At 41.0% G+C, this 55,524-nt stretch overlaps 1 protein-coding gene, 1 non-coding gene and 1 pseudogene across 5 annotated transcripts; all 3 read right to left on the bottom strand.

Moving 5' to 3' along the window:
• Positions 1-25,439: 25,439 nt before the first annotated feature.
• On the bottom strand, positions 25,440-53,559 carry THSD1 (thrombospondin type 1 domain containing 1). 4 transcript variants are annotated; one of them, XM_039236128.1, is made up of 5 exons: positions 53,504-53,559; positions 50,294-50,434; positions 44,869-45,834; positions 34,493-34,651; positions 25,440-27,063 (listed from the first exon to the last, which is right to left on the bottom strand). In XM_039236128.1, exons 2-5 carry the CDS (start codon positions 50,349-50,351, stop codon positions 25,691-25,693), a joined length of 2,556 nt encoding a protein of 851 aa, XP_039092059.1. In that variant the 5' UTR covers positions 50,352-50,434; positions 53,504-53,559; the 3' UTR covers positions 25,440-25,690. The 4 variants fall into 4 exon arrangements, with proteins under 4 accessions (XP_039092059.1, XP_039092060.1, XP_039092058.1 ...); XM_039236129.1 differs by lacking the exon at positions 53,504-53,559 and adding an exon at positions 50,611-51,068; XM_039236127.1 differs by lacking the exon at positions 53,504-53,559 and having other exon boundaries at positions 50,294-51,068.
• On the bottom strand, positions 27,578-27,677 carry LOC120234328 (annotated as a pseudogene).
• On the bottom strand, positions 47,560-47,644 carry TRNAQ-UUG. Its single transcript has one exon. It is a non-coding gene; the product is annotated as a tRNA-Gln (tRNA).
• Positions 53,560-55,524: the final 1,965 nt, after the last annotated feature.

The raw sequence follows: 55,524 nt of genomic DNA, 5'->3' as shown, positions 1-55,524 counted from the left end.
TCTTTATCCATTCATCCATTGATGAGCACTTAGGGTGTGTCTATGGCTTTGCTATTATAAATAATGTTGCAATGCACATATGGAGTGCATATATTTTTTTCAAATCAGTGTGTTCCTATTCTTCAGATAAATACCCAGGAGTGGAATTGTTGGGTCATATTGTATTTCTATTTTTAATTTTTTGAGGATTCTCCATACTGCTTTCCATACTGGCTGTACCAATTTACAATCCCACCAACAATGTGAGACAATTCTCACTGCTTGACACCTCTCCACCACTTGTTATTTCTTGTCTTTTTGTTAATAGCTATTCTGACAGGTATGACATGATATATCATTGTGGTTTTGATTTGCATTTCCCTGGTAATTAGTGATGTTGAGCAGCTTTTCATGTGCCTGTTAGCTATTTATATATCTTCTTTGAAAAAAAATCTATGTACATCCTTTTCCAACTTTTTCATCAGACTGTTTGCTTTATGTTATTAATTTGTATAAGTTCTTCATATATTTTGGATATTAGCTCTTTTCAGAAATATCATTTGCAAATATTTTCTCCCATTCAGTAGGCTCTCTTTTTATTTATTTATTTATTTTTTAATGATGCCCCTGCTGTGGGCATCATTTTAGTTTGATGTAGTCACATTTATGTATTTTTGCTTTTGTTGCCACTGCCTTTGGAGTCAGATCCAAAAATTGTTGCCAAGACCAATGTCAAGGAGCTTAATGTCTTTGTTTTCTTCAAGGAGTTTTGTAGTTTATGCTCTTATATTTAAGTCTTTAAATTTTGAGTTAATTTTTGTGTGTAATATGAGATAGTCATTTAGTTTCATTCTTTTGCATGTAGCTGTCCAGTTTTCCCAACACCATTAATTGAAGAAATTTCCTTTTCTCCATTGTGTATTCTTACCTTCTTTGTCATAAATTAATTGGCCCTATATGCATGGGTTTATTTCTGAGCTCTGTTCCATTCTACTGATCTATGTGTCTGTTTTAAAGCCAATACTATATTGTTTTGAACACTGCAGCTTGGTAGTATGTGAAATCAGCGAGTATGATACGTCCAGCTTTGTTCTTATTTCCCAAGATTGTTTAGGCTATTGAGGTCCCATGCATATTTTAGAATTATTTTTTCTACATCTGTAAAAAAAAAATGACATTGGAATTTTTACAGGGATTGCATTGGGTAGTATGGACATTTTAACAATATTAATTCTTTCAATCTATGAGCATGGAATATCTTTTCATTTATTTGTGCCTTCTTCAGTTTCTTTCATCAAAGTCTCAGAGTTTTCCATGTACAGGTCTTTTACTTCTCTGTTTAAATTATATCTAAGTACTTATTCTTTCTGATGCTACTGGAAGCAAGATTATTTTCTTAATTTCCCTTTCTGATAGTGTTATTAGTGTATAGAAACAACCAATTTTTGGATATTTATTTTGTGTCCTACAACTTTTACTGAACTCACTTATTATTCTAATAAATTTTTGGTGAAGTCTTTAGGAATTGTCATCTGCAAATAGTGGCAGTTTGACTTCTTCTTTTCCTATTTGGATGCCTTTTATTTCTTCTTCTTGCAGTTTGCTGTGGGGTTGTCATATTATGTATGACCTCTATTATGTTGAGGTATGTTCCCTCTATATTCACCTTGTTGAGAGTTGTTATTATAACGTTAAATTTTGTCGAATGCTTTTTTTTGGCATCTATTGAGATGGTCATATGCCTTTTATCCTTCATTTTGTTAATGTAGCATATCATGTTGATTAATTTGCAAATGATGAACCCTTTTTGCATTCTTAGAATAAATCTCACTTGATGATGGTGTATGATTCTTTAATGTATTGGGGAATTTGGTATGCTAATTTCTTAAAGATGTTTACATCTATATTCATCAGGGATATTGACCTGTAATTTTATTTTGTTGTAGTGTCCTTGTTTGGGTATGAAGGTAATGCTGGTCTCATAAAAATGAGGATAGAAGCATTACATTCTCTTCAATTTTTTTGGAATATTTTGAAGATAGCTATTAAATCTCTTTGAATATCTGATAGTATTCATCAGTGAAGCTATTCTTGAGCTTTTCTTTGTTGGGAGGTTTTTGTTTACTGAGTCAATCTCCTTACTAGTAATTAGCTTATTTAGATTTTCTATTTCTTCATGTTGATTTATTTGAGCCTTCACTTTCTACCAAGGTTTTATTTAAATTCAAATTAGTTAATATGTAGTGTAGCATTGGTTTCAGGAATAGAACCTAGTGATTCATCACTTACATATAACACCCAGTGCTCGTCCCAACAAGTACCCTCCTTAATGCCCATTGCCCATCCCTCCACCCATCTCACTTCCAGCAACCCTCAGTTTGTCCTCTGTAGTTAAGAGTCTCTTATTGCTTGCCTCCCTCTCTGTTTTCATCTTATTTTATTTTTCCTTCCCTTCTCCTATGTTCACCTGTTTTGTTTCTTAAATTCCACATATGAGTGAAATCATATGGTATTTTTCTTTCTCTGAATGACTTATGGCTTTCCAGGGGAATTCTACCAAACATTTAAAGAAGAATTAATACCTATTCTTTTGAAACTATTACAAAAAATAGAAATGGAAGGAAAACTTCCAAGTTCATTCTATGAGGCCAGAATTACCTTGATTTCAAAACCAGACAAAGACCCCACTAAAAAGGAGAATTATAGACTAATATCCTTGATGAACAATGATGCAAAATTTTTCAACAAGATACTAGCAAATCGAATCCAACAATACACTAAAAGAATTACTCACCATGATCAAGTGAGATTTATTCCTGGGCTGTAAGGGGTGCTTCAGTAATCCACAAATCAATGTGATACACCGAATTAATAAAAGAAAAGATAAGAACCATATGCTTCTCTTAATAGATGCAGAAAAAGCATTTAACAAAATATGGCGCCCTTTCTTGATAAAAACTTTTAAGAAAGAGATGGAAGGAATATACTTCAACTTCATAAAGGCCATGTATGAAAGACTCACAGCTAGGGGCGCCTGGGTGGCTTAGTCGGTTAAGTGTCCGACTTTCGCTTAGGTCATGATCTCGCAGTTCGTGGGTTCGAGCCCCGCGTCGGGCTCTGTGCTGACTGCCAGCTCAGAGCCTGGAGCCTTTTTCAGAGTCTGTGTCTCCATCTCTCTCTGACCCTCCCCTGCTCACGCTGTCTCTCTCTCTCTCTGTCTCCTAGAAATAAATTAAAAAAAAAAAAAGACTCACAGCTAATATCATCCTCAATGGCAAAAAACTGAGAGCTTTTCCCTTAAGGACAGTAACAACAGAGATGTCCACTCTCACCACTGTTGTTCAACCCTACATGGAAAACCTGGAAGACTCCACCAAAAACTTGCTAGAACTGATTCATGAATTCAGCAAAGTTGCAGGATATAAAATCAACATACAGACATCTGTTGCACTTCTTTCTATATGCCAATAAAGAAGCAGCAGAAAGAGAATAAAGGAATCAATCTTATTTGCAGTTGCACCAAAAAGACACCTAGGAAAAAACCCAACCAAAGAGGTAAAAGATCTGTACACTAAAACCTATAGAACACTTATGAAAGAAATTGAAGAAAACACAATGAAATGGAAAAACATTCCATGCTCATGCATTGGAAGAACAAACATTGTTAAACTGTCTATACTACCCAAAGCAATCTACATGTTCAATGCAATCTCTATTAAAATACTCCCAGAATTTTTCCACAGAGCTAGAACAAACACTTCTTCTTCTTCTTTTTTTTTTTTTTTAAATAAGGACAGTATTGACTTGAGCTTTTATTTATTTATTTTTTAATGTTTTTATTTATTTCTAGGAGAGAGAGAGAGAGACAGCGTGAGCAGGGGAGGGTCAGAGAGAGAAGGAGTCACAGACTGAAACAGGCTCCAGGCTCTGAGCTGGCAGTCAGCACAGAGCCCGACGCGGGGCTCGAACCCACGAACTGCGAGATCATGACCCAAGCGAAAGTCGGACGCTTAACCGATTAAGCCACCCAGGCGCCCCTAGAACAAACACTTCTAAAATTTGTATGGAACCAGAAAAGGCCCGCAAACAGCCAAAGTAATGTTGAAAAAGAAAAGCAAAGTGGAAGGCATCACAATTGCAGACTTTGAACTGTATTACAAAGCTATAATAATCAAGACAGGACGGTACTGGCACAAAAACATCACAGAGATCAGTGGAATAGAATAGAGAACCCGGAATGGACCCACAATCGTATGGTCAACTGATCTTTGACAAATCAGGAAATAATATCCAATGGAAAAAAGACAGTCTCTTCAACAAATGGTGTTGGGGAAATTGGACAGCAACATGCAGAAGACATGAAACTAGACCCCTTTCTTACACCATACACAAAAATAAATTCAAAATGGATGAAAGACCTAAATGTGAGACAGGAAACCATCAAAATCCTAGCGAACAACACAGGCAGCAACCTCTTTGATCACAGCCACACTAACCTCTAACTAGACACATCTCCAGATCCCAGGGAAATAAAATAAAAAATGAAGTATTGGGATTTTATCAAGATAAAAATCTTCTGCACAGCAAAGGGAATAGTCAACAAACATAAAAGGGAGCCCACAGAATGGGAGAAGATATTTGCAAATGACATATCTGATAAAGGCCTAGTATCCAAAATCTATAAAGCACTCATCAAACTCAACACCCCAAAAATAAATAATCCAGTTAAGAAATAGGCAGAGGACATGAATAGACACTTTTCTAAAAAAGATATCCAGATGGCTAACAGACATATGAAAAGATGCTCAACATCATTCATCATCAGGAAAATACAAATCAAAACCTCAATGAGATGCCACCTCACACCTGTCAGAATGGATAGAATTAACAACTCTGGAAACAACAGATATTGGCAAGGATGAGGAGGAAAGGGAACCCTCTTACACAGTTGGTGGAAATGCAAACTGGTGCAGACACTCTGGAAAACAGCATGGAGGTTCCTCAGAAAGTTAAAGACAAAGGGGTCCTGGGTGGCTCGGTCAGTTAAGCATCAGACTCTTGGTTTTGGCTCAGGTCATGATCTCACAGTTTCTGAGTCTGAGCCCCCAATCAGGCTCTATGTTGACAGTGCAGAGCCTTCTTGGGATTCTCTTTCTCTTCTTCTCTCTGCTCCTCTCCTGCTCTTGCTGTCTCTATCTCTCTCAAAATAAAGAAATAAACATAAAAAAAGTTAAAGATAGATATACCCTATGACCCAGCATTTGTACTATAGTGGGTATTATCCAAAGGATAAAAAATACTGATTCAAACAGGCACATGCACCCCAAGTTTTATAGCAGCACTATCAACAATAGCCAAATTATGGAAAGAGCCCAAGTGTCCATCGACTGATGAATGGATAAAGAAGATGTGGCATATATCGACATACGTATATATCTAATATATGTATCAACATGTCTATATATGTATATATATCTATATATGTGTATATGTATATATATACATCTATATAGATATATAGACACACATATCCATACAATGGAATATTACTCAGCCATCAAAAAGAATGGACTCTTGCCATTTGCAACAACATGAGTGGAACTAAAGTGTATTATGCTAAGTTAAATAAGTCAGTCAGAGAAAGAAAAGTACCTTATTGAGCCTTCTATCTTTTTTTCTTGTTGAGTCTAGCTAAAGGTTTGTCCATTTTCATTTTCCTTTTCAAGAACCAGCTGTTAGTTTTATTGATGGTTTCTGTTATTTTTTTAGTCTCTATTTCATTTATTTCTTCTCTGATTTTTATTATTTCTTTACTTCTGCTAACTTTGGGCCTTTTTGTTCTTTTTTTCTAGTTCCTTTAGGTGTGAATTTAGGTTATTTTAGATTTTTCTTGTGTCTTGAGGTAGTAGGCCTGTATCAATATGAACTTCCCTCTTAGAACTGATTTTTCTGCATAGATTTTGGGTTGTTGTATTTCCGTTTTCATTGTCTTTTGCAGTTTTTGTATTTTTTCTCTCTCCTTTTATTATTTTATTGACTCACTGTTTGTTCATTCGCATGGTGTTTAATACCCACATCTTTGTGATTTTTCCAGTTTTCTTCTTGTATTAATATCTAGTTTCATACCATTGTGGTCAAAAAAGATGTTGATACGATTTCAATCTTCTTAAATTTATTGAAACTTGCTTTAGGTAAGTCTTATATATCCTGGAGAACGTAGAATGTACCGTGTGATGGTACATTTGAGATGATGTGCTTTTTGGTGAAATATTCTATCTCTATCTATTAAGTCAGTCTGGTCTAATGGGCCACTCAAGGCTGAAGTTTTTTTATTGATTTCCCATCTGGATGATGTATGCAATAATGTAAGTGAGATATTAAAGTCACTTACAATTACTGTATTACCGTGAATTTCTATTTTTAGGTCTGTCAATCCTTGCTTTATTTATTTAGGTGCTTCTATGTTGGGTGAATAAATAGGTACAAATATTATATCATCTTATTGGATCAAAATCTTTAGCTATGTAATGTCTTTCTTTGTCTTTTATTACAGCCTTTGTTTTAAGTTTATTTTGTCTGATATTAGTACAGCTATTTCAGCTTTCCTTTCATTTCCATTTGCGTGAAAAGTCTTTCCCCATCCTTTCATTTTTAGTCTGTGTGTGTTCAGAGATCTGAAATGGGTCTCTTCCAAGAAACATATCATTTTCTTATTTTTTTAATTATAGTTTATTGTCAAGTCGGTTTCCATATAACACCCAATGCTCATCCCAGCAAGTGCCCTCCTCCATGCCTATCACCCATTTTCTCCTCTCCCCCACCCCCATCAACCCTCAGTTTGTTCTCAGTATTTAAGAGTCTCTTACAATTTGCCTCCCTCCCTCTCCTTAACTATTTTTCCCCCTTTCCATCCCCTGTGGTCCTCTGTTAAATTTCTCCTGTTCCACATATGAGTGAAAACATATGGTTCTGTCTTTCTCTGCCTGACTTATTTCACCTAGCATAACACCCTCAAGTTCCATCCACATTGCTACACATGGCCAGATTTCATTCTTTCTCATTGCCATGAAGTATTCCATTGTATATATAAACCACATCTTCTTGATCCATTCATCAGTTCATGGACACTTAGGCTCTTTCCATAATTTGTTGAAAGTGCTGCTATGAACATTGGGGTACATGTGTCCCTGTGCATCAGCACTCCTGTGCTATTGCTGGGTCATAGGGGGGTTCTATTATTAATTTTTTGAGGAACCTCCACAGTTTTCCAGAGGGGCTGCACCAGTTTACATTCCCACCAACAGTGTAAAGAGGGTCCCCATTTGTCCACATCCTCGCCAGCATCTATAGTCTCCTTATTTGTTCATTTTAGCCACTCTGACTTGCGTGAGGTGGTAACTCAGTGTGGTTTTGATTTGTATTTCCCTGATGATGAGTGATGTTGAGCATCGAAGAAACATATAGTTGAGTCTTGTTTTGTTTATCCATCCAGCTACTCCATGTCTTTTGACTGGAGAATTTAGTCTATTTATATGTAAACTAATTTTTAATAGGTATGTTACTGCCATTGTTAATTGTTTTCTTGCTGTTTTTGTCACTCCTCTCTATTCCTTTCTTCTCTGCTCTTTTCCCTTGTAAGTCGATGAATTTCTTTAGTGTTATGTTTTGATTCCTTTTTCATTACCTTCTGAGTATATGCAGTAGGTTTTTGCTTTATGGTACCATGAGGGTCACATATAACAGTCTCTGTATATATCAGTCTCCTTCCAGTTGGGAGTAACTTAAATTTGAACACATTCTGAAAACTCTACATTTCTCCCTATTTTATGTTTTTGATGTTACATTTTACATCTTTTTATTTTATGTATCCCTTAACTAATTATTGTAGTTATAGTTAGTTTTATGCTTTTGTCTTTTTATTATTATACTAGCTTTATAAGTGGTTAATTCACTAACCTTGCTATATTTTTGCCTTTACCAGTGAGATTTTTACTTTCATATGTTTTCTTGTTACTAGATAGTGCATTTTATTTTTTGCTAAAGAAGACCCTTCAACATTTTTGCTTTCACTTGTCTGCAAAACTCTTTATCTCATCTTCAATTCTGAACAATAACTTTGCCAAGTATTCTTGTTTTTTTGTTTTGTTTTGTTTTTTGGGGTTTTGTTTGTTTGTTTGTTTGTTTGTTTTTGCTTTTAGCACTTTAAATATATTGGGCCACTCCATTCTGGCTGAAAAGCTCCTGATGAAATATCAGCTGGTTACCTTGTACATAATAAGTTGTTATTCTCTTGCCATTTAAAAAGTTATTTCTTTAACTTTTGGTATTTTAATTATAATGTGCCTTGGTGTGGATCTCTTTGGGCTCATCTTATTTGGAATTTTGTACATCCTGGACATGGATATCTGTCTCCTTCCACAAGATAGGGAACATTTGAACCATTATTTCTTCAAGTAAATTTTCTGCTCCTTTCTTCCTCCCTTCTCCCTCTGAGATCCTATACTGCAAATGCTATTCACTTGATGTTGTCTCACATTTCCCTTAAGTTATATTCACATTTTACATTTCTTTTTATTGTTCTTTATGGGTGAGTTCCACTGACCTATTTTCCAGTCACTGATTTGTTCTACTTCATTAGTCTGCTGTTGAACCCCTTTAGTGCATTTTCCAGTTCAGTTATTGTACTCTTTGGCTCTATGAATTGTCTAGTATCTTCCCTTTTTTAAAAAAAATCAAGTGTAATTAACTTACAGTGTTATATTACTTTCAGGTGTACATACAAAATGATGATTCAACAATTCTATACCCTGCTCAATCCAATGTTTTTCTCTGACTGACTCATTTCACTTAGCATTATACTCTCCAAGTCCATCCATATAGTTGCAAATGGCAAGATTTCATATTTTAAATGGCTGAATAATATTCCATTGTACATATAGCCACCTATTCTTCAGCCATTCATCTATTGATGGATACGTGGGTTGTTTCCATATCTTGGGCATTGTAAATAATGCTACTATAAACATAGAGATGCATATATCTTTTAAAAATAGCGTTTGTGTTTTCTTTGGGTAAATACCCAGTAGTGGAATTATCAGATCATATGGTAATACTATTTTTAATTATTTAAGAGACCTCCAGACTGTTTTCCACAGTGACTTTGCCAATTTGCATTATGACTAGCAGTGCACGAAGGTTTGTTTCCCCTCCACATCCTCACCAACACTTGTTATTTCTTGTCTTCTTGATTTTCGACATCAGACAGGTGATATCTGACAGTGATATCTCATTGTTTTCATTGCATTTCCCTCATGATTAGTGATGAAGAGTATCTTTTCATGCGTCTGTTGGCCATCTGTATGTCTTCTTTTGAAAAATGTCTGTTCAGGTCCTCTGCTCATTTTTAATTGGATTATTATGGGTAAAGGAGGGTTAGTGTTCATTTGTAGAAATCCTTTATATATTTTGGATATTAACCCCCTATCAGATATGTCATTTGCAAATATATTCTTTTATTTAGTAGGTTGCCTTTTTGTTTTGTCGATGATGTCCTTCACTGTGCAAAATGTTTGTTTTGGTGTACTCTCAATAGTTTAATTTTGCTTTTGTTTCCCTTGCCAGAGGAGATGTATCTAGTAAAATGTTTCTCCAACCAATGTCAAAAAAATTACTGCCTGTGTTTTCATCTAGGAATTTTATGGTTTCAAGTCTCACATTAGGTCTTCAGTCGATTGTGATTTTATTTGTGTTTAAGGTAAGAAAGTGGTCTAGTTCCATTCTGTTACATGTAGCTTGCCCAGTTTTCCCAATATTTGTTGAAAAGACTATCTTTTTCCCATTGGATATTCATGCCTCCTTTATTGTAGGTTAATTGACCATACAAGTATAGGTTTATCCCTGAACTCTTAATTTTGTTCCATTGATCTGTGTGTCCATTTTTGTGCCTATACTATAATGTTTGGATTAGTGCAGCTTTGAGGTATGTCTCAAATTCTGGGATTGCGATAACTCCAGCTTGATCCTTCGTTCTCAAGACTGCTTTGACTATTTGGAGTCTTTTGTAGTTCCATACAAATTTTAGGAATATCTGTTCTAGTTCTGTGAAAACTGATGTTCATATTTTGATAGGAATTGCATTTAATGTTGATTGTCTTGGATAGTATGGACTTTTTAACAAGATTGATTCTTCCAATTTATGAGCATGTTATATCTTTCCATTTGTGTGATCTTTAATTTCTCTGATCAGTGTTCTATAGTTTTCAGAGTAGAAGTCTTTCACCTTTTTGGATAAGTTGAGTCTTATGTAGTTTTTATTTTTGGTCGAATTGTAAATGGGACTATTTTCTTAATTTCTCTGGTACTTCATTATTATTGTGCAGAAGTAAAATAGATCTCTGTATATTAATTTTGTAGCCTGCAACATTGCTCAGTTTATTTATCAGTTCTAGTAATTTTTTTAAGTAGGCTCCATTCCCAACATGGGGAATGAACTCACAACCCTGAGATTAAGAGTTGAATACTCTATCAAATGAGCCAGCCAGGCCTCCCCAGTTCTAGTAATTTTTTGGACGGGTCCTAAGGGATTTATATATAGTATTATGGCCTCTGCAAATAGTGAAAGTTTTACTTCTGCCTTAAAAACTTGGATGCTAAGGGTGAGTCAAGATGGCAGAGAAGTAGGGGGATCAGAATTTCCCTCATCCTTCAAACACAGCAGTACTGAGGTCAGAACATTGGAATACCAGGAATCCAGGATACAGAATGACAGAAAAATATCCACAGGTGGAAGAGACAGCTTGGCGGGACAGAGACATGTGTTTGGGAATTGGGAGAGATAAAACAGGCAGCATAGACACTGGATGGGGGAACCCCGTCAGGAGAGAAACAAAAGGAAGAGAAAGAGGCTGTGGAAGGGTGGGATTGTATTTGGACAAAAGAAAAACCTCTCAGCACCATGGACTGGGGCACAACAAATATGGAGAGAGCCAGTTTCTACTTTGCAAATAGCCTTAGGAGTGAAGATTGGAGTTTTTAGGGTTGCATGACTCTCTCCAACAGAGCTGGCTGTGTGTACACCCCTGGGGGGAGGGGAGCCAGCCCCGGGGCTCAGTATCAATTTCCAGGGGTGCACTGGAAGACAGCAGTCCTCTCCTTTGAGTACTGTGAGAAGAAGGTATATTGCCCCTCCAAGGACAAAAGACTCTGCAGGCGCCAGCCAGAGGTCCTTTGTCGCCAGGGCAGAATGGCACTATTCCAGAACTGGGTCCATGGGGAATGAAATCCTTTAAAACATCGGGTTTTGAATCCCTGCTAAATGCCTAGGAGGCACGGGAGACTGTGTAGCAGAACAAGCCAGCCTGCCCGTGCTACTCGGTGAGAGCTGCCTGAACTGCATGGTTTGAGACACCAGGTGGGGGGAGGAGAGATTTTTCTCCCCATCACCAACACAGTGGGGCTTCAGGGAACAGGACAGAGGCCCCCAGTGAAGGCAGGACTGCTTACACCAAACCCAGCCTCTCTGTGCCTGGTAACTGTTTATCTACAGGAGTGAGATTGGCACTGACCTAACCAGACAGCCTCTCCAGACAAGCACAGCCACCAGTTTCAAGCACCAACAGACAACTGTCCTGCAGCTTTCCATGTTGGTCTGGGGTGTTTTTTTTTGTTTGTTTGTTTCTTCTTTTTTTTTCTCTGTTCTGGATGTTCCTTTGTTTAATCAGCGATTTTTACTCTATTCTTTTTACACGTTTTCTGTATCTCCTTCTTTCTCTCTCTCTCTCTCTCTGGATTAAGCCTTATAGTTTATTTGAGTCTCTGCTTGGTCTTATTTATTCCACCCCTGTCATTTCTCTCTTTGTATAGGATAAGGCTTCTCCTCCCCCCACCCCCATTGTTTTCCCTTTTGTCCAGGGTTACTTCAATAAACAAATTGAAACACACCTGGTCCAATCCACCACTATGACGAGTGAGATAAAGCAACCAAAGATGCAACAGAGTGCACCAACAAACTCCAAAAACACTTCTTGAATTGCCAGGCCCTGGACAGTGTATGTTCCCTTTTTGATACAGTAATACTCAGGTGCAGGACACATAACAAGGTATTAAAACACATAAAAGACAGAAAACTAGCCAAAATGTTCAAAAGGAAGAATTCTCCTCAAAAGAAATTCTAGGAAGAAATAACAGGTAGAGAATTGCTCAAAGTGGATATAAACGATATATCTGAACATGAATTTAGAATAATAGTCCTAAGACTAATAACTGGGCTTGAAAAAAAGCATAGAATACAGCAGAGAATCTATCACTACAGAGATCAAGGACCTAAGAAATAGTCATGACAAATTAAGAAATGCTGTGAGATGCAAAATAAGCTTGATACAGTGACATCAAGAATAGAAGAAGCAGAGGGGAAAATAGGTGAAATAGAAGATAAAATTATGGAAAATTATGAAGCTGAGGAAAAGAGGGATAGGAAATTACTAGATCATGAGGGGAGAATTAGAGACCTAGGTGATTCAATGAAATGAAATAATATCTGTATCATAAGAGTTCCAGAAGAAGAGAGAAAGAAAGGGGCAGAAGGCTTATTTGAACAAATTATAGCTGAGAACTTCCCTAATCTGAGGAAGGAAGCAGACATTCAAGTCAGGAGGCACAGAAAATCCTCTTCAAAATAAACAAAAATAGGTCAACACCGAGACATACCATAGTGAAATTGGCAAAATACAAAGATAATGAGAGAATTCTAAGCTAGTGACAAATGGGCTTAACCTACAAGGGTAGACACATAAGGGTATTAGCAGACCTGTCCACTGAAACTTGGCAGGCCAGAAGGAAATATACAATGTGCTGAATAGGAAAATATGCAGCTACGAATCCTATACCTAGGAAGGCTGTCATTCAGAATAGAAGGAGAAATAAAGTCTTTCCCAGACAAACAAAAAACTAAAGGAGTTCATGACCACTACACCAGCTCTGCAAGAGATCCTAAAGGGGACTTTGTGGTGGAAAGCAGCAAAGACTACAAAGGACCAGAGACATCACCACAAGCACAAAACCTACAGATAATACAATCACACTAATTCCATATCTTTCAAAAATAACTCTGGATGTAAATGGACTAAATACCCCAACTAAAAGACACAGGGTAACAGAATGGATTAACAAAACAAGATCCACATATATGCTGCCTACAAGAGACTAATTTTATTTTATTATTATTTTTTTTACAAACAGTTTATTGTCAAATTAGTTTCCACATAACACCCAGTGCTCATCCCCACAAGTGCCCTCCTCCATGCCCATCCCCCCTCCCCCCCACATCCATCAGTCCTTAGCTTTTGTCAGCATTCAAGAGTCTCTCATGGTTTGCCTCTCTCCCTTTCACCCACCGTTTCCCCGCTTCTTCTCCCCCTTGTTCCTCAGTCAAGTTCCTCCTAATCCTCCTATACGTGCAAACATATGATATTTGTCCTTCTCTGCCTGACTTATTTCGCTCAGCATAACACCCTCAAGGTCCATCCATGTTGCTACACATGGCCAGATTTCATTGTTAAGAGACTCATTTTAGACCTAAAGACACTTGCAGATTGTAAATGAGGGAATGGAGAACCATTTATCATGCTACTGGATGTCAAAAGAAAGCTGGAGTAGACATGCTTATATCAGACAAACTAGATTTTAAACCAAAACCGTAACAATAGATGAAGAAGGGCATTATATCATAATTAAGGGGTCTATTCATCAAGGAGAGGTAACAACTATAAATGTTTAGGTCCCCAATTTGAAGCACCCGAATTTATAAATCAATTAATCACAAACATAAACAAACTTATTGATAATTATATTGTATAATTCTACTATAAGTGTAAGTGACTTTAATACTCTACTTACGGCAATGGAAAGATCATCTAGGCAGAAAATCAATAAGAAAACAATGGTCTTGAATGATACACTGAACCAGATGGACTTAACAGATGTATTCAGAACTTTTCATCCAAAAACAGCAGAATACACATTCTTCTCAAGTATACATGGAAGTTTCTCAAAAATCAACCACAAGAAAAAATTTAGAAAGCCTCCAAACACATGGAGGCTAAAGAACATCCTACTAAAGAATGAATGGGTCAACCAGGCAATTAAATAAGAAATCAAAAAATAGGGGCGCCTGGGTGGCTTTGTCGGTTAAGCGTCCGACTTTCGCTTAGGGCATGATCTTGTGGTTCGTGGGTTCGAGCCCCGTGCCGGGCTCTGTGGTGACTGCCAGCTCAGAGCCTGGAGCCTATTTCAGAGTCTGTATCTCCCTCTCTCTCTGACCCGCCCCTGCTCACGCTGTCTCTCTCTCTCTCCTAGAAATAAATAAAAATATTTTTAAAAATTTAAAAAAAGAAATCAAAAAATATGGTAGCAAATGAAAACGAAAACATGGCAGTCCAAACCCTTTGGGATGGAGTAAAGGTGGTCCTAAGAGGAAAATACATTGCAGTCCAGGCCTATCTCATGAAGCAAGGAAGATCCGAACAACAGAACCTAACCTCACACCTAAAGGAACTAGAAACACAGCAGCAAAGGAAGCCCAAAGCCAGTAGAAGAAGAGAAATAATAAAGATTGGAACAGAAATAAACAATATAGTATCCCCCAAAACAGTGGAACAGATCAATGAATCTAAGAGCCGGTTTCCTGAAGGAATAAACAAAATTGATAACCCCCTAGCCAGATTTCTCAAAAAGAAAAGAGAGAGGACCCAAATTGTTAAAATCATGAATGAAAGAGGAGACAGCACAACCAACACCACAGAAATAAAAACAATTATCAGAGAATACTATGAAAAATTATATTCAAACAAACTGGACAATCTAGAAGAAATGGGCAAATTCTTGTATACTTACACACTACCAAAACCCAAACAGGAAGAAATAGAAAATTTGAACAGATCCATAACCAGCAGAGAAATTAAATCAGTTATCAAAAAACTCCCCCAAAAATAAAAGTCCTGGGACAGACGGCTTCCCAGGGGAATTCTATCAGACATTTAAGGCAGAGTTAATACGTATCTTCTTAAGCTATTCCAACAAACAGAAACAGAAGGAAAGCTTCCAGATTCATTCTATGAAGCCGGCATTACCTTGATTCCCAAACCACACAAAGACTCCACTAAAAAGAAGAATTATAGGCCAATGTGCCCAATGAACATGGCTGCAAAAATTCTCTACAAGATACTAGCAAATAAAATTCAACAATGTATTAAATGAATTATTCAACATGATCAAGTGGGATTATTCCTGGGCTTCAGAGCTGGTTCAATATTTCCACAAATCAATCAATGTGATACATCACATTGGTAGAAGAAAGGATAAGAATCATATGATCCTGTCAATAGATGCAGAAAAATCATCTGACAAAATACAGCATCCTTTCTTTTTTAATTTTTAAATTACATTTATTTATTTTTGAGAGAAAGAGAGAGACAGATTACAAGTGGGAGAGGGGCAGAGAGAGAAGGAGACACAGAATCTGAAGCAGGCTCTAGGCTCTGAGCTGTCAGCACAAAGCCTGACGTGGGGCTCGAATTCACAAACTGTTAGATCATGACCTGAGCTGAAGTTGGATGCTTAACCGACTGAGTCAGCTAGGTGCCCCTCAGCATCCTTTCTTAATAAAAACCCTCAAGAAAGTCAAGATAGAAGGAACATAACTTAATATCATAAAAGCCACATATGAAAGCAACAGTTAATATCCTCAATGGGGAAAAACTGAGAGTTTTCCCTCTGAGATCAAGAACACAACAGGGATTTCCACTCTCACCACTGTTGTTTAACATAGTGTTGAAAGTCCTAGCCTCAGCAATCAGACAACAAAATGAAATAAAAGGCATGCAAATTGGCAAAGAAGAAGTCAAACTTTCACTTTTCACAGATGACATGATACTCTATGTGGAATACCTGAAAGACTCCACCAAAAAACTGCCAGAGCTGATCCATGAAGTCAGCAAAGTCACAGGATATAAAACCAATGTACAGTAATGGGTTGCATTTCTATACACCAATAATGAAGCAACAGAAAGCGAAATCAAGGAATTGATCCCATTTACAATTGCACCAAGAACATAAAATACCTAGGAATAAATCTAACCCAAGAGGTAAAAGATCTATACACTGAAAACTATAGAAAGCTTATGAAAGAAATTGAAGAAGACACAAAGAAATGGTAAAACATTCCATGCCCATGGATTGGAAGAACAAATATTGTTAAAATTTGATTATTACACAAAATAATCTACATATTCAATGCAATCCCTATTAAAATAACACCAATATTCTTCACAGAGCTGAAACAAATAATCCTAAAATTTGTATGGAACCACAAAAGATCCCAAATAGCCAAAGTAATGTTGAAAAAGAAAACCAAAGCTGGAGGCATCACAATATCGGACTTCAAGCTGTATTACAAAGCTGCAATCATTAAGATAATATAGTATTGGCACAAAAATAGACACATAGACCAATGGAATAGAATAGAGAACCCAGAATTGGACCCACAAATATATGGTCAACTAATCTTCGACAAAGTAGGAAACGGTATCCAATGGAAAAAAGACAGTCTCTTTAATAAATGGTGCTGGGAGAACTGGACAGCAACATGCAGAAGAATAAAACTGAATCACTGTCTTACACCATACACGAAAATAAATTCAAAATGGATGAAAGACCTGAATGTGAGACAGGAAACCATCAAAACCCTAGAGGGGAAAACAGGCATCAACCTCTTCTACCTTACTCTCAGCAACTTTTTAAAAAAAACTTTTTAATGTTTATTTATTTTTGAGAGAGAGACAGAGAGAGCATGACCTAGGCAGGGAGAGGGAGAGGGAGAGGGAGAGGGAGAGGGAGAGAGAGAGAATCTGAAGGAAGCTCCAGGCTCTGAGCTGTCAGAACAGAGCCCAATGCAGGGCTCGAACTCACGAACCATGAGATCGTGACCTGAGCTGAAGTTGGATGCTTAACCAACTGAGCCACCCAGGACCCCTTACCATGGCAACTTCTTACTTGACATGTCTCTGAACGCAAGGGAAATAAAGGCAAAAATGAACTATTGGGACCTCATCAAGATAAAAATCTTCTGCACAGCAAAGGAAACAATCAACAAAACTAAAAGGCAATCAACGGTATGGGAGAAGATATTTGCAAATGACATATTGGATAAAAGGTTAGTAATCAAAATCTATAAAGAACTTACCAAACTCAACACCTGAAAAACAAATAATCCAGTGAAGAAATGGGCAGACGACATGAATAGACACTTTTCCAAAGAAGACATCCAGATTGCCAATAGACACTTGAAAAGATGCTCAAAATCACTCATCATCAGGGAAATACAAATCAAAACCACACTGAGATACCACCTCACACCAATCAGAGTGGCTAAAATGAAAAACTCAGGAAACAACAGATGTTGGCAATGATGTGGAGAAAGGGGAACCTTCTTGCACTGTTGGTGGGAATGCAAATTGGTGCCACCACTCTGGAAAACAGTGTGGAGATTCCTCAGAAATGGTCCTACAACCCAGCAATAGCACTAATAGGAATTTATCCAGAGGATACAGGAGTGCTTATTCATAGGGGCACATGTGCCACAATGTTTACAGCAGTGTTATCAACAATAGCCAAATTATGGAAAGAGCCTAAAGGTCTATCAATGGATAAATGGATAAAGAAGATATAGTTTATATAGACAATACAATACCACTCAGCAATGAAAAAGAATGAAATCTTGCCATTTGCAACAATGTGGATGGAACTGGAGGGTATTAGGCTAAGTGAAATAAATCAGTCAGAAAAAGTCAGATATCATATGTTTTCATTCATATGTGGACTTTGAGAAACTTAACAAAAGACCATGGGGAAGGGAAGAGAAGGAAAAATAAGTTATAAACAGAGAGAGGGAGGCAAACCATAAGAGACTCTTACATAAAGAGAACAAACTGAAGGTTGATGGATGTGGGGGGTTGGGAGGGCAGGGAAAATGGGTGATGGGTACTAAGTTGGGCACTTGTTGGGATGAGCACTAGGTGTTGTATGTAAGTGATGAATCATGGGAATCTACTCCCAAAGCCAAGACTACACTGTACACACTGGATGTTAGCTAAATTGACAATCATTAAAAAAAAAAAAAAGAAATACAAATGTCTTGTATTTGAAAGGCAAGATATTGATATTGATGTTATTATTAATATCAATATTATTTTGAATAAATGTGATCAGAGTGAACATCTTTGTTTTGTTTCTGGTCTGAGAAGGAAAACTCATTTTTTCAGAATTGAGTATGAAGTTAGTTGTGGATTTTTCATATATGACCTTTATTATGTTGAGGTACGTTCCCTCTAAGCCTACTTTGTTGAGAGTTTTTATTATGAATAGATGTTTTACTTTGCTAACATTTTTTCTGCATCTATTGATATGGTCATATGGTTTTTATCCTTTCTCTTATTAAGGTGATATATTGCATTGATGGATTTGTAAATATTGAACTACCCTTGCACACCTGGAATAAATCCCACTTGATCATGGTGAGTTAATTTTTTAATATATTATTGGATTTGACTTACTAACATGTTGTTAAGGCTTTTTGCATCTGAGTTTATCAGAGGTATTGGCTACAGTTCTCTTTTTTGCAGTGTCTATCTAGTTTTGGTATCAGGGTAATGGTGATCTTGTAGAATGAATTTAGATGCTTCCTTTCTCTGTTTTTTTGGAATAGATTGAGAAGAATGGGGATTAATTCTTCTTTAAATGTTTGGGAGAATTCCCCTGTGAATCCTTCTGGTGCTAGACTTCCGTGTTTCCTCTGGAATTTTTTTGATTAATGATCAAATATTACTGCTAGTAATCAATCTGTTCAACTTTTCTATTTTTTCCTAATTCAGTTTTGGGGGGTTATATGTTTCCAAGTGTTTATCCATTTTTCTAGGTTGTCCAACTTGTTGGCATATAATTTTTCATAGTCTTCTTAAAAAAAAAAACACCTTTCTATTTCTGTGGTGCCTGTTATTTCTCCTCCTTCATTTCTGATTTTATTTATTTCTCACTCTTCTTTTTTGAGGTGTCTGGCTAACAGTTTATGAATTCTGTTGATCTTTTCAAAGAAATAGCTGCTGTTCAACTGTTATTTTTTCTTTTTTGGGTTTTTTTGTTTTGTTTTGTTAGTCTCTATTTCATTTATTTTTGCTCTAAGCTTTATTATTTCCTTCCTTCTTCTGGCTTTGGCTTTTGTTCTTATTTTCTGTCTCCTTTAGGTATAAGGTTAGGTTGTTTGCAATTTTTCTTGCATCTTGAAGTAGGCCCTTGTTGCTATAATCTTTCCTTTGAGAACAGTTTTGCTGCATCCCAGAGATATGAGACCATTGTGTTTACATTTTCATTTGTCTCCATTTTTTAAATTTTCTCTTTGATTTCTTGGCTGATCCATACATTTTCCAGTAGCATGTTATTTAGCTTCCATGTATTTGTATTCTTTCCAGATCTTTTCTTGTGATTGATAACTAGTGTCATACCATTGTGGTCAGAAAAGACACATGATATGATTCAATCTTTTTAAATTTATTGAGTTTTGTTTTGTGGCCTAATGTATCAACTATCCTGGATAATTTTTCATGTGCACTTGAGAAGATTGTGTATTCTGCTTTTTCGATGGAATGTTCTGAAGACATCTCTTAGGTCCATCTGGTCTAATGTGTTGTCCAAAGCCACTATTTCATTGTTGATTCTCTGTCCAGGTGATCTATCTATTGTTGTAAGTGGGGTGCTAAAGTCCCTTACTATTATTGTATTGATGTCAGTTTTTTCCCTTATATCTGTTAATTGTTGCTTTGTGTATTTAGGTTGTTTCCATGTTAGGTTCATAAATATTTACAATTGTTATATCTTCTTGTTGGATTATTCTCTTTATCATTATGTAGTGTCCGTTGTTTCTTATTATAGTCTATTTTTTAAAGTCTATTTTCTCCAATGTAAGTATTGCTACCCCTGTTTTCTTTTCTTTTTTTTAAATGTTTTATTTATTTCTAGGAGAGAGAGAGAGAGACAGCGTGAGCAGGGGAGGGTCAGAGAGAGAGAGGGAGTCACAGACTGAAACAGGCTCCAGGCTCTGAGCTGGCAGTCAGCACAGAGCCCGACGCGGGGCTCGAACCCACGAACCGCAAGATCATGACCTAAGCGAAAGTCGGACGCTTAACTGACTAAGCCACCCAGGCGCCCCTACCCCTGTTTTCTTTTCACTTCCATTTTCATGGTAAATGTTTTTCTATCTCTTCACATTTGATGTGTATGTAGGTATGGCACTAGTCTCTTGTAGGCAGCATATAGATTGCTCTTGTTTTTTTTTTTTTTTTTTACCCATTCCATCACTATATATATTTTGAATCAAGTGTTTAATTCATTTACATTCAAAGTAATTAATGATAGGTATGTATTTACTGCCATTTTGCTATTTGATTCATGGTTGTTTTTGTAGTTTTTCCTCTGTTCATTTTTTCTCTTTCTTTCTCCTCCTGTGGTTTTATGGCTTTTTTAGTGGTATGCTTGGATTCTTTTTTCTATATTTTTTGCCTATCTATGACAGGTTTTTGATTTGTGGTTACCAGTATGTTCTATATAACATTTTATGTATATATTGTTGATGGTCACTTACGATTGAACCCTTTCTAGAAACACCACTTTTCCTCAACCCCCACCAACATTTTATGTATATGATGTCATACTTTACAATGTGAAGTATTTTATTATTTTGTAAAATGTTTTACCAATTTTTATAGATTCAATTGATTTTACTGCTTTTGTGCTTTAACCTCTATACTGGCTTCATAAGGGTTAATCTACTACTTTTATTATGTTTGTATTTGCCTGTGGAAATTTTTCCTTTTATAATTTCCTACTCTTGTTAATGGCCTTTTCTCTTCACTCAAAGAACTCTCTTTAATGTTTCTTGTAAGTCTGGTTCACTTTTGTTTGTCTGGGAAACTCTTGATGTCTCCTATTCTGAATGATAGTCTTGGTGGGCAGAATATTCTTGATTGCAGGTTTAGTCATTTCAGGACTTAGAATATATCATACTCCCTTCTGCCTGAAGAGTTTCTTCTGAATAATCATCTGATAGCCTATGGGTTTTCCCTTGTACATAACTATTTTCTTTTGCTGCTTTTAAAATTTTGTCTTTATGGCTACTTTTTAATTTTAATTACTATGTGTCTTGGTATGGACCTTCTTGGGTTGCTTTTGTTGGAACCTTTGTGCTTCCTGGATCTGGAAGTCTGTTTGCATCTCCAGTTTCAGGAAGTTTTCAGCGATTATTTTTTCGAACAATTTTTCTGCCCCTTTTTTCTCTCTTGTCCTTCTGGGATCCCTGTAATGCAAATGATATTTGGCATGATGATGTCACCGAATTCCCTTCACCTATTCTCTTTATTATTCTTTTTAACCTCTTGCTGTTCAGTTTGATTGTTTTCTATTACTCTTTTAGCTCACTGATCCATTCTTCTGCCTCCTCTAATCTGCTATTGATTCTCTTTTGTGTATTTTTCATTTCAGTTACTCGGTTCTTCATCTCTGATTAGTTCTTTTTACTAATTTATATCTCTTTTTTGAAGGTCTCCCTGAGGTCCTCCACTCTTTTCTCAAGTCCAGTAAGTATATTTATGACCATTATTTTGAATTCTGTATCATGAATATTGTTTGTCTTTCATTTAGCTCTTTTCTCGTGGTTTTGTCCTATTTCATTTGGGACACATTTCTTGGTCTCATTTAGTCTGTGTCTGTGTATTAGAAAAGTCAGCTATGTCTCCTTATCTTCAAAGTAGTAACCTTATGAAAGAGAAGTCCTGTGGTGTCCTATAGTGCAAGGTCCCTTGTTTACCAGAACCAGGCACTTCTGGTTTCCTGTATGGGTTGTGAGAACCTTATCTTTGGGGCTGAGCCTCCAGTCTCGTCATCTGCAATGGCCCATTTTGTTATAAGCAGGTTTTGTTCCCTGTGCTGTTAATGAGCCAGTTTGGAGTTGCTATGGGCTTGCAGTTAGGTGGTGTCAGTAGTCAGACCAGATGTCTGCCTTTAGTCCATTTGCTGTCACTGCTGTCACTCCAAACTGCGGGCCTTCTCCCCACCTTGTCCCCTGAGAGGCTTTCATTGGTGAGTGGGCCTGTAGTCAAACCAGGATTTTGTTGGTGGATGGGGCCGGTTGTTAGACCAGATGCCTGTCCCCAATCTGTCTACCAGGGCTGTCATGTCCCAAACTGCAGGGCTTTGCCTGTGTACTGCCCTTTGAGAGATTTTTGTTGGTGGGTGGTGGCCAGAAGTCAGATCGCATGCTTGCCCGCATCTCTGCATTGCTAGTTAGAAGTTGACTGCTGGGGCTGCAAGTGTACTGGTGTATGTGGTTATCTTTCCCTCTCCCCAAGGCAGGGGACACTTTGGAGTGGCACCTATTCCTGCCAGAGCTGCTTGCAGGATAAGATGAGGCAGGAGGAACTTTGGAGGAACCTCTGCTGAGTGGAGCAGGTTGGATACAGGGCTCAAGAGAATGTGGGGATGGGGCACGTGGTGTTAGCAAGGTAGGTGGAGAGTTCATGCTGGTGTCCACAGGTGTCCAGGTATCTATGCTGGGGGGTAGGGGAGAGAAATGGTTCTCTACTAGATGTTTGTTCTTAGAGAAGTTGCCCAAAGATCCCTGCTCTCCAGAACACATTTTCAAACAGCTGTTTCTACACTTATCTTGGTGGGATTGTTTGTCATTCTGTCTCTTCAAGGGCAAAGATTCTCTTATTGCCCTCTTGTTCTCAAAGACCTGAGCTCGCTGGTTTTTGAAGAACTTGGAATTACGCCCCACTGGTTTAAAAGGTCATTAAGTTAAGCCCAGCTGGTTTCCAAAGCCAAATGTTACAGGGGTTCATCTTCCCAGTGCCGGTCTGCCGTACCTGGGGCGACTGTTGTGGCGTCTGCTGCTCTCCCTTCTTCCTGCTTGCTGTGTCCCTCCCGTTTGTGGTCTCACTGGGAGTCTGGTTCTCGGCCACATCTCCACCTGTCCCACTCTTTTCAGTGTGGTCTCTTCTCTACGATTAACTGTGGAAAGCCTGTTCTGCCAGTCTTTGGGTTGTTTTGTAGGTTAGTTGTACGCATGTGGCTGTTATGTAGGTGTGCCTGTGGGATGAGATGAACTCAGTATCCTCGTACTCTTCCCACACCATCAGCCCAGAAGTCTGGTTGGTATTGTCTTATATTTTCTATCTATTTAAGTTTTCACTGTGTTCATCCATTTTTGTTCCATTTTCAGTTAACATCTTTATGACTATTTATTTGAACTCTTTATCAGGTAATTACTTATATCCATTTCATTAAGGTCTTTTTCTGAGGCCTTACCTTGTTCTTTCATTTGGAACATATTCTTCTAGAGGAGATTATTTCTGAGGAAGTTTATCACTTATCCACCAGAGACAAATATCTATTTTTCTCTTTCTCAGAGACAAGGGCCAAATTAGCTTAACTTTGAATGGTAGAGTTGGCTTTTGATTAGAGCCACAGAAAACTGTGCTAGGTAGATGGCTAACAGGTTATACGCTGATATTAATTCACTGTTATATTAACTTAGATGCATGATATATTGGGAAAGAACATCATTTTAACAGAAAAGTATTTCTGTTCATAGTGTTTTTCTCTAATTTTCACCTTCCTTGTGTCTGTTTTTGTTTTAGTCTGACACCGTAGGGAAATTCACTGTGAAGTAGGGAACAAGTGAGCATGTGCCCTCTGTCCTCAAAAGTTGGCATGCAAGCCTGTGAACTTGGAAAGAGAACAAAGCTTTCTAATATGGTAAACCAAGAAAATGTAGATTAAGAAGTCTGGTTTCCTCTTCTTTGCATCAGCACATAACAGCTGTCAGATACCACTGAATAATCTACTCCTCTGGTTCCTGAAAGGTAGATGTTATTATTAAGGCATTTCCAAAAGGAAATACGTTTTAATTTTGAACAATGGCACAAATGAAGTGGTAATGCAACAATAAAAGAGAAACTTGAAAAAGTACAGTATTTGCATTTGTGATTTTTTGTTTGTCCCACCTAATCCCATTCTCTCCAGTGGTCCCTGAACCTTCACCAGCAGGCTGACATCCTGATAACCTCTAAAAGGAAGAAGTAAAACAATGTAAAAGGCAAGGTGGGTGTGGCAGCTAACAAGGTCATGGTGAATAAGAAGAGCAGCTACGCAAACATATGCAGTTAAGGCATTAGGTTCTAGGGCTGAAAGGAAGTACACCAGATTGAAGAGTGCCCACATGGTATCTGATGATAGATTTCCAAGGAAAGAGCCCAATCTTCGGGTTTTTCTGCTTAGCCTTCACTGCCAAACAAAGCAAGTTGCAAGAGCAGTCGTAACATTAAGCAGTAGAATTTTCCTTCCGTTGGGGGAAAGCTAGTAAAGGCATCTCTCTATGCCCTCTTCTTGCTAAAAAGGCCAGCTTTCTCCTTAGGTCCCTGCTGTCAGAGAAGACTTGCAAAGGCTGTGATGGTGTTGTGACACAATGGTCATTAGAAGTATGAGTCTATGTTCATCTAATCCTGCAGGAGTTAATTCCTCTCCCTGAGCCTCAAATTCTTCACCCGCAAACTGTGGTAGGCAGATTGAACCAGAAAACAAAAGATATATTTCTAAAAGACTTATTTTCTCTATTTTCTTCTTTACTTCATTCATCCAATTAAAAAATTTAAGCAGTAAAATCATAGTCTAGTCTAGCTGCTTTCCATATACCTGAGATTAATTCACATACTTACTTTCTCAGTAACATGATAAAGTCCTCTTTAGAAACATATACACACTGATTTCAGAATACCACCCCTGGGGTCTTGGTTGCCAGTTTGGTCCAGAAACACAGTCAGAATCTTAATGCCAGTCAGCGACCTTGCCAGCATCCACTACCCATGTTCTAGTTGATATTCTCTCAGGAGACAATGCTTTCCTTTCTAAAATATATGCTTTATGCTCCAAATAATGAGTATATGGATAGGTCTTCATTTGACTCACTACCTGAACAATCAGCTTCTTATATCTCCAAAGCAGAATCAACTCACCTAATTTTGTGTCCAGTCACTGGGAGTTGGTATCATCCAACTCCTGCATGAAAGGTTCTTCTGAAATATCTTGCACCATCAGCAATTTCTAGGTAGTCTAGTATATACCAGCCATAATTGACTTGTTCTGCCAAACATGAAACTCATTCAGTATTGCTCCTGTAGGAGTCAAATTCTTACTTACAACTTAATAAACAAAGTTAACTTTGTTCCAGACCTTATCATGGTTGAGACTTCCAAATTTACTTCATGTTCGACACTGCCAACAAAGTGTTCAAAGCATTTAATACTTACAAGTCACATCTTGTCCTCTTTCACGTTCACATGAGAGACCAAGCCCTATTTCACTCTTGTTTAAGTTTTATTACTGTAGTTATTAGTAATAAACCAATAGAACTGGGATAACAAAGGGAAAAGTTCAGGATAAGTAACTTCTTCCTTATGAATTAAAACACATGCACACAATTGAGTTACTCCCTCCCCACCCAATCCTGATGTACAAATAGCTACACAAAACAGTCCATAGAGCTCTGTGAACAGCTGACGCCAGGAGCTGGACAAAGGACCACAGCTGTATGAAGTCTTAGGCTGATCTGGGTCTAGATGACCAGCTTCTCCACACTGAGAGTACTTGTGGTTTCATCCTCCTCATTTGACCCAAAATAGCCCGGGAGGTCCAGCATCCTCTGCTCGGCCTCAGTGAGGCCAAATGACGTATTGTCGTAGAAGGCGAACTCAGGGTGGGCTGGGAAGCTCTGACATTTGTCTTTTCTACCCTGGGAAGGGCTGAGAGGGCTGACCCTCTGGTAGCTATCTTTGGGAGCAGTGGGGGAAGGCTGCTTCCTCGAGACACTCCTGTGACTGGGGGACGGTCCCCTCCGAGCTCTGTGAGGCTCCGTTCTCTCACCTCCTACCACGAGGCCTGCCTGGCTGTCCCCCAGGTCTGGTTTCCTCATGGGCTGCCCCAGAGTGTAGGATTTAGGGGGAGGGCTTACTGGACCTCTGGTTGCACCCGCCCCTTCCGGTTTCTCCGGAAACGGGGCAGCGCCTCGGCTCTGAGGCCGAAACCTGTCTTCAGCCTGGTCCCAGGTCCGCGTCCTAGAACTGTAGGTGGGGACCTGGCGTGGCGTCAGGGTGGACATGCTCCTCTCCCGGAACGGCCGGGCCTGCTTGGCTTCGTGAAAACTAGCGGTCCTCCTGAAGTGGGAGGCCCTGGGGTGGCTCCTCTCCGGCAGCGCCCCTCTGCCGCCCACGTGCCTCATGGCGGACTTCCGGATCACCGTCTGGCTGGGGCTGACGGCGCAGCTGGCGGGACACAGGGGGTGGTCCAGCCTGGAGGGGGGCCTGGCCAGGGCACCGCCCGCAGGCTGCTCCAGAAACGGGGATTTGATCCGGAACTTGTTTGCCGTGGCTTCGTCCGGGCTTTCTACGTCTAAGGGAGGCGCGGCGGCGGCGGCGTCGATGGCCGTGTCTGTCAGGGGACTCTGAGACACGTGGTACACCTTGGTGGTTTCCGTCAGGCCCTTCTTCTTCATCTCCTTCAGCTGCTGCTGGGCCAGGCGGTAGCTGAACAGCGGGGGGATGATCTTCTGGGCGTTGGACTGCACGCTCTCGCTGCCAGAGGCGTCGTCCTCGGGGGCGGCGGGCACGCTGCGCCTGTAGGTCAGGGGGATGCCCACGTCCCCCGTGCCCCCCGCGGGCCCGTCGCCCCCGTCAGAGAAGCTCCCGCGCTGCTCGCTCAGCTCGCAGATGTTCTCCTCGTCCGAGTTCTTCCGGAAGCTGGGGGAGTGGATGGAGTTGTGCCGGGCGGGCGGGCGGCACTTCGGGGCGCGGCCGAACTTCCGCCACAGCGTGATGAGGACCGTGGCGAGGATGATGAACAAGCACAGGGAAATCCCAGTGACGGTCACGATGTTGTTGGACTTCACCGGACCCTGGGGCTGCAGAGGGGACGCACTGGATGGCTGGAAAGCTACAAGACAAAGGAGAGCAAATGTAGTCTCTGGTATTGGTTCTCTGCCTGGTTTTAAGGTTCTGATTATCTAGCAGTTCTAGAAAAAAAAGTAAAATAAGGACTAGGATTTCTGGTCTTAACACACGTGTCTCTGCTGTCAGCTTAACCCAGACGCCCCCCCCCCAAAAAAACCCGAAAAGCAAAACAAAAAAAACTACAGAGAACAAAAAACACCAGGGCCCACAGAAATGAGGTGAGCAGATAAACCACAATCAGGGGTGATTCCTGGCCTTACCAGCTCCTGCTGACGTGTGTCTCAAATGTTCCACATAGAATGAAGCAGCATAAGAAAAGTTTCAGGGCAAAGTCAAGGTTTTTGTGTAAGATACGGTAGGCATGGGATATCTGTGGTTAAATGTACCTTTGAAATGAACATGGGAAAATTCTTATCAAGTATTAAAACTTGACATTCAGGTAGGTTGTGTCTTAATTCACATATCTGAAGAAATTAATAGGTGAAAATAAGTCTTGAGGCAATACTGAACACTTCACGAATGTGTGTCATTCCTGCACAGGGGCCATGCTAAACTCTACGGTTCCAATTTTAGCGTATGTGCTGCCCAGACAAGCACAAGTTTTTGCCTAATGTCAGAGAACCGGCCTTCCTGGGCGAGGCCTCTTCTGTTCACTCTTCAGTTTCCAGCTGTCCACTCCTCTTGCTTCCTTACATGGGGTTTGACTTGTCTTTTTCTAACCTACTCTCTCCCGCTGATTTGTCCCATGGTCACCAAAATGTTTCACCAAGATTCAGACACCACCTGGAGCTTTGGCCTGTACTGCCACTGAAGTACCCAGGAACCTGAGACCACCTAATGCCACCATGACTGACCTCTCTTTCCTCTTTGTCACTGTCCACCCTTCAGGTGCTTCCAGTCACCGGTCCTGTCCCATACCCGCCCCCCCCACCCCCACCCCAACGTCTCACCACTACCAGCTCTGTGTGTCATGTCCATGACCCACCTTCCCACTGCTTCCCTCTGTCCTTCTGCTGCCCCCTACCATTGGGATAACGAAACTCCTCAGCATCCAGAACTTTTCCCTTTGCCTCCTTCCTTGCCTACCTGACAACTGGCTTTCGTGTAGGGCACCGCTTCCCTGGCCCACCCTCTTGTGTGGAAGCTGTGATGCACACTTTGTTTATAAGCAAACAAGACCAGCAGCACGGGGTGCTCCTCATTATTTTCATTCCTGATTGCCATTTTCAAAATTCTACTTAAAAAAAAATTCTCCATGCTGTACTTTTCATCTCCATGACTTATTTATTTTATAACTGTTAAGTGTGTACCTCTTAATCTTCTTTATTTTGCCCATCCACCCCACTCACCTCCTTCAGGCAACCACCAGTCTGTTCTGTGTTTAAGAATCTATTTTTCTTGTTTGTTTTGCTTTTCAGATTCCACAAATAAATGATATCAGGTGGTATTTGTCTTTCTCTGTCTGATTTACTTCCCCTAGCATAATACCCTCTAGAATCATCTACGCTGTTGCAAGTGGCAAGATCTCATCCTCTTTTATGGCTAAGTAATATTTGTGTGTGTGTGCGCGCGCGCACACGTGGGATTTGAATGTGTGGTTGTGAATACCACCTCTCCTTTATCCATTCCATCTATTGATGAGCACTTGGGTTGCTTCCATATTCTGGCTATTGTAAATGATGCTGCAATAAACATAGGGTGCATATATGTTTCAGGATTAGTGTTCCTTTTCTTCGGTAAATTCTCGGCAGTGGAACTGCTGGATCATACCATATTTCTATTTTGAAGATCCTCCATAGTATTTCTGCAGTAGCCGCATCAGTTTACATTTCTACCAACAGTGCATGAGGGTTCTCTTTTCTCCATATCCTCACCAACACTTGCTATTTCTTGTCTTTTTCATACTAGCCATTCTGTCTGCGGTGAGGTGGTATCTCATTGTGGTTTTTATTTGTATTTCCCTGATGATGAGTGACGCTGAGCATCTTCTCAAGGGTCTGTTGGCCATCTGCAGGTCTTCTTTGGAAAAATGTTTATTCATGACCTCTGCCCACTTTTTAATTGGATTCTTTGTTTTGTTTTTTTGGTGTCGAGTTGTATCAGTTCTTTGTATTTTTTGGATATTGACCTCTTATCAGATATATCATTTGCAAATATCTTCTCCTATTCAGTAAGTTGCCCTTTTGTGTTGATGGTGTCCTCTGTTGTGCAGCAAAAGCTTTTTATTTGTAATCCCAATTGTTTAGTTTTGCTTTTGTTTCCCTTGCCTGAGGATACATATCCATAAATACGCTACTAAGGGTGATATTCAAGGTGCCTTCTATTTTTCTGATGCCCCTGCTATCTACCCAGGCCATCGCCCTAACCCCCCTCAACACTGCCATTCTCCAGCCTCGTGGCTGCCGTCAGTCTCTAGCACCTGGGCCTCAGTCTTCCTCACCCTCCTACAGCTACGCCTAACTGGGCAACGTCAGTGCCCACCTGACGCATCATGCCTCACCACTGTTTGCAGCTGCTCCTCTTCTGAAATCTTAAATTTCATAGTCCACTTTCAAGCTGTATCTTCTCCTCTCACTCAGTCAATATTATTACACTGGTTTTTCAACCTCACTGCAATTTCTGATTCCCCAACTCATTCATGTATTTCCTCCCCACCTGCCAGCCAGCTCCTGGCCTCCCTTCTCTCCCTACACTCATGATCCATCATATAAACCATTCTCTTGCCAATAACCTCAATTCTCTGACCTTTAGTACTAAGCCAGACTCCTTTCCCTGATCTACAGCAAAAGTCCATCCCTCAGTAAACCAAAACATGTGAATTATCAACTGCTGCACCAAAGGACTGAGCAGCGGTAGAGAAAATAATGCACCTGCGAAGGCCAGTGCCTCTGCGTACTGACAGCCCCAACCTCGGCTGCCCACAGTATGGGCAGCATGGCTTCCTAAGCAACTCAACTCTTTCATTCCCTAAAAATTTCAGCACTCTCCTCACGTCCCCTACCAACCCTCCTCCTCAGAATGCCACTGATTCACACAAAAATAGGAGTTATCTGGAAAGTACACCCCTCCCCCCCCCCAGCTTCTTCTTCCCTAGAGACTTAGGAGCAGCCACACTTCTATTCATTTCTTTCTCTACGGAATTAGTGGGAGAAGTGTCTTCCTACAAAGTCAGGTCTGCCAAGTGCTCTCCAGGTCACTCTTCTCCAGGGGGACCAACCCTCTGTATCAGTTCTCTCCAGCTTCTCCCCTATGCAGCTCCATGCCAACGTGCTTAAGCTCTCACTTTTAAAAGACCTTTCTGGAACCCTCTCACTACTGCCGCAACCATATCTTATTCCTTGTCTTCCCAGAAGAAAGCTTAAAGAAAGAAGAGTCTATATTTGCGGTCTTACTCCTTCTACATCATCATCTCTGACTCCTGCAATCTGCCTCCAGGATTCCCGTGAAATGGTTTCTGCTGAGGTCATTAATGATCTTTTAGCTAAATTCAAAAAAGTTTAGTCCTGATATTCCTTGACCTCTGCAGTATTGGCCACTTCCTAACACTTCCTGAAACTTTTTCTCTTCTTGGCTTCACCGATAGTACTCACTTCTTTAATTCAGAGAGAAGAACATCAATTTTGGAACAAGGAGATCTAGATTCTCTCCTGGCTCCATTAGCTCTGCTCTCTCCACCAATGTCCCATCGACACCTTCACCTCCACATGCCCAAGACTCAACCTCTTTCCCCCAGAACATGTGCCTCATCCAATATATCCAATCTCAAGGAAATGGCACTACTGTCCATGAAGTTGCCAGTCCTAGAATCCTGGTTTTCATCCTTGATGCTTCGATCTCCATCACTTACCACATCCAGAGTCTTTGAGTCCTTCCTACCTCTGCCTCCTCACTGTCATCATTTCATTTTTCACCTGGGTTACTGAAAACCACTTAAAAAGCCTTGCTTCTGCTACTCTGACCCCTTCCAATGTATTCTCCACACTATAGCTAAGTGAACCCTCTGAAATACAGGCCAAACCTGGAAAATCCCTCAGAATCTGGCTCCTCCCTACCGTATGCCCAGCTTCATTTTTACCACCCCTTCTTGTCACACTCCAGATACATTAAACTATTTTCAGTTTTTTGGGTCTCTTAATGTGCCATCTTCTTTCATGTTTTCATCCACTGCTCCCTTTGCTAAATTCCCTTTCTTGCTTGGTTCACCTCAGACATACCTCCTCAACTCTCAAACTTTAACTCAAATATCACCACCTCCAAGAAAGGAGTTATTCCCTTTCTTAAATGTTCTTAAGACATTTAAGTGTTTTTCAATAACGCAGGTGAAAAATGAAATAATGACAGTGAGAAGGCAGAGGAAGGAAGGACTCAAAGACTCTGGATGGGGTAAGTGATGGAGAGGGAAGCATCAAAGATGAAAACTAGGATTCTAGGACTGGTGACTTCATGGACAGTAGAGCCATTTCCTTGAGATCAGCATGGATTTTCACCCCTGAAAGCTTCCATAATAAGCTGTGGATACCTTTTTCATTGTAGGCTCTACACTGTACTGTATATTATTCCTGTTCATGTGTCTGCTGAGCTACTATATCCTAAGTGCCTTCCAGATAGGAACATATCCATATACAGTAAAACCTTGGTTTGCAAGCATAGTGCATTCTGGAAACATGCTCATAATCCAAAGCACTTGTATATCAAAGCAAATTTCATGCACCATTGGCTCAGTTGTGATCATGTGACATTCAGCATCATGTACTACTCATATTGCAAGACATTGCTCATTTATCAAGTTAAAATTTATTAGAAATGTTTGCTTGCCTTGTGGAACACTCACAGAACAAATTACTTGCAATCTAAGATTTTACTGTATTCCCAACCCCAGTCACAGTAACTTACACAGAGTTGGTATTCAATAAATGCTAGAGTAATTCATTATTAAAAAGGTACGAGCAAAATGATCAATATCCCACCAGATGGAATGTGGGCATAATGGCAGTGGGTCCTCCCATTCTCATCTTTGAACAAGATGGTAAAATTAACATAGAACTTGACACAAAAGCATCCTTCAAAGCCAAACAAAACTAAACTCTCAACCAGTGAACATAGTTGAATGATGAAAGACTTGTTTCCTGACATCACTTCATTCATGTACAGTGGCTGCTTACGTCCATGGGGAGCAGCAATTCAACTGCACATCGTGGACCTCTGTTTAGCTGTTATCTTTGACTGTGGCTGGCTCCCTTCAAAACCATCGCTGGAGAAAAACCCAAGAGCTGCTGACCTTATCCCTGTTTGTCTCATCTACTTCCCTCTTTCATTTGAAGTGAAGATTTCCTGATGCTAAGCAGCCCATGGACAGATCTTTACACTTCCAAGAAGTGTGAAATAGATTGAACAGGAAGATGAACACTTGGAACAAATGATCATTTTTATCCTCATAAGCAGGTATCTGAGGACCTTTTTGCTAATTTATAATTTCTATTAGCAAATTTTCCAAAATTATAGTACAAATTTCTAGTTCCCATCCAATATTAAAGAGTTAGGACAAAAGAACATGAAATAATTCCATATATTCTCAAAACTAATTGCTTCCAGGTTGCTGATGCTTCCAGAAAGTGAGACTGGCCTGTGTAGAAAGGCAAGGTACTCAAGATAGGTAACTTAGGAGGGTCAGATCTAGTTCTCTGCTTTCTAGCTTTATGGTCTTCGGCAGGTCAGTTATCTTCTCTATGCTGCAGAGTCCCAACTAAGTGCGATAATGTATTTAAACTTCTGACACATAGCAGATAGTTAAGAAACCATTTATATTGTTGTCATTTCTAAAAGTACAGAAGAAGCCAGTGGCAATTGATTTTAAATTCATTTGAGTTCGTCCATTCATTCATTATGGAACTCTAGATAGAATATCTTTTTTTTTTTTTTTTTTTAATATTTTTTATTTATTTCTAGGAGAGAGAGAGAGAGACAGTGTGAGCAGGGGAGGGTCAGAGAGAGAGGCTCTGAGGCTCTGAGCTGGCAGTCAGCACAGAGCCTGACGCGGGGCTCGAACCCACAAACTGTGAGATCATGACCCAAGCGAAAGTCGGACGCTTAACCGACTAAGCCACCCAGGCGCCCCTCTAGATAGAATATCTTAACATGCCATCCCAGAATTGAGAGGAACAGGTATATTTGAAGGTAGTTATACTCAAGAGAGCTGTGAAAGTAAAGGGTACTTATAAAGAAAGAGTAGACATAGAATAGAGCCTTAGAAAACAGTATGAAATATAACTGGAGAAAGGACAGATTCAGAGTGGGGCCAAGGGCTTATGAAAGAAGAGGGGCAGGCTGAGGGCTAGCAGAAGAGCCTAAGTCTGAGAAAAAACAGAAGAAAGAACATCCTCAGGATGCTGGAATAAAGGGAACAAGGCCTACAGCACTGGCTGGAAAAATGAGATGGCAAAAATGAATTTCCAAGGTCACAGGTGGGGACACTGGCCTAAGTGTTGCCAGGTGCCTGTGATATTTGCTATAAGATACTCTGAGATCCAAACACAGAAAAACATCTAACTCCTCCAGATCCCAAGGGACAAGGAATTGGGATGGTTTTCGAACCTGGAATTGGAGACTGGAAGAAGTCAGGACGTGACAGAAGGAATTTATCTAAGGGTCAACACCAAAGCAAAGGCTGCAAAAATTAAATGGGAGGCTGTTTGTAGATCAGTAGGTGAGATGGTGTGTGGAAAGAACAGGACTGTTCTCACTGTAACCTGTAGCAAATGAATGGAATTCAACTCCGTAAACTGAAGCACAGCTAACTGAGCCCCGTCAGCGTTACATCTATAAAACATTCATCTCAAAGCTCACTGAACACCCACTAGTGCCTTCAAGATGCTGAGAAGATGACGGAAAGGCCAGTCTCTAGATGACGACAGGAAGAGATCTCCCCACCTTCTCCTCCCAAGGAGGGGTAGTAAAGAAGAAATGTAGGGCCATTCAGGGATAAGACGGGGTGATTTGACTCATTTTGACAAACAATGTGCTATAGGGTCCCCTCAGCCTTCTCTGGGGTGATAAGAAGCAGCATGTTTTGAATGTTCTTCCACAAATTTGGCGGGGAGAAGTAAAGGATAAATAAGGAAACAAAAGCAAAACCAAAAACATCTTAGGAAGACACGATCATCCCTCCTATTTTTGTAGTTTTAAAAATGATTTCCTTGTCATTTCCCTCTCTTCCACAGTGTCACATTGCCTGTCATCTCACCGGCCAGCTACTCCCAGCCGTAGAAAAACTAGTGAGTGCGGCCTTAGGAAAGCCAGCGGTAATGGCAGAGGGTCAGCGTGCCCACCTCCGAAGTCAGGTTGGTGATTCTCACGCGGGCCGAGGTGCAAGAGCCCCTCTGGGGACAGATTCCCGAAGAGAGAAGAGTACCTACCAGCACACTCCTCCAGGGAACACGGGGAGGTCTCCGAGGACATTCCAGGGCAGCCAGGTCTGGAGGGGAAGGAAGTCAGGCACACGCGGCGTCGCTCTCGGACACCGTCCCCGCACGTGGCACTACACTGGCTCCACGGCTGCCACGGTCCCCAAGTCTCTGCAAGGACAGTAGCCATGCTTTTAATGCTAGTTCATTTGAGAATCAGAATTTAACTGCACCCAAATGAAGCAGCAAACTCAAATCTCAGGCCCTGAAAAGTCAGTAAATAAAAATACCCCCGAAAATGTGGAAAGCTGGCAAGAGTGTTTAACCACCCTTAAGACAAAGGAAAGCCGTATAACTTACAACATGGTAACCTTTTTGGAACTCATCAGAGAGCAAAGGCCACAGAGCAACTAAACGGCCTGAAATATAAGGAACGACAGGCTCCTCTAAGGAAGGACAGGATGCAAACCTTGCTTCCCCAGGTAGACAGCAGGCCTCATACAAGCTGGTGAAAAGAAGTCATCTAAACATGTAATGAACTGCCAGAAGCCTAGTGTGGGCCAGCAGGAGAAGGCAGAATCCCTGGGAGCCACACATCCACTTGTACCCACTTGCAGGTTCTTCATGGATCCCATCAACTGCTCACAAGAAGGACTGAAGGCAGACACAAGATCAGAGAACTCCTTCCTTTCAGTGGAGGCCTGAGGATGGAAGGCGTGGCGCCGTGGGAAGGACAAACCTCGCTGGATCCTCCTCCCCATCCACTCTACCAATAAAAGCCTCAGCCACTGGGGACAAAGCAGAAGCCCTGTCACTTTCAGGGCACCAGCTGAAACCCAGTGCTGCTAAGGAATGAAAAAAGGAGGAAATCCTTCACCCCTGGAGAGGAGCAGAAAATATACTGGGGCTACACCATTAAAGAGCTTCCGCCACTGGAGAGAGGCAAGATCAAGGCGGCCCCATGCCTGAGACTCGGGGGCACAGCATTTGCCTAAGACTAAGGATGAACTGGAATGAGAAAAAGCTCTCCAGCTCCATCACCCAAACCCTACCCTGCACCCGGCTGGCAATTTCCAAGTATCGATAACAACTTACGGCTAGGGCAGGGCCAAGAGAGACAGACAGAAACCTCTCGTGTGCAGACTCCGACCCAAAGCTGAGGATGCAACAGAAGTGTGGAGAAAACCCCTTCGGCAACCAACTCCTACCCTAACTGGAAAGTAACATCAGAAACTTCTGAACTCTATCATGTACTGAGGATGGCCATAGCGACCGCACGAACCCAAACACAGATCAATTCCTTAGTGCACTGACCCAATCCCCACACGAAAGGCCTAGCAAAAACAGGATATGCCATTTCCCCCACATAAATACTATTTATTGTTGTCTACAGTTCTGAATAAGATGTGAAACTTTCGGGGCGCCTGGGTGGCTCGGTTGGTTAGGCATCTGACTTCGGCTCAGGTCATGATCTCACGGCTCGTGGGTTCAAGCCCCGCGTCGGGCTCTCTACTGACAGCCAGCTCAGAGCCTGGAGCCTGTTTCGGATTCTGTGTCTCCCTCTCTCTTTGACCCTCCCCTGCTCCCGCTGTCTCTCTCTCTCTCAGAAATAAACATTAAAAAAAATTTTTTTAAGATGTGAAACTTTCAACCAAAAATTATGAGACACAGAAAGCAGCAGGGAAAAAAAAAACTATCAATAAATAATCAAGAGAACCAAACTCAAATGTGGCCCAGGTATTGGACTATCAGAGAGAGAAGTTAAAAGACTTTAGTGGAAAGGTAAACAAGATGAATAGATGAAAATTTTCACTAGAGAGTTGTAAACTAAGAAGAGGTAAATGGAATGCTAGAAATGAAAAATGTGGTAACAAACATAAGAATGCCTTCTAGAATGCTCATAAGTAGGCTTACTGAGGAAAGTAACAGTGAATCTAAACTGAGACACAAAGATTAAAAAGAGAGAGTGAATAAAACAGAATGGAATATCTCAGATCTGGGGGACAATATCACATAATCTCTTGTTCATGTTATTAGAATCCCAGAAGAGAAAAAGAGAATCAAATAATGACCAAGAATTCTCCAAAATCAATGAAATATACTAAGCTCTATCCAAGATGTTCAGAAAACATTAGGCAGAACACAAAAAAGCAAATAAACAACCAAAAAATTAGACACACTATATTTAAACTGAAAAAAAAAAAAAAACCAAAAACAGAAAACTTTGAAGGCTGTGGGAGGAGGAGGAAATGTGGAAGGTAGAAACACATCGTATATGGAAGAATAAAGATGAGAAATACAGCAGACTTCTTGTCATGTAATCCAAGGATAATGAAGTAATATCTCTAAAGTAATGAAAGAAAAAAAAATACCAACTCAGAATTCTATATCCAGTTAAAATATATTCCAAAAACTAAGGAGAAATAGAGTTTTTAGACAAACAAAAATGAATAAAATTAATTACCAGCAGATCTCCACTACAAGAAAACCCTTCAGGGAGAAGAAATATGACACCAGGAAAAAAAATGTGTCTGTACAAAGAACTGAAAAGTGCTGGAAATGGCATTTATAAAGGTAAAAATAAAACTTTTTTTTTCTTATTTTTAAATGCTCTAAATATAATTGCTAAAGAATAGTATTATGTGTTCATAGCATATATAAAGTAAAACGTATGACAATCACACAAAGAATGGGAGTAATGAATTGGGAGTGTACTGTTAATAAGGTCCTTATACTATATATGAAACAAAACATTACTACTCAAAGGTAGATCAAGAATAATTAAAGATATATATTGTAAACCGCAGGACAACCACTAAAAAACACTTTAAAGTGTAAACAGTAAGCCAACAGTGTGGTTAAACTAACTCATAAAAATATTCAATTAATATTAAAGAAGGCAGAAATGAGGAAAAAGAAACGAAGAACAGAAGAAACAGATATAAAACTATCAAGATGATAGATCTTACTCTTAACCATATAATGTTTACACTAATATAAATAATCTAAACACACCTTTTTAAAAGATAGAGATTGTGAGATTGGGTAAAAAAGCACAACCCAACTATATGTTACTTAAAAGAAACTCACCTTAAACATGAATTCAAAGAGATATATGCATTCCAATGTTTTCCTACAGCATTATTTATAATACCCAAGATATGGAAGTAACCAAAGTGTCCACTGATAGATGAATGGATAAAGAAGATGTGGGGTAGGTACACACACACACAATGGAATATTACTCATCCACAATAAAGAATGAGATCTTGCCACCTGCGCCAACATGGATGGACCTACAGGGTATTATGCTAAATGAAATAAGTCAGAATGGGAAAAAGAAACACTACGATTTCACTCTTATGTGGAATCTAAAAAACAAATGAATAAACAAACAAAAGGAAGAATTAGGTGTATAAATACAGAAACTGATGGCTGCCAGAAGGAAAGGGGTGATGAGATGGGAAAAATGGATGAAGGGAAGTGGGAGATACAGGCTTCCAGGTATGAAATGGGTAAGTCACAGGAATAAAAGGCACAGAATAGAGAAAACGGTCAATGATATTGTAATAGCATAGTATGGTGACAAATGGTAGTCACACTTGTGTTGAGCACAGCATAACATATAGAGAAGTTGAATCACTACGTTGTATACCTGAAACTAAGTACCGTTGTGTGTCAACTATACTCAATTAAAAAATTTTTTAATAAAAAGCTCACTTTAAATATTAACTATGTAGATTAAATGTTAACAGCTGGGAGAAGTTATACCCATGAACATTCATTAACAGAAAATTGCTATTAATATCAGACAAGGTATACTGCAGAACAAAGACTACTACTAGGAATAAGTAGGGACATTATTACGTAATGACAAAAGGGTCAATCTAGCAAGGAGTCTTAACAATCCTAAATGGGGGTACACCTAACACCAAAGCTTCAAAATACATACAAAATACTTCCAGAACAGTTTACTGACTGACATACGCGAGCATCTCTTCCAAGTATATATGCAATCACCGCCAGATAGAATAATTAAATAGTCTCCTAAAAAAAATTATCCTAAGACCCTTCTGTGTCAGTACCCATCCAACCTCAAGACCCAGGTCATACCAACCTGAGGCACCAAAGCACCCTCGGCATAAAAGTCTTTCTTCATCCTTTATGAGCAAAAATTCAATACAGTCTAAGATACATAAAGCACTATAAAAACATAAGGAGAACACATAAGGCAAATACATTCTCAGGTAATCCAAGTGGTGCAATCTTTGAAATGAGTCATGGAATATGAGCTCTTTATAGTAATTAAAAGTCTCTGGGATTTTCACAAGAGTGAGAGCATTACAAACCACCATCCTGGACCAACGTCAACTGAGGTGTGGTAATTATGTTCCATCCAGAGGTCCAACTGAACACAATATTGGTTCTGTGTCTCCAGATCACACTACAGCTTCTTAAATGGAAAAACAAGAAGCCGGCTTCGTCCTTAAGCTACAGAGCTATTCAGACACTAAGCCCTTCATGCCTGCAAAGCTTTGGGACTCTTATAGTAAAATCTCTTTGAGTTAAAGTATGGTGATTTATTTTTGAAAAATCTACTGGGAATTCCACTACTGAGAAATCTAAACTGAAAATTAAGTCAATGCATAGTTTATCCTTCCCTTATGCTCATATTTAAGACCACAAAAGGTAGAATTACAAATGCTAATAATCTTTTTGTAAACTCTCATTTACTTTACATAAGTGTAATTTACTTAATATATAAAGTTATTTGTCAAACTACAAACAAAAATTCCACTAGTAGTGGCCAGGGGAAAAAAAATCAAAGTTTTAATAAAAGCACGAATCTTAATGTCAAAAATTTCATTTTGAAATGTTGTGTCCTTTTCCTTTGGAAGTAAAATCATGGCCTGTAGGACAATCAACAATAAAAAGTAAACATTTAGGCTACATCTTATGTCCTTTAATTTTAAGCCAAATTAATCATATGGGAACACAAGAAATCAATCAAGCAATTAACAAATTTAATCAGGCAAAAATTTTTTAATGCCTTAAGCAATTCTTTCTGTTCCCTGAAGATTTCTACCAATAACATTGAGGGAAATACTAGGCAAAATGAAAAGTCATTAGATAAATGTAGTTCATGTTTTAGAAATAAAGAGCAAGATGACCAATATTTCACATACTCTTCATGAATGAAAGCTGTTTTGTTTTGTCCTGGCTAGATGTCCATACGTGCACTCACACTACATAACAAGCCTGTTTGGCCAGGATAAATACCTTTTAGGCTACTATAGAGGATATTAATTCTGAATGAGCATAATTTGTCTGGAAAAGGAAAAGGGAGATTTGTTTACACCCCTCAAGACTATCTGAAAGAATACAGCCCATGAAATATTCACAACTGGGAGACATTCTGCTCAAGAAACTAAAGAAACTAAACAAAACATGCTTATAAGAAAGTTATCTAGAGGAGCCTGGGTGGCTCAGTCAGTTGAGCATCTAACTCTTGGTTTCAGCTCAGGTCAGGATCTCATGGTTTGTGTGTTCAAGCCCCATACTGGGCTCACATCAGGCTCTGAGATGACAGCGCAAAGCCTTCTTGGGATTCTCTCTCTCCCTCTTTTACTCTCTGCCCCTCTCCTGCTTGTGCTCTCTCTCCCCGCAAAATAAATTTTAAAAAAAGACATTAGCTTTAAAAGAAAGAAAGAAAGAAAAAGTTCCCTAGACAAGAGATGCAGCAAAGGCACCTGGATAAGCAGTTCAGACTTTCTGTGCATAGAACAAGGCTCATTTATATTAGCCAAATCATGCTTGTGGATTCCAAAAGGGTTATGGGTATTTCAAGAGGGGTGGACAGCACAAGATAAACCAGTGGGATGAGCAAATGGTATAACTTTTTCAACTTAAACACTTTATATTAATATATGAATTGACAGTTGATTGTCTGGGAGGCAGTACAGAATAATGGTAAAAGCCAGTCAATCACCAGTAGCAGCTAAGCCACTTAACCACCAACTGACCTTGGGCAAGTTACTTAATTTTGTGCTCCTATTTCTTCACCTATAAAACTGACAAAATTATAAGCCTAACCAATAGAGTTGTTATGAAGACTAAACAGGTTTAATATTTATAAATCATTCAGAACAATGCCTAGTTACGAAGCAATCATTATATAAACATTAGCTTTATTATGTCAGATGATCACACACAGAATGTCACATATTCTAAAGGATGTTCCGAAGGAATTCCCAAAGGAAGTGTTTCCTCTTGGAAGGATTTACAGATTCATTCACTTTTAAAGAACTACGGAGCATTAAAGTATCTAAAGGTCTACTTATACGAAGTTTTAAAGCTATATTTTCTGGTTTTAGGTAAACTGACCCACAAAGTGCACAAGTAGCTTAAAAAAGATTCTGGCAGAGAATTAATATGCAACCTGCAAACAGGAAGGAACTGAGAGTGTTGATAGTTCTGCTCTTGGTAAAAAGCTCTCGTTCAGTCGTTATGAAAGAAAAACAAGAAATGAGAAGATGGCCTAAAAATGTAAATCATCAAGGAGACTATTAAATATATATACTTTTTATTTATCAAAAAATACGTTAAAAAAAACTATGTGACTATGACTTCATATCTGGATTGGCCACATTTGCATTCAGTTTTCACCTTAAGAAAACATGTACTGGGGGCGCCTGGCTGGCTTAGTCGGTTAAGCGTCCGACTTTCGCTTAGGTCATGATCTCACGGTTCGTGGGTTCGAGCCCCGTGTCGGGCTCTGTGCTGACTGCCAGCTCAGAGCCTGGAGCCTGTTTCGGTCTGTGACGCCCTCTCTCTCTGACCCTCCCCTGCTCACGCTGTCTCTCTCTCTCTCTCTCTCTCTCCTAGAAATAAATAAAACATTAAAAAATTTATTAAGAAAAAAAAGAAAACATGTATTGAACACCTATTAAAGTGCTAGGCATACTAAATGGGCCAAATAAATATCATAAATAGCTTCATGGCAGCACAAGGTGGCTTTTCCTACTAAATGAGCTTTCCCCATGAGGGTGATGACGGGCATAAGGCTGAAGGCAGGGGGAGAAAGACACTGAAGAAATCATAACAGAAATGATCAGCGCCATGAAAGAGGAACGAAGGACGCCGTGCCAGCTTGAAGCAAGGCAATGTAGCTAGTTTGAGGTCAAGGAAGAGTAACCCAAGTGGGGACTTGGGAGACCAGCTAATGTCAACCAGGTGAAGGCAGGAGGAGGTTCCTGCCCAGGGATGGTGACTGTGGGTTGGGCAGCCTGGCCGTCGAGGGCCCTGTGGACTCTCATCCTCATATCCAGTGAGGTGACTGACAGATTGATCTTAAGTAAGGGAATAGCATCCACACACCCGAATTTTAAATAATCCCTCTGGCTGCAGTGAGAGAATGAAGTGGACGGTGGAGGGAGCTGGAATGGTTTAGGAATCTGTTGCAGTTGGGGTGCCTGGGAGGCTCAGTCAGTTAAGCGTCTGACTTTGGCTCAGGTCATGATTTCATGTTTGTGGGTTCGAGCCCTGCATCGGGTTCTGTGCTGACAGCTCAGAGCCTGGAGCCTGTTTCAGATTCTCTGTCTCCTCTCTCTCTGCCCCTCCCCCATGAGTGCTCTGTCCCTCTGTCTCAAATATAAATAAAACCAAAAAAATAAAAAATAAAAAAAGGAATCTGTTGCAATAGGTCAGACAAGGGATGATAGAGATTTAAACCAAGTGGTACCAGCAGAGATGGGGAGACACTGAGAGAGTCAGACATGAGGAGACTTGGTGACTTATTATTTACAGGAGGTGAAGAGGAAGACTCCTGGGCTTCTGGTGTGAACAACAAAACGGGTGGTAGCGGCCTGTCCTGAGGAGCAGGTTTAGGGGGGAAGACGATGAGTCTACTTGTAGGAATGTTGCTTTTGAGATAGACGGGAGACCCGTGAGGGGTGACGGCTATGCAGCAGCACTTAAAGGCACGGGAGGGACGCCAGGCTGGAGTCATTGGCATCAGGATGGTAATCACCTAGTGGGTGCATAAAGAGTAAACAAAGAGGATCTAGTAGAAGATGCAAAAGTCCAGGGGCGGCTGGGTGGCTCAGTCGGTTAAGTGTCTGACTTTGGCTCGGGTCATAATCTCATGGTTTGTGAGAGTCCCCCATCAGGCTCTCTGCTGACAGCTCAGAGCGGAGCCTGCTTCGGATTCTGTGTGAGCCTCTCTCTGCCCCTCCCCCACTCATGCTCGGTCTCTCTCAAAAATAAACAAACATAAATATATACATATATATATATATATGTATATATATATAAAGATGCAGAAGTCCAATAGTTAATGGATGAGAACAGGTGGTAGAACTGGCAGATGAAGGCGGCCAGGAAGGAACAGCCCCGCAGGTGGGAGGTAAGCAAGGCAAGCGTGAGGTCACAGAATCAAGGTCAATGAAGACACAGACTGCAGAGCATCCCTGGGTTTTGGGACCTTGGAAGTCATCTGCTGGCTGCTTTGGTGAGAGCACTTTCAGGGGAGGGGTGTGGCTTAGACGTGGGCTGAAAAGTGAACGTGAGGTGAGGAAATCCACTGCAGTGTATAGCTGACTTTCTCAAGAACCTGGGCTATAAAAAGAAGAGGAGAGAAAGACGGTATCATGTGGGGGAGAACCAGGGGATGAGGCGTGATGTTTGCTGTGTTTTTAGATAAGAGAATTAAGTATATTTCAAAGCTGATGGGGATGAGTCTGTCAAGGGACAGTTAGAGACAGAAGGAGAAGGGATAAGGATCAGCAGAGGATTCCTGACATGAGCGAAGGGACTGGGGTCCACAGCAGACAGGAAGGTTGACCTCACATTGGAGGAGTGACCCTTCTTCCACGGTGGTGACAACGGCAGACCGATGGCTGCAGGCACACGGATATTTTAGTGGGAGGGTGAGGTGGCTTGTATCGGATGGCTGCCAGCTGCCCTGTGTGGCGGGAGAGGAACTCAGCTCTGAGAGTCAGCCACGGGGCAGGGGTTGAGGTCTGAGGACGGCTATTCTGGAGGAGAGCAGTGCTGGCCAGGGGAGCACGGTGGGCCCGGCCGAGGAGGGAGGTGTAACCCACTCACCGTGCCCGTGTGCCCGTGCGTGACCCTCTCATGCAGCCTGCGTGCCCGGTGGGCAGCCAGCAGGCTGCTGGATTCGTGTATTAGAAGGATAACAGGGCACAGGAGTTTAGGGTACTGGTAGAGAGAGATGAACGGGGCCTGGGAATCTAGGCTGGACAGAGAGGTAAGTGCAAGCAGAGAACTGACCGGGGGCGGGGGGGGGGGCGGAGGGCGGGGGCTGGGTATTGAGAAAGTCAAAGGAAATGGGCTTCTAAGGAGAGAAAGTGGGTGAATTTGGAGCAAGAAACCCTTCAGGTTTCAAGGGCAGTCAGAGGCTTGGGCCGTCAGGGTGCGCGGGGCTTAGCAGGGATGACGATGTTTGCAAACCAGACAATCCTTGCCAGATGATTCTCTCGCCAAGACCAGGCCTGCACCCAGGAGAAGGAAAAGGAACGCAAAGAGGAGCGTGGGGCATGCACGGAATTGTAATAACCCCACTTCTTTGTGATTAGGTAGGGCAAAGAACTTAGAATCTGAACTTTGGGGAAATCTTGCTTTGAAATCTCACTTCTACAGAAACGCACTCCTGCAAACGAAGGATGTAATGGGAAAGAGACATGATCAGTTAGAGGAAGCCAGAAGTTAACTACATACAATTTGGGATTTAGCCTTGAATTCTGCTCATACTTGCCGTGGACCTGCCGGATGATGTAATAATACAACTTTGTGAAATACAGTATCGCAGCGGCTGAGGTTTAGTGGGAGCACTTGCTCCCTGTATGTCAGGCACGATGCTGAGAACCGTGCACACGTATTTCCCTGGATTCTCACAACTCTCTGAGGCAGAACCCATCTATCCCTGCTTGACTAATGGGGAAACTGAGACCTAGAGAAGTAAGCGGGAAGCTTGGTTTGCTTATCATTACTCCTAGTTTTTCAGATAAAGATGGGCAATGCCATGTGGGACATTATGAGGAGTGAACTATAACAAGGGTGGTACACCTAAATTCAAAGGAATAACTTTGACTGCATGAGGGCATCAGGTGCATTAAAAACTTTTTTTAAATCTCAATACCAGCCCTGGGCACCTGGGTGGCTCAGTCAGTTAAGCAAGAGACTTCATCTCAGGTCATGATCTTGCGGTTTGTGAGTTCGAGCCCCACATCGGGGCTGAAAGTGCAGAGCCTGCCTGGGACTTTCTCTCCCTGCCCTTCCACCACTTGCGCTCACGTGCTCTCTCTCGTGCTCGCTCGTGCTCTCTCAAAATAAATAAGTAAACTTAAAAATAAAATCTTGATACCAACCTATGTTTCTCTGAATTAGCATGCACTCCCTCTCCTTTGTGGAAAAATGGTTTCTGCTTGAAACGCCAAAGTCAAAGCAGTATTTATTCCTCCCCATGTCAAACAAAGTGCAGTTGAATACTGTTCTCCTCTCTCCCAAGGTCAGGCTGTTTTCAGCCAGCTGAATGGTCCTTTCCCCAGGGCGTCTGGGGGCCTCCTTGAAGACCCCGATCACACCCTGGACGAAGACACACGGCGGAGGCAGCACCGTCACCTCCACCGCCGACTCGCACATGAGTTCTGGCACCGTCACCAGTTTGTATCCAAATTTCTGAGCCAGGTCAATGGGCCCCGTGGAGGTAATGACGGAGTCTTGGCCAAGCAGCTTCAGCACCACAGTGACGTAGGCTTCCGGCCCCACGGGTGCACAGTCAAACTCAACCCACTGACCTTGAGAGAGCTGTGTCGTCTTGCTAGTTCTTATCTCCAGCGGCTGTCCTGGACTTGTTCTTGCCTCAGGAAGACTGTTGGTGAAGATGACATCCACCAAGATGTAGGGCTGGTCCGCAGGGAATGAGCACAGGGGTTGACTGGTAAAAAGGCCCACCTGGAAGGTGCCTTCTGCTGCCTCGGATGTCCTATTCAAGTCAACGTGAAAGACAGGCCATTCCACCTTGAGAAAGGCACTTTGCTCCCCCAGGCGGACTGGAGTGCTGTTCTGTGCTGCTTCTGGGGTCATGGTGAACCAGTAGCCTCCTGCCTCCTTGAAGTAGAAGCATTCAAACTCCAGTGTTCCCCGTGACTGGTTGGTCAGGAGGTATTTGGTGGTAACAGTCTGGTTGGTGCTGGTCTCCAACAACAGAATAGACACATTCCTCAGCGTCCCGTTGGCACCACTGAAATACTGGAAATCCACCGATACTGTGCTGTTGCTTAGTGCTACATGGCCAGGCTTTCCCAGGAGGAGATATTCAGCTTCTGCAAGAACTGAAATGAAATGGTAGGAACTGCTTTTACAAAGGGATCTTTGAGTGGCACTATTGGTGACATCAAAGAAAACAGCACTTGATACATAAGAGAAGTTTGACACTCAGCCAAAGAGGATGTAAAATGATGCCGAGTGCCGATTCTGTTAGTCGGACACTGCCCTGTTTTCATTCGACAGTGGCTCTGTGCTTTCATCTTCATCTTTCTTGGTTAAGTTTAAAACAGGGAATCAGTGATAAAAACCCCAAATTCACCACGTTCAACAAAGTAACACACATGCAATGAAAGTCTGTAAAACAAGAATAACAATTGATAATTCTTAAGATGTAAACCCCATATTTTCCCTTTCTCATTTTCATCTGTTAAAAAGAAAAAAAAAAAAAAAAAAGTCCCAGACGGAGACATTTGCCCCCCAATGGCAAACCCAGCCTTCATAGTTTCAACCTATCCCTGGGAATGAGATCCTGCCACAGTCAATCTGAAATTTCCTGCACTAGTGAGGTTACCTCCATGATTAAAAAAACAACAAAATCCCCCCCAAAAAATCCACTGAAGACACCCAACCCCCCATTCCCCCCAAAAAAGACATCCTGGCCTGAAACAATCCTTTCTGTTCTTTTGCTAATAACTTCTTGCCCCACCCTCCTTCCCATAAAAACCTTCCATTTTGTGCAACTCTCTGGATCATCTCTACTTGCTAGATGGGGTGCTGCCTGATTCACGAATTGCTTTATAAAGCAATTAGCTCTTCGAATTGACTCAGTTGAGCTTTTTGTGGTTTTGTTTGTTTTAATAAATCACGGTCTGGTGTTTAGGTATTTGGGGGAAATGGATAAACAGTAAAGTGAGAAAACTTGACTTATGTGATGCGATACAGACTGCTCTGGATGACTTAAAATGGAAGACCTAAATATACTTCAAAGTTATCTGCTGATATTCAAGCCAAGTTCTTAAGCATTTTCACCAGTAAGGGAACTGGTGGCCTTGGTTTGTATGAAGCAGAAATTTTTAGATGAATAAGAAATGCTGACACTTGATGCTGCGCCGGTCACCCAAGGGATAGAGTGAATGTTTACGAAACGGCCAGGCTTCTTGGCAATTTTAATGACCTCACAGTAACCACTGCTAGCCTAGGTGTGATGGATGACTGCTGGCCCACAAGTATCACTCAGTTCAGATCAATCATATCTTTTGAAAAAGAAACCCATCAGAGCAGCTGAAGTAAAGAGTGGAAAAAACAGAGACACACAGGAATCCTTGTTTCTATTTTGAATCCTATCCAAATACATATCAAAGGAGACAGCATTTGGCAATGCAACAATGAGCTGGCCCATGGCTAGGGAAAGAAACAATCCTAGATTTAAGGCGCTGCGGGGTTCTTTTGGCTTGAAAAATACCATGTGTAAGCATGAATTTATTATTCTTATTATGATTATCTTGTACATAAATAAAATATACATAGCATTCCATACATATCATAGATATGTCCAAAGGGCATCAAGGTGTTATTTGGGATGGCGGACTTTAAATATACCCTTACATGTATTCAGTTAATGATCATTAGAATCAGCACCTGAATATACTGGCACATAGAGGTTTTTATTTATTTATTTTTTAATGTTTTATTTATTTCTTAAAGAGAGAGACAGCATGAGCAGAGGGTCAGAGAGAGGGAGACACAGAATGTGAAACAGGCTCCAGGCTCTGAGCTGGCTGTCAGCACAGAGCCCGACGTGGGGCTCGAACCCACGAACTGTGAGATCATGACCTGAGCCAAAGTCAGATGCTCAACCGACTAAGCCACCCAGGCGCCCCACATAGAGGTTTTTAAAAGTTTTTTAAATGTGTATTTACTTATTTTTGAGAGAGAAAGAGAGAACAAGCAGGGGAGGGGCAGAGAGAGAGGGAGCCACAAAATCCAAAGTGGGCTCCAGGCTCCGAGCTGTCAGCACAGAGCCCTATGAAGAGCTTGAACCCATGAGCTGTGAGCTCAGGATCTGAGCCAAAGGCCAAAGCTTAAGGACTGAGCCACCCAGGTGCCCCTGCTTTTCTTTTTTTCAACAGCTCAGTGCTTTACACAATTTTTTTTTTTAATTTTTAATGTTTATTTTTGAGACAGAGAGAGAACAACTGGGGGAGGGGCAGAGAGAGAGGGAGACACAGAATCCAAAACAGGCTCCAGGCTCTGAGCTGTCAGCACAGAGCCCGACGTGGGGCTCGAACTCACAGACTGGGAGATCTTGACCTGAGCTGAAGTCTGTGCTTAACAGACTGAGCCACCCAGGCGCCCCGCTTTACACAATTCTTATGTAAGATGAGATGAAATCAAGTATATAAAACTTGGGTAGACTGGAATGCTTGATCAACACTTGTTTGAAAATCATAATAGAATGAAGTTCTTTTTTCCCTTTAGTCAAAACGTAAGTCATGGCTGAATATGGCAGATGATTCTGAGGCAGCTGTGTCCGGTTCGGAGCCCACCCAGTACCTATTTGTAAACTGGTGGTTAAGGAGAAGGAATTAAGATGGAGGAAGGAGTTAAGACTGAGAACAAAGGTCAGATTAATTTGAATCTCATGGGGCAGGATAGTTTTTGATGCATTTCAAGATTAAGATCGCACAGAACTTAGGTTAACTAACAAAAGCCTATCATCCCATGTTAGGGACTGTCAACCAGGCAAATCAGACTCTGATTTGATGAGCATCCAATAAATTAAAAAGACACACAGGCCCAGTCAGCGGTAGAGAAAAAAGATACAACTGATGGGTTCCAGTAGCCCACAGAGCAGGTGTGTATTAGGAGAGAACTTGCTACTTTACTATAGAATTCTTGTTTTCATAGACAAGGCTACATCCTCATTTAGAAAATTACAAGTGAACTGTACCACCTTCTGGCTACCACAGTATAGTTTTCTCTATTCTTTTAGTTCACCTCTCCCCATTCCTTTACTGTATTTAAAGTAACTGGTATCTCAACATAAGCATGTTGCATTAAAAAAAAAAAAAACTGGTAATGGTATATTTTGATCAATATCAAATGGAGAGGGGGAAAAAACCCAGTTCTAGAAAAATACTTCCTTTTCCACTAGCAGCATGAGTACTCAACTTCTATGCTCTATTTTATGCTCATTGAACTTCTATTCTTATATTCCTGTAAGATATTTACTCTCAACAACGACAAACATCCTTCAGACTTTTTTACGAATGGAACATTCTGACGTCTTTATCATTACGAAATCAAGGACATTTTTGTAATTTTTTGTATGAGGCTGTTCTACGTAGAGTGATAGTGATTTTAAGTAGGGATGAATAACATTAACATAACTGAGTCCCAGACTGGTTTTTAGCAAATCAAGCATCTTCTTGTTTAAATAAAATTCTTCAACAGAAAAGGCCGAGGAAGGCAATTCACTGGACAAAAAGAACAGTCCACACTCTGGTCCAGTTATGTGGATGTGTCACTGATACTACACAAGCCATGCCCCTTGGATCATATTTCTTCATCAATTTGAAAACAAGTTCCATTCTTATACCATCAACTGCTTACGTGCCTATGAAATATTTGGAAATCATCGAAAGAAAAGGAGTATTATATTGTTGAATCTGTTGGTTCTGTAGCTGCATAAAACTCTGAGTAATGAAGTCAATTTTCAGTTGAAACAAAGCGAATAAAGAAAAGTAACAGTAATCACCCACTCTAAGCTCAGCCAAGGTGTTTCACCTTTCTTATTGTATCATCACAACACTCCCGTAACGTCAACTAGAAACGTGTCTAAGGCAAGCAACTGGCAAGGACTGAACTGTAAACTGGCTCAAAAAAATATTCTAACAGCAAAACTCTCCTGTAAAGTGAAATCTAATGGAGAATCCCAATTAAAATCAAAACAAACGAACATCATCATTTCATGTGTGTCTGAGTAGAATTTCCTTGCATAATACTGAACTACCAGGGAATCAAAGAGAACTCAACATATCTGTCTCCAATTTGTTTAAATGAAAATGGGGGACACCTGGGTGGCTCAGTTGGTTAAGCAGCCGATTTGGGATCAGGTCATGATCTCACAGTTTGTGGGTTTGAGCCCCATGTAGGGCTCTGAGTTGAGAGCTCAGAGTCTGGAGCCTGCATCCTTCTCTGCCCCCACCCCTGCACATGCTCTCTCTGTCTCTGTCTCTCTCAAAAATAAATAAGCATTAAAAATTTTTTAAAAAATAAATGAAAATGCCTTGTTTTTTATTCTCATTTTAAAGGCTTAAAAACATATTTAAAGGGAAATTTGAATCCATATTACAGAACCTTAAGAGAACCCAGGGTTACAAGGATTCAGTTAAAAGGGTACTGTGCTCTAGACCCTGCCCCGCCTCCCTCATGCAGGGTCGTCAACATCCATGCATTTATAAACCCCACGTTTATGTTTCTTCACTGACACCGACAGCATGATGTATACTTAATAATACTCACCATAGTCACAAAGTACCACCAAGAGTAGATTTGAAAAGTCTTTCAACATTTGTTTCATTCTGATCAGCAAAATCCCAGGTCTTTGGTCTCCTCATGTCCTTTCTCACATCCAAACCGTGACTTTTTTTGGTTCAAAAACACCTGAAATTAGAATCTCAAAACATGATGCCTCCGTTCAACGTGATTAAAACAGTAATCATGAAATGGCAAAACCATTCTGAGAAGTCAGACTTCATAGGTGAAAATAGGGAGGACACTAATTTTCCTGGGGAAATGATTTGTGATTACCCATGCTCCTTTTGTTCATTACAGCTCACCTGTTAAGTACATTCAGGTATGCCCAACGCCAAGATGATCTTTGCAAAACATTAAGTCTCTTATCTTTCCAACACATGCTTAAGTGGAGAGTTTATGTGCTGAATTTCATCAAAGCTAAGGGCCAGTCTGGATAATACACTTTCACCTATTTAGCTGTTTGGCGTTTCACACCAACCAATTTGCTAACATTTTGCCAAAGTTTCATCTTGCACTGTGCTGCGTAGACCAGGCTCGCTTCTCCAAACGGACTTGCAACCACAGTCTTTTCCGCACAGGTGGCATGTTATCTGGGTTGCTTCATTTCTGAATGCCTAGGAGCGACATCAAAACTACCAAGGCTTTAAAAAAGATACTCAGAGTACTGCAATTAAATATGAACTCCAGGTGACACTGACTTTCCTTGTTTAGGGTACTCTAAAGAGAAAACAGATAAATAACAATTATCATCTTCTGTCAGTTTTCCAATACTTATTGCTGTCAGTATGCATCAGGAGAAGGGTGATTTCATGCAGCAATCTTGCCAGACCACTTAGGAGGGTAGGAAAGACCTTGGTGGCCTGCGCTGCAGAATGATTTGTGAGAGGAGGCACTTACTTTGATATAAATAGATTAGACTGCAGAGTAAGATTCAGGGCACTTGTCAGTTTTTTTCATACTAGAATCTACTAAACTATGGGCTACTAAACATAATCAACTAAGTCTTTTCTTAATGTTTACATTCCCCCATTATCTACAGTTAATATATTTTAGTAATATACTATATTCCAAATTTATATGTTACATCGCTTCAGAAAAGACAGGAATTAATGGACTTAAAAGGCCCATTGAAATAATAAAAAAATTCAACAGGAAAAAAAGAGCCTGATTTGTCTCTATTAGCTTTCTTTCAGTAGGAGTTGGTTGAACAAAGGAAACACTGTACTTCCTCAAAGGGAAGCAGAGATTTGAAGTGTAATTAGGCAGATGTTTATGGGTCACTCCCCTCCCCAACATAAAAAGAAAATTCCATTTAGGGGCACCTGGGTGGCTCAGTTGGTTAAGCGTCTCTGGCTCTCGGTTTCCACTCAGGTCGAGACCTCACGGTTTGTGAGTTCGAGCCCTGCATCAGGCTCTGCGCTGGCAGTGCAGAGCCTGCTTGGGCATTTCTCTCTCTGCCCCTGCTCCACTCACTCTTTGTCTCTCTCAAAATAAACACACTTAAAAAAAAAAAAAACAACATTAAAAAAAAGAAAATTCCATTTTGCTGGAATTAGGCATAGATTTGACCCAATCCTTTCGTTGAACCTGTACTGGGAAATATGGTCAAAGACAGCAGGTGCGTGTCACAGCATCTCCCAGGCAAATGTGGGCACTTAAGGCAATAAAATACCTCCTTTTGAATTACTGATACTCAGTAACTAGAGCAAGGAGAAGCAAGCAATCCCTAGCTCCCAAGAGTTGGACAGGCTCCTCCCAAATTGCTTGGTTTTCCACGAAAACAGTTTTTTTTTTAAAAGAAGTTCCTAATCACAACTGATGTTGTGATTATAACACATTTTCCTTCTTATGAAAATGACCAGTAAAACACAGAATAGTGTGATAATCTGTATTTAGAATTGAACGGAAATGGAAATGCAAAAGAAACCAGCCTACCTAAAAATCATACTCTGGTTTTTAAAATATTTGTTAAGTTTTTGAAAATAAGTGCTTATGTTTTGCTAGCTCATTCAGTAATGTGAAGACCTTAAGAAAGCACCCCACAATGGGATGGAATGCTGGGTAAAAAGCACTACTTTTTTTTTTTTTTTTAAAGAAGATTCCTTCCTTCCTCTCTCTCTTTACCTTGTTTGCTTATTGTCTTCCAACATGTTGTTCTCAATACCACGACTGGCTACTTACAATGTTTGGCTTGAGAATCATCTTGAGAAAATAAAAACTTATGTCTATTTTATACACATTTAAAAATACTTCTCTATTGCATTCATAGACATAAACGTTTACAGAAAAATTCCAAATGCATCAGCTAGAGGGTAGGGAAAAGTGAGTATTTTCAGTGGCTAATGGCATCATGCCAAGCTCAGAGCCCCTGTTTTTGCTGAAACCAGCTAAGATTAATTCCTACAGTGTCTTCATTGCTGCGGAAAAAGAAAAGGAATTAAGCTAAAGTCTATTAGGACCAATGATTTATCAAAGAATAACACGGAAAACAAAAAGAAACAAAGTGATTTTATCCCTTCTGACAATCACGCACACCCTCGTGTGTATCTATCCATCTAATAACATTTATTAACAGGAAACCCTTAGTTCCAAAGGAGCCTGTGTAAAGAGGCATTATTTATATATTCAGTGCAGTGGGCTCTGCCTGGTCCCACGGATTGGACGCAGCGTCCCTAGGAGGCTGTGTGCTCCCCTCATCTACGGCTTCCCAAAGGCTTCCCAAAGTCAAGTTCATGCCTGGAAATCTAGCCTTGCCCAAGGTGTCTGCACAAAGCTCCTTTAAAAGGAGGGCCGTCCTGAAAAGCTGAAGTCTCATGCAGTGTGTACCCCGGAAAAGATTTCTTTTTGGAAAGAGGCAAACTTGCTCAGAAACGCGAAGTACCAAGACGCTGTCTTTCAAGGGTTCTAACCAATCGGACTCAACACGAGCCTGCGGCCGGCCTGGGTCTCTCGGCACCACCTGTGCCAGCAGAGCTGGGACGCCGCGCCGACGGACGCTTTTTACCTCGGGGTACCCCCTGGGGCGGAGGCTGGGCGCCGGGCGGCGAGGGACGGGGACCCGCACCTCCACGTGCGCCCGCAGCCTGCGGGGAGGGCGGCGCGGGCAGGGTCCGAGGGGCACTGCCCGACCCCCCGGGGCTGCCGGGGACTCCGGCCGCACCGCAGCGCCCACGGGGGCTGGGGGGCTCTTCCTACCTCTCGGGAGTGGCGGGCGCAGCGGCCAGAGCCAGGGCGAGCGGGGCGGCGAGGCGGGCGGCGGGCGGGTGGCCTCAGGGCCCGCGAGGAAGCGCGCCGAGCATCCCGCGTCCCGGGACTGCCGGCCGGAGCCCGCTGGCGCTCGGCTCCGCGGCCCCGCCCGGGTCCGCCCCCGACGGACGGCGCAGGGAGGGCGGCACCGGAGGGCGGGGGGCCGGCCGGCGGGCGAAGCCAGCCCCGCCCGCTCCGGGCAGCGCATCCTCCCCGGCGCGCGCGGCCGGCGGGGGCCCCGGGGAGCGGGGCAGAGCCCAGACGTGCACTTCCCCCGCGGGCGGGGCCGGGGCCAAGGGCAAGGCGCGGTCTCCCCTGGCTCCGCGTCTATCACTTCTCCGTCGGTGTCCTTTTCTTCTGGAGGACCATAAAGTACGTCGTCCAAGTGGCCTAACTGGTGGGCAGTAAACTTGGCTTCCCAAATGTTCCTGAGGACTCGCAAAAGGGAAACAGTTAGGTAAAGTGCATCTCAGTTTCGGTTTTTCTATCTCAGGAGCCAGAGTTGGTGCAATTAAAAAAATGACATTTTTAAAACTCTTAATTTGCCAGTGTTAAAGTGGTCTTTTTAAAAGAATATTATAAAGTTGCACCTTAACAGCCGTGCTTGTTTTCCAGTACACTGAGAAAAATGTGAATACAGTTTCCCATTTGCTTCTCTTTTACACAAAATATACCATTTTACAGACAAAAGTAGTGTGTGGTAATAGAAATCAGAACATAGTGGTGGCTTCTAGGGAGGCAGTGACTGGCAAGAGGCACCAGGAAGCTTGAGGGGTGTCAGATGTGTGGTTAGCTGGGGTGTGAGTTACATGATCTATTATGCACTTGTTAAAATGCACCCAACTTTAAGATCTGTGCATTCCACTGTAAATTTTACCTCAATTTTTCAAACAATACAGTATTTGCAGGTCCTTGAATCTATCACTTAATCTTTGAAAAGACAGCACAATTCCTTGATTATCAGAGTTATCAGAGGTTGTCTGAGTACCAAATTTGCTAAGTACTTATCTTGTCCAATAATTAATACTATCAGTACTAATTCAGTCCATCCAGGGTATCACTGATAGAATCATCTAGTCCGATACCCATCATCAACTCAGGTTGGAATTTCTTTTCAAATACGTATCACAGTCTTTGGCATTTTTGAAAGCAAGAGCTCAATGTAAAAGGTGGGCTTTGGAGTTACAGAAAGCTAGGATTAGTTCGAGCCCTACCTCGGTAACCTTGGCAAATACTTAATCCCTCCTTTCCCCCACCATAAAAGGTATATAATAGGTGTACTGACGTGTGGTGATTAAGTGAAATATACAGAAGGCAACTGGCTCTGCATAAATCTTTCAGACACACAGTCTCCCTAGAAATCCACCCTTGGAATTGAGAGGACCTAAATCCAGGTACAAGTGGCTGGATCAATGTGCTTGATACTTTGTAAATAACAGCCGTATTGAGATACTTGATCATTTCTGTCTTAATTAGAATTCTTGCCAAACTGTGTTTGTCTTTATTGCACACTTAAGGGTATAATCTTTTCTAAATGAAGGCAGCATAGGCATGAAGGGAAAAAAAAAAACACCTCTCAAAAAGAACAGTGATATGGTCTTGTCGGGATTAACTAAAACAAGCTGCTGTCAAGGTATCTTTAATTCTCTTTCTGGGTCAGTGACTGGTCTAGAAATTTTGTGCAAATTGTGTAAAATGTATTCGCAATCTCGACAGTGTCCTTTATACACATGGAGAGATTTTTATTTGCTCTGAGAGGAAAGCTGTAACTGACTCATGATTATCAGGACTCAAGGAAGAAGGCAAATGACCCAATTTTCACACTATAATAACAAGATCTTACATGTGTGTTAACCCGATTTCTGGAGAGCTTCCCACATCATGGATATGCCCCATGTCATGGAATTTGGTAAGACACAGAATCTCAGGCTGAGTCCTGGCAAGTCTCGTTGAGAAACCTCTTGGGCATA

The sequence above is a fragment of the Hyaena hyaena genome, unplaced genomic scaffold (assembly GCF_003009895.1).
Source record: "Hyaena hyaena isolate Hyena2069 unplaced genomic scaffold, ASM300989v1 scaffold_106, whole genome shotgun sequence".
Classification (NCBI taxonomy): Eukaryota; Metazoa; Chordata; class Mammalia; order Carnivora; family Hyaenidae; genus Hyaena; species Hyaena hyaena.
This window is presented reverse-complemented; position numbering and strand designations above follow the sequence as displayed.

Bases quoted from the DNA above. Each gene is read 5' to 3' on its own strand.
- THSD1 (XM_039236128.1), bottom strand. From the start codon at position 50,351: ATGAAACAAATGTTGAAAGACTTTTCAAATCTACTCTTGGTGGTACTT. The intron at 45,835-50,293 runs GTGAGTATTATT...ATTTCATTTCAG, and splicing joins GGTGGTACTTTGTGACTATG to TTCTTGCAGAAGCTGAATAT. The intron at 34,652-44,868 runs GTTGGTATCAAG...CTGTCCTTGCAG, and splicing joins GCTAATTCAGAGAAACATAG to AGACTTGGGGACCGTGGCAG.